Source organism: Argiope bruennichi, chromosome 3, assembly GCF_947563725.1.
Source record: "Argiope bruennichi chromosome 3, qqArgBrue1.1, whole genome shotgun sequence".
Taxonomy (NCBI): domain Eukaryota; kingdom Metazoa; phylum Arthropoda; class Arachnida; order Araneae; family Araneidae; genus Argiope; species Argiope bruennichi.
Window position 1 is genome coordinate 8,875,821 of NC_079153.1, and position 72,089 is coordinate 8,947,909.

Below are 72,089 nucleotides of genomic sequence, written 5' to 3' on the forward strand. Positions count from 1 at the left end.
GAGAGAGAAGTAAATATTTTTGGTTATTAAAAATTATTAAATATTTTAAACAAAATAACGAAAATTATCAGGCCGACAGAATTAAACAGATTTATTTGTTGGATTATTTAGCATAAAATTATCGATTTCTCTTAAATGAAGATTTGAATGTCATATTTATCACATAATTTACTCTTTAGCGCAAATTGCCTCAGATTTGTTTTTACACTTAGTTAAACATGAATCTGATTAAGCAAAGAAGAAATGTATTGATAATCTAAAAATTTTCAGAAAAAGTAAAAATTCTTATGGAAAAGTATAAACTGAATCGTTAAAGAACATAACTTAGAAATGGGTGAAAACAAGGAAGTCTTCCGATTTGTCTAAATATTCATTACTAACCTCTTTTGTCGATCAGTTCTTTCACCGGGATTATTGATTGGGTTTAAACTCGATTAAAGTCATAATAAATAATTTTATGTTAATTTTTCTCGTAATAAAATATCTTTAAATTTTAGATTATGATAACATTAAAATCGTATTATTTTATTTACTTTGCATACTAGGTATATTTTGACATCCTTAAGGATGCTCGTTCAATGGCATAATAATGCCATTAAAATTAAAGGTCAGAATAATTGATCTCGAATTATACTTTGTCTTTTGTGATAATGTAATTTTGCTTTCTGATTTTCCAATTGTGCAAATAGTTCGAGGAACCTTTCTCTCTTAATTTTCAACAATGGGGAAAAATTACCTGATGAAATATTTTACTTAACAATGAAAGCGTTTTAATTTCATTTCAACTATGAAATCTATAGTTGGAAAGTTATTCAAAAATTCAGGAAAAATTTCCTTCACAGTTTCATTAGTATCGTTAAAAATATATATTTTAAATTTTGAAATGGTGTAAAAACCTATTTCTTGCATTAATATTTTCGGACGAATAATACCAAGATCTCGCTTATTTTTTACTAAATTATGACAGACATTTTATTTGATTAGAATATTCATTTTTACTAAATTAAAATTTTTATCAAAATATTGAAAATATCGTTAGGAGTTATATATTCCTAACGTTCAAAAGGTGCCAAATTTGAAAGCTCTTATTCAATCATTCTATCCCGTGGAGCACCACTACACATTCCTATACACACTTTCTCCTTTATTATTAGTTGAGACTATATTTTGTCAAATTGATAGTTGAGATTATAATTAGTCAATTTTTTTCCAATCTAATGGAAAACCATAATCATTTCAAAGTGCTAAAAATTAATTTTTGCTTCAGAAAACCCATCTAGTTGCGTTTAAGACAATTTTTCAAAGAACCGTGTAACACTTTGTAAGCGGACATCATTTCATTCTTACATGAGAATAAATTTCTTACCTCAATACAAGTTTGAGCATTCTTGCACTTCATAGATCCAATTCAGTAACTGCTGCGATTATAATTTGATGATTTCTTTTTCCCGTATGACTGACCATTCAGGATTCCAGATCTTACTTCTTGTGATATTTGATTATGCAATTGCTCTAAATCTTCAGTGCGTATGTTTGAGTGAACAAGCATAGATAATCAATTTTTGGATTTTTTTAGCTTATACTCATTAGCTGAAACTTTAATTTTGATTATTTCTTATACATGAAGGTTAAATTGACTGTAACAATTTGTTTTAAAACATATTTTTACAAACGTATTAACATGAAGAATTACTTTTTATTTTAATTATTTCCTACTTTTTAGTTTTCATTTATAATTCGTAATCTCGAAATCATCTGCTCCCAATTTCACTAACAAATGGACTTGTATGGAACCAAAATATAGACAAATTAATCAATGTATGGTAACTGAGTTTTTAAAATATATAATGTTCTTCTCAAATCATTTTTTATTTACTCTCTAAGAAAGGAAGCCTAAAATTTTGGAACTTCAGTGAGCCTTAAATGCCATGCATGGTAAGAGTGAACAATAATTCTGAAAGAATCTTCACTGTGAATATAGCAGTTTTATTGAGTTTATCGTATGATTCTTGGCAAGTTTTTAGCTCTTAAACCTTGACATGTTTACTTTAGTTAATAGTACCTGAAATAAAATACCTAAATAGTACCTGAAAATAAAATGTGCATTTTAAACGCATTTTTCCCAATCGATTGAAAACAAAATTTGACACACTACTACAATTGTAGACATAAAAATCACACACTAAATTTGGTATATTTAAGTATTTTTGTTTTTGAATTATCGCGTTTACATGCTTGTAAAAATAGAGACCGACCATAAAAATAGAGCAAATCTCCTTGACGGAATTGGTTACAAATTTAATATATGTTTGCACTTTAAATGCTAAATCTGAGTATCAAATTGCACTCTCTTCGTTTATTTGTTATCGTGTTAATTTATATTCAGAAAGACGAGCAGATATACTTCCTATGAATGGATTTCACTGAAAATGTGATAGAAATACGATATGAAGACCATATGACAAATTTCATCCATCTAGCTCGAAATAAATTTGAGTAATATTTTTCACAGGCAGATAGTTATAAAATTAAGTTTTCCAAACTCGGGGGGGGGGGGTCTAAAACGCGAACATTCTTTAAAATCCTAACAAAAGTGAAAATTGCTTCAAAGTAAACGCAAAGTCCATAGAAGAAGTTATTTTATCTAAAGATAATTTGACTAATTTTTTTATAATGAAAAAACAAATAAATAAAAAGAAACACATTATATATACGTTGATATTCAAATAAAATGGAAATATGTATTTTTAATTAGACGAAATTAGGGATAGTTGTTAAAATATTTTTTAAAAATTTATAGGAACTATTGCAAATATTTTTACAAAAGTTTCTCTAATTATTGAACATTTATAGTATATTTGAAAAAAAATATTAAATAATGATTACAGTATTAATAGCTTTATACAAATTAAATATTAACATTATCTATACTTATAATAAAGCTCAATGTGTGTGTGTGTGTGTGTTGGCGTTCTACAGGTCAGGTCATTTGACATACAGCTATCAAATTTGGTACATGTATACCTTAGAGGTCGGGAATGTGCACCTGGGGTCCCTTTTTTTGAACTTTTAATTAGATTTTTAATTATTAGTTAAAAACTAACTTTCCCGCCAAAAAAATCTTCCATTTTCCCCACCGCCAACTTTTCCGCCAAAAAAATCTTCCATTTTCCCCACCGCCAACTTTCAGTTATTTTTTTCTCCCAACAGAATTGAGGCTAGGGTTAACATTTCTCGGCGGATTATTTCAAACGATTCTGTTTATTTTCTTAATGTTTTATGCATTTAAAATTAAACATTGTTAATTAATCCATGTTTTAGATTCATTCTGAAGTACTTTTGAATTAAAATAACACAGAATAAAGGAAATTAAAAATGTATAATCTGCATAGCGTTACCCCAACTGGCGTAGAAAAATTCACGCACTTGCGTTAACGTAACTGGCGAAGAAAATTCACGCATGCGCATTGTTTTCTGACTGTTGACATGGCAACCAACGGATGATTTAAATTATTTTTAGGTTAGTTGCATGCTTTTTTAAGTAAATTGTATTTATGTTAGTTATATATTTTTTGTATATGCTTATAGTTTTAAGTGCATCGTTTTTTAAGTAGTTTTTTTTTAACCTATTTTCAATGATTTAAATTATTTTTAGGTTAATTGGATGCTTTTGTAATTAAATTGTATTTATGTTAGTTATATACTTTTTTGTATATGCTTATAGTTTTAAGTACATCGTTTTTTAAGTATTTTTTTAAACCTGTTTTCGACCGATTATTTTAAACGATTCATTTTATTTTTTTAGTGTTTGATGCATTTAAAATTAAACATTGTTAATGAATCGATCTGTTCATGATGAATCTGAGAAATTTTTGTTGACAAATTCTTGAGATATTACATAAATTAAGAAAGATATTCTTTAGTGCCCATAAAGTCTAAACGCTCAGTGACTCTATTATCAGTAATCATAGTATTAAAAAAATGCTTTGTTTCAGTAAAAAATATTATTATATTAATTGCAGATTAATCATTTACACTTTAATTTAAAGCATAATTTCTACGAGGGGTAACAGAAAATTAGAGAGATACATATCAGGCTATGACTGAAGGCCCTTATAATATTATGAGTGAATTATATGACTATCAAAATTTGAAGTTTCAAAATATTTTGCCGAAGAATCTATTAAAGTTGGAATTGCGTAAAATATTTAATGGTACGACCGGAGTTTAACCTCCTGCTTGGAGCAATTTTTAAAAATCGCCAACAACGACCTTGCGAAATGTTCAAAAGCAAAGGAGCAGATGTTCAATTATAGTGCATAATAAAGATTGCCAGCTTTGGAGCGTTATCGCAATTTGGCGAAGAAGGGGGTTAAACTCCGGTTCAACCTATTTAATTATTAAAATTTAAACGAACATTAAGATTGGCGAACCTGGCTGGTCGCCAAAGGCGGCTAGTTAGCAATAAAGCAACTATAAATTTATGTTTTTTTTCCTATTTTTTTGATTACATAGAATAATAATAAATCTATGAAATTTATTCGTAGTGCGTTTGATACTGTAATTTATTGTGCCAAGCTATCATTATAATTATAATGCAGTGTTTAGATATGTATAACTCGTGAATTTCTGATCTATGGTCATGAGTCAGAAAGCAGCCTGAATTTTGAGATTGATTCAAAAACTTCTAACTTGTATCAAATGCCTCTACTCTCAAATAACCTAATTAGCCCCTTTCCTCCCTTTATTTTTTTGTATTAATGCTATTTATCTGTCAGTGTATGGTAGCTTTCTCTTCATGTTGGTCGTTTGAGATTTCGATTTGCAAAACTCTTTTTTAAAACTGAATCTGCTAAAATGAAGAACACTATTGGAATCTACTTTGATTATTTTCTTTTAGTCAGTTACTGGAATTACCTTATTATCTGTAAGTTGAAAATAATCTTTCCTGTTTACTTTTGCATATATTTCAAACAGTCGCATTTGATGAGCAGATAGTTCTCTCGAATGAATGGTCGCTAAAATCTCTAATTAAGTATTTTATGAATTTGGTCTTAAAGGTTTTTCCAGCAAAATGTTTTTAAGTTTCACATCTTGACAGTAATATTAACTTATATTATTATAGAATATTTATATCTGTCTGTTTATTTTAATATGCATTCCCCAAATATTTTTATAATCTGCTCTAAAAGTTGAACTTTGATTGAAAACGGAAATGATTAAACTTCAATTAATTCAAGAACTTTCTTTCTAAAACCAAGCATGTTGTTTCAAAAAGATGTTGCAGAAAAAATAATCGTTCACTATTGAAGACTTATATGTTTTAAAGAATAATTTTTCATTATTTATACATTATCTCAAAGGATTATTTTATAGACTTTTCTCTCATTTATCATTACATTTAGTTTTAATTTCAAAAGTATTTCATAAATAACATTTTCTTTTCTTTCAGATAATGAACGTACTTCTAAAAAAATTATGAAGTCTTAATTTTATATACTGTTTCGATCTCAGGAATCGCATTCTGTAAATATTCTTTAGATTTTAAATTTTAACTCAAAATGCTTTCAGTCTTCGGCGATTAAACTGCCATGAAACATTGATCATCGTTATTTCAAGGCAACAAACAGCGACATTACTTTAGGCTTATTTGGAGAAACTGTGGGCTATAACGGACAGATACATTCTTCTCGAAACCGACAATGGATTGATCTAAATTTGAGGGTTTTTATAAAATAATGATATTCATATTTTCAAATTTAAATCAATTTTTATTTAAAATGTTATGTCTCAAAAATGTTTTATTCAATTTGATTTCTGATGAATTAATTCATACAATTTAAATTCGTAATTCATCAGAACATATATTATTTCACGCCATATAAAATATAATTCTTTACTTTATGTGGGTCTTTTTCCTCAAAGATGTATGCATGCTTATTACTAACAATTTGTAAATGAACAATTGGGTCAAAGCTAGAGTGGAGGGTTTTATTATAAAAACCATATTTATTTTAAATCACTGGAAACTATTGAATTAATAACATAGATATTTTAATAGGTCACAGAAAAAGTGTTTCATAATTATTTTATTTCATGCAGACATATGCTGAAAATTATTGTTTTCTACATTTAGTTTATGAAGATAATTATTTAATCTTTTCACTTGAGCTTTTATCACCGTGATAATAAAGGGTAACGTGTTGATGCAAGTTAGGCTTTTATTCTATACTAGCCGCCTTTGGCGACCAGCCGGTTCGCCAATCTTAATGTTCGTTAAAATTTTAATAATTAAATATTTTATGCAATTTCTACTTTAATAGCTTCTTCATCAAAATATTTTAAAACTTCAAATTTTGATTATCATATAATTCATTCATAATATTATAAAGGCCTTCAGTCATAACGTAATATGTATCTCTCTCATTTTCTGTTAGCACCCGTAGAATTTATGCTTTAAATTAAAGTGGAAAGAATTTATCTTCAATTAATATAATAATATTTTTTACTGAAACAAAGCATTTTTTTATAATCTGATTACTGAAAATAGAGTCACTCAGCGTTTAAACTTTATGGGCACTAAAGAATATTTTTTTAAATTTATGTAATATCTCAAGAGTTGGTCAACAAAATTTTCTTAGATTCATTATGAGCAGATCGATTCATTAACAATGTTTAAATTTAAATGCATCAAACACTAAGAAAATAAAACGAATCGTTTAAAATAAACGGTTGAAAACAGGTTTTAAAAAAACTACTTAAAAAACGTTGTACTTAAAACTATAAGCATATACATGTTGTCATGGCAACAATCAGAACAGAATGCGCATGCGTGAATTTTCTTCGCCGGTTACGTAACGCAAATACGTGATTTTTTCTACGCCAGTTGGGGTAACGCTATGCGGATTAGAAATTTTTAATTTCCTTTATTCTGTTTTATTTTAATTCAAAAGTACTTCAGAATGAATCTGAAAGATTGATTCATTAACAATGTTTAATTTTAAATGCATCAAACATAAAGAAAATAAGCAGAACCGATTGAAATAATCCGCCGAAAAATTTTAACCCTAGCCTCATTACTGTTGGGAGAAAAAAACAACGGAAGCCTTTCTCGTTTGGCGCTGGGGATAATGGAAGATTTTTTTGGCGGAAAAGTTGGCGGTGGGGAAAATGGAAGATTCTTTTGGCGGGAAAGTTAGTTTTTAATTAATAATTAAAATTCTAATTAAAATTTCAAAAAAAGGGACCCCAGGTGCACATTCCCGACCTCTAAGGTATACATGTACCAAATTTGATAGCTGTATGTCAAATGACCTGGCCTGTAGAGCGCCAACACACACACACACATTGAGCTTTATTATAAGTATAGATATAGATATAGATTAAATATATTGTTAGAAATTTGCTTAAAATATTTTTTTAAAAAGAAAAAAAATAATATATATATATATATATATATATATATATATTATGTAAAATAATAAGAATCATAAAATGATTTTTTTTTTAAATTTTAAGAAGTTGGAAAGATTATCTTTGTTTTGTAATATATACAGAATAATAACTATAACTATGTTTGTATATATTTCGTATATATTTTGTTTGCAATGTATAGTAGTTTTGAAAGCTTATTACCAACAAGTGACAAAATTTCCTGTAATTTTTGATTAATTTTAAATTAAAATTTTGAAACATCACTCTGATGCACACATTCTTACGCAGCAAAGCATACCATGTTTTTAATTCTGTGTCAAACGGTCTAACTTGTAGAGCATTAACACACAGACATATACATACACATTATCATAAGAATATGTATGTATACGTTGAAGGAGAAAAATTCCATACAGAAAAAAAAATATATTAAACAAATAGAAGCTGTTAGAGCCGAGGATTCATTTTTGCTAAAAAAATTATTTGGATTTTAGCTCGTATCTTTTGAATGGAAAATATGTATTATGTTCTTAGAAAATTACATATAAATTACATTAAAGTTTTGAAATACATTTGAATGAGTTGAAATTTGTAGAATTTTAAATAAACAAAAGATATTGTTTTAAATTATGGCCTTAATGTCCTTCAAATGTAAAAAAAAAATAAATGGATATAGACTCATTTTTTGTATGGGATTTTGGTAAAAAGGGAACAAATTCTCGCAAGGAATTTCATATTACAACTTGCCATCATTAATATTTGTAATCACATGATATTTTAAAGAAGTTGATATCCACATTATACACATTCATGATAAAATTCCAAACATGTTTCGTATTTAAATGTATGAATGAATAAAGAACATCTTATTCAAGCTTCTCTGAGATGTGTTCGGTTTTGAACCTGTCAGGTTAGTTATTAAACGGTGGAAAACTATTGTATTCAAATTTTAACCTATCAATTGAGATTCCTTTGTCTATCGCTGAAAGGTATCTCTAATTTGTGTAACATCCTCAAGAATTTTTGAATTGTCTGCAGTTAGTAACGAAAAGAAATTTCCTGTGAAAACATTAAATATGCTGTTATTTGCAATTTTTTGTTTAAATTTTTATTTACGTTGTAACAATTGAAGATATCTGTGTAAGGTCAATATCACGATAAAACCTGGATTTCAGGTAAATGATATTACATGCAAAGGCTCTGTATAATTTTATTACACTAAACACAAGCATGAAGATGTAAAATGGCGGCCCGAGGAGCAAACTTGTTCCAAATCCTTTGTGTTATTAGTCCTTTCAATGTATTAACTTGCGCAGAGTAAATTTAAATTTCATAGTTTTCGTTTTAAAATTTATCTGAGAAACTGTAAAAGAAAGACAATTATATGTGAATTCATGTAATTAATATTTCTAAAATTTTTAGAAAGTATTACTCCCTGACCAAGTATGGCACTTATACATTGAAATAGGATCTACCAAATGCTATAATGTTGTAGAAGGTTAAGGAAATTTTTTCGAAATTGAAATTCAGCCATTTTATTAGAATATTTCTGTGGGTAATGATTTCTTGTTATTGACTCATGGCCAGTAGATTCACTTGAGGAACAGTGTGCTTCAGAAAATGCTTGTGGCAGTGAAGGCATTTTCTGGAAACTGATGAAAAGAAAATGATCAATGGAAATCGATAACGAGTTTCATGGTAACGGTATCGCTAATGAAAAAAAAATCATTTTTAGAAACCAAAATTACAAAACGACAAACTGTAAAGAAAAAAAACTAACAAGTACACTGAAAAAAAAAAACACAGCATCATCCCAGACAAATAAACAGTGGAAAAGGGTTCATTAAGATGCATCTTTTGACGAAGAGAAAAGCAACTGATACCACATGGAATTTTCTGAAACAATATTTAAATTTGGACTGACTTCAATGTTGCAATCGTTCGAAATGGACTCACGACCATGAAGGTAATTTGAGGAATCACATATCTGTAAAAACTGCAAATCACATATTAATTGCAATGGCCATGATAATAATTTGGAAATTAAGTAAATTATGAATAAAGTTCATACACTTATTTCTGTTTCATAAAAACCTACAAAATTATAAAAACATAAAGATATTATGTTTGCTCGTATTGCTAGCATATTATATGTCACCAAAATTCCCATGTAGTGTAACAACATTCCTCATGATGTGGCATGTTGTTACTATATTTACTATATATTTATTATATATACATGATGTTACTATAGTAACAAATTATATAACAAATATAGTTTAGTGTTAAATTATCATTACCTAATCGCTTTAAAAAATATGTAATCAGTAATTTAGATCTTCAAATGTTTCTTAAAAGTACATTCGCAATAGTTCCATTTTTTTTTTTTTAATATTCCAACAACTAACCCTGATCTCGCCTATAAAAGTAATGAAAAATAATCCTTCTTCTTTAATTTTGCATTGAGTTTATCTAAATATATCTAGGCAAAATTAATGAATGAATATTTTTAAAAATCTGAGCCTTCAAGTTCATATTATTTATAATCTGTTTACTTTAACTATACATCTCGTACAAACTCTGCTCTCTATTTTTACAATCTTTTATAAGAAATACAAAAAGAGACTCTATTGTAACCATAAAAAATTTGTCATTTAAATGTTGACGATCTTTACAATCTGAAATTTAAATAATGATGATTTTTAGAATTGCATTGGGTTTTCCAAGATTACGATAATTTGAAAGCGAAATTATATAGACAATTTAAATTTAAATTCAACATAATAATTTAATAATTACAATTAATTGTTAATTTAATAATAAAATTTAACATAATAATTTAACATATAACATACATTTAATAAGCGGCTTTATATCAAATTCACAGCTTTCTATAACATATGAACTCAATTCGTTGACATGAAATTTATCGGTCCTTTTTCTTATATTACTTGAAACCTACGATGAAAATAGAAATGATCTAAAAAGAGTAGACCTAATATGTAGATTTAGCCATAAATTTGAAGTGTACATTAAATTCTGAACTAATCTGTTTAAAGAAAAAAGGTACAAATTATACATTCGACTTACTTATATATATTATGAAACAAAATAAAAAGTGTGCTTAAACATGTAAGTATCATAGAATCTCAAAAAGAATACTTTCTTTCTTGTGAGAAACATACACTAAAATATAAGGTTTAACTAAAATGGGGAAGAAATGCATACTTTGAAGGCACTAAGCTATCCTTTACACCTGGAAAATATGAAATTTTGCAACCTTCACTGACTATTTTTCAAACACAGCAATATTTTTCAGAAAATATTAAAAAGTAGTTTTTAGCTTTTGGTCCAAAAATGCATGATAAGTATAGAATTTACTGTATCGAATGAAGAAGACTTTGTTCCAATATAGATTCGAAAGGAAAAGTAAAGGAAAATTTAGAAAAAAAATTATAATAACACAAATATTCCGTAACATTTATTAAAAAAAATGCAGGGATAAAAATCTCTTTTTGATAATTTAAAAAAAAAAATGAATTATGCATGCGGGAAGTCAAACTGGTTACCTGCAATCAAACAAAAACTCGCATGCTCCATATAACTAAAGGAACAGAATTTCATTCAATGGTAGGAAACGATTTTGTATTTGACCTTCCTTCATTTTCTATCATTGATTAACCTATCTACAATGGAATTTAAAATTTTTTTTTCAAAAAAAAATTATAATGATAGTTAAAAATTTTCAAATGATAGTTTTTCAATGAGAAATTTAATTGCGTGCTGAAACAGGGTGTTATCTACTTTGCTCATTGTTAAGGCATACAAAAATAGTAATAAATCTTTGAGGAAATACTACGTAACTAAATGCCACGAATGATATTCAGTGTCATAATGCAGAGTATAAATTAGCCCACATAGCTGTTCAACATATAGCCAGTTTGAATAATTTTCTTTGATAGAGGATTATAGCTACTGCTCATCAAGATGCTTTTCACAATATTTGTTGCTTTACCAGTTCTGCTGGTAGCTCCTTTAGTACTAGCAGAGGAGAAAGAATACTCTATGGCAGAAGTACAGGAATATATATGCGGTAAGTTCTTAATTATTGTTTCCTCACATTCAGTCTTAAAGGCGTTTAAAATTTTAAGCATTTTTAAAAGACTGAATCCATTGAGGGAATAAAAGAAAAGTACATAATTTTAATTTTGTTAGACAAAGTTAAATTATAGAAATTTACAGAATTATCATTTCTCAATCAATTTTTATTTTACAGAAATTCAAAAATTTAGATTATGCCTGTTCACTTATTGAGAAATCAGAAAAATATAAACTTTTCAAAAGGTGTTAAAAAAAACTCTGGATAAAGTTTCTATATAAAAAAAATCTAATTGTAATCTAAAATAAGCCAATTCATTTTATTGAATTATCAAATAATACACCAAATATAGGATTATACAACGTTACTTGACATTTTCAAGTGATGTTAATCATTTGAAATATAATTTTGTTTAAAATGTAATCTTTCCTTTATAGAGGCAAATGTATAGAAATATTTTTAATACAATAATAGAAATCTATCTTTTATATTTCTGCCAAGATTCAGACCAATTGAATATTTTTTGCAAAAATCTTCAATAACAGTAGAAAAGAAAATAATTTATGTTATAAAAATAAAAGCATGATTGTAACTTTGAATTATCGATATCATTCAATGCATTTTAAATTTCTTCTGAATCTGATTATTTTCTGTTAAAATGTATTGCATATTTTAAAAATTTATGAAATCATTTTAATAACAGTTTCCTAATAAGAAATTTATGAAAGTAATTGATAACAGGAAAATAATGTGTTTATAGCATATTCCAAAAAAATTACTCGAATAATCTAAAGTATAATATTTATATATATCAAATATATAACTAGTACTGAAAAATCATATGTTGAATAAACCTCGAATATCTATTTCTTCCTGAAATTGTATGATATTAAGTAAGATTTTAAATCTGTTATGATATTCTATGATCTTTTTTTGTTTGTTTGTTTGTTTCTTATGGCACTTTCCACTGACAAGCCCGCTGTTACGAAGACAGCGATTTAAGCCTGAGGGGGACGTCTCTTATTTTTTATAGCAGCGCCAACTAGGGCCAAGAGTACGACTTTGCTACTCACGCATCACTCATTCGCTTGCACAACCCCTTTTTACAGGAGGGCACATTCACACATCTCACAGATAGAACAACAGAAGAACAACCATGCCCAAACCGGGACTCGAACCCGGGACGCCCAGATCACGGGGAAGACGCGCTACCCCTATGCCAGGACGCCGGCTCTTTCTTTGTAATATATTAATTCAAAATGTTGAAGAAGTTGATATAATTCAGATATTCAATTAAAACAGAATAACTCCCTTTTTAAAGATTTAAATAAATTTGAATAATTTATTATAAATTCTTTATTCTTCTAAATTTCGGTCTTATGCATTACTTAAATTTGTAGCTTTAGCTGTCTTTGATATTATTATATAAGCAATCTGTGAAAAGTGAAATTTTATTTACGATTTTGTGTGATATGAAGATGTAACTCTTATTTATATGTTTTATGAGTTAAAACTTAAATGAATGAAACGAACATTTAATTTGTCTTTTGTAAAGCAAGTTACATTATTTTTCAGGAGATAAACATAAAGATGTATCCGAAACGGTCATGGAATGCGTGGGACAGCAAGATTTTACACCGGTACGTAAATAATTTTGGATATACAAATACAATTCGGCCGAATATAAAATAATACAACTGCGGTTATACAATATTAAATACCTTAAAATATTGTCGAACACTTGAATTTGAATAGTTATTTAGTTAGTTTAAGAAAAAAGAAAAATGGAAAACAAAGAGGAAGTAAAAGGAAGCGGTTTCCATAAAGACAATCAAAGATTCAAATTAAAGAAATTTCGAAAAAAAAAATTACAAACCTTCAATAGGAAGATAAAGTAATATAAGCAAGCATTCATTTCCTTAAGATATTTTATGTGATCAGGCCTATTACTATTGCCATTAACTAACTATCTGAGAATCAGAAAAGGGCAATTCACTTAAACATGTCCTTATAATGAAATGATTTCCCAACGTCACGATTGAAATGACTATTTTCATGTCATTATAGTCGACATATGCTATAATTCACCAACATGCACATTCATTCACTATGACGGGATAATAAATTTGAAATGAATCTAAGACGGGCAAATAAATACGGATCTCTTTAACAGAGAACGTGTAACATAGGAACAGAAATTGTGTGCAAACATAGTTATGGGAAACGATTTGAAAATTTAAAATCGAAAAGAACAGAACATCAAGTTATTGTGAATGAATGGAAGAGTATAGTTCTTAAAGTATTTTCTTCAAGCATATCTAATTAGTACTTCCACTAATTCTTGATGAAAACAGAAACAGCTGAATGAAAACAGAAAAATGTTTCATCAATACCAGTTATGCACAACGATCAAAGAAATCTTTATCATAAATTAACTTGTATTATGTCATATTAATTTACTATCGTAGCGTTTTTCTGTGATCTAATTGCATTTGATTAGATCACAGTAAAAGAATGATTAGTCTACGTATGATTTACCTTCGTTTTAAGTTCGTCTACCATTTGTATTACCAAGAATATGCATCAGAATTCTTTAAATAATATCATGAATTTTACAAGCAGAATACAGTAATAAATAAATCAATACATTTAACATTGCAAAATAAAATTAACTTGTGCACAAAATCTAGTAATAAATACACAAGTAAATGCAATCTTTGCAATCATCAGACAAAAAAAGTCCTTTTAACAACTATTTATTTATTGCAAATTATTTACATTGTATATAAATTATTTACATGGGAAAAACTATGTTATTTATAAGAAATTTTGAAAAAAACTCAAAAATAAAATTTTAGTGTATATTTTGCATTGTTATACCATAGCTCAGGAATCACCTGAGCTCACCATAGCTCAGGAACGAGATAATTATATCACCACAGCTCAGAAACGAGATAATTAATTCTTTAATCGTGTTTATTCATTTTTTTTGTTTTAAAATCTTTTGCTAAATTTCTGGTGACATCATCTCTGACGTCTTATCTTTTATCACTTTCTACTGGCGAATAAATAAAAGAATCAAAATTTCAAGAGGCAATCTCATTCGGTTCTGGTGCAATGACTTTAGCTCGATGCTGCAACAGGGCGTATGTGCTGTTCAATTAAATGATAACAGATTTTTTATTTAAATTATAGAACTTCAGTTATTTAATTATATGTAGATGAAGTATTGTGAGTATTGTGAAGATCTCATGAAGTAATGTGAGATCGCAAGGAAATATTATTTTTGTTCATTTACATTCAAACTCTCTTAATTAATTATTTTTAACTTCAAAAATATAGTTTTCTAAAAGACTGAATATAAGACATTGCGATCCAGTGCATAAGAGTTTTGTCGAATATTAGCATTTCAACTATCAATTTACGTGAAAAAATATTTTTTTCATAGCTCATTCATACGTTTTGGCGCAGAATAAAAAGTGAAATATCATATAGTATATGCAATATAACTGAATGAAATTTTAACTTCCTCATGAAAAATGTTTCTGCTAAATTTAAACCTAATTTTATTAGTATTTTTCATTTAATATCAATTTAATTGAATAAAAAATATTGAATATTATGATACTGTTTTCCTCTCATTCTTTTTGAAAATTTTTTATGATCAACTTAAATCTTATCATTGAAAGCATTTCTTGGCGGGATTTAAATTTTATTTGTTAAATATTGAAAATTAAGATATTATTATGTTCTTGTTCATTTACTTTTATCAGTTTTCTAATAATAAATTCATGAATACCTTTGCATTTTCATACTTTTATAAATATACTAATGAAAAAATATCAACACATCATCATAGGAAGAGTTAGGTAATTTCATATTGATATCTACCAAAAATAATTAATTTTTTTTCGAATTTATTACAGTAACAACTTTTTAACAAAACTGAAGCATACGTGTCTAAATTTTTTATTACTTTTCAGTACAAAGATTGTATGATGGAATGCTATCCTGGCCTGGAAGGAATCAGTAAGGATGAATTAAAAGCATATCATTGTTCACAGAGCCCCGGAGATCTGGAAAAAGTAAAACTAGAATTCCTTTCTTTTTATTATTATTTCAGGCTTCCATTACTATAGATTAATAAAAATTGAAACAAAAGTCAATTAATAATGTAATAAATCCTATAATTTAAATATTATTCATAAAATATATAATCTAAATATTTATTATTATTCTAAATTTATTTATTTCTTTTGCACAATAATTTATTCCTCAACATCAAGTAAGTCTATTATATATTTAAAATATTCGTAAATTAAGCCTGATATCAAATACTGAATTATAAACTTCATAAATCTATTAAAAGTAGTTAATTTTAATTGCAGTAATTCTAAATCACCTTCTAAAAAGGACGAATTAGGAAAAGACATAATTAAAAGACATATTTCTGAAACAATTTATGTTATAGATGATATATTGTCACTGAAAAGTAATTTTTATGTGGTATTAATTACTTATTATTTTCATCTTAGGGTGATGAATGTATGGTGAATAAGTTGAAAGAAGAAGGAAAAGTAAGAATGTTTTTTTTTCTGTTTTATAATTTATTTTCAAATTTCGATAGCTTTAAAATTTTAATAGATAACCGTTTAACTTCTTCTAATTACCCTATATATAGTCCATTATTTTTCTATTTAATTGTTCATTTTAAATTTTTCCTTGCACTGAAGAAAAATTGATTCTTCTCTTTTCATTTTTTACATTAAATAATTTTTTCATAACTTAAAAGCATTTTGCAATAAAATCATTAATTATATGTAAAATAAAATTCATTCTAAACCTTATATTATTTCGAAATAAATGAAATGTAACCTTTATTTCCTTTAAAATAATGTGGTAAAACTAACTGAATTTTTCTTCTCAGACTTTCAAATGTAACTTGAACTAAAATATAATTTTCGTTTAAAATACGTGTATATTAATCTGTTCAACAAAACGTGTGAATTTTTTAGTTCAAATCTATTTTTATTTCGTATTACAGTGTGATTAAATTCTTATTATTCTAAAAATATAAAATTTGTAATTTAAAAATAAGATCGTTATTATAAAATACGTACTGTTTTAGCTTTTCTCAAATTTTCGATACTTCTTTCTGATGATAATTTTTGTTTTCAAGACTGTATTATCGAAACATTTTAAAGCTAGAAATGAACTCGATCTAACCTATTGCTACTAAAGGTATACGAATTGCTGTTGCTTCTACTATCGATAAAATAATAATAGCAATACAACAACAACAACAAAAAAAAAAACTCAAGGCGATTTGGACTAGTGTTCATTTGAGTATCTGTAGGTTTTAAAAACAACCCACAATATTAAAATATTTTCTAATTTTGGCTATTTTTTCATTTATAGACCGAAGAAGTTAAAGAGATTATGAATGAACTTAAGGTAATTTACATTTTTTTTTTTACTTCAAATCTTCTTTAATCTGTTAATTTAAGAATTTCAAGACACGAATTTTTATGTTTCTAATAAAATGTTTTGAGATTACTGATACTTATACTGATTACTGATTTACTGATATACAAAGTAAGATGGAAAAAAATGGATATATTTATCTAATTTTAATATTATTTAACCTCCTACAAGGATTGAACGAAATAATAATTTATTTGGATCTAAGGTTAACGGAGACACATAAGTTTTTTTTATTGTAAAATAAATATGTATTCATAAAATCTAAAGAAAATCATTTCTAGAAGTTACAAAGGAAATTCATACATAAATATTAACAACCGAAAGATATAAATTTTTAATAAAATACGTTTCCTAATTTTCAATTTTTTAGCAAAGAACGATATTTAAAACAGAACTTTATAATAGCGTTCGACTGAAATTGCTGAAGGTCTTAAGACATATATCTTACAATAACATAATGTTCTGAAATGTTAATTTTAATCTCGGATATTTTTGTTGGAATATAGAAAATTATTATGCATTTTCCCTTTATTTTTAATTGAAAGTACTCTAATTTTAGAATTGTCATTAAAATTATTAAAATGTTAAATTATTCTTTTATTAAATTTTTTTTGTGTTATTATGTATTTATTCAAATATTTAAATGGATATTCTTTCATTAAATGGACCCATAATATGTAGTATGTTTATTATAAATAAAAAATGAAACTTTTCGTTTTCATATAATTTACAATATTATTTTTACCTTTATTTGCTCGAGTGTGAAAATATTTTTTCAATTAATTTCTGAAAAACAAATCTCATTCCAATAATAATATTTGATAGATATTTTTCAAACGATATTCGTGTTATTTCCTTGTCTCATAATTTTGTTATTTTTTGAAATTCACTTTATATAGATCAAGAAAAGTATATTAATTGTTATATATATTTTTAGGCATGTATCGAGGCAGGACTAGGCGAAAGGAAATGAAGAAAAGAAACATCAGCCCAATATATTACCAATGAAATTTATTTTTGTAGCTTATTTTATTTTCTGACTTAAGCATGTTTTAAAAAAACTAATAAAAAGTATGAAATTCTTTATTTTAATTCATTTCAAAACAGAAGAAAGTTAGAGTAGATTCTTAGAGTTAATCTAAATCAAAGAGTATTTATATACTCTCAATTATTAGTGTGTAATATATGCATTCCATCAACATAACTGAAATGGCCTTAATTTTTAATAGAAGATTTTGCTATAACTAAATTTTTGTCATCCCATAATTAACATTTCTTTATATTTTATGGCTATTAGATCACAATGAGATCCAAATTAGATATAGTTTTTAATCAAAGTTTTATAAAAGCAAATTTGTAAATCTTATTACTTACCAGAATTCTTAAAACTCAACTTTACCTCTTGATTTAAATCTAGGGTTATACTTTATTACAACCATATTTCTGTATTTATTTATTTCAATTTAATCAAATTATTGCAATCTATAAAAAGTTGAAATCTCTCCTGCTTTTACAATAAAATTGATAAATTTTATGGATAAATGAAGGTTGTCTTTGGATCTCTAATACGTGCAATTTAAGAATAAGCAAATGATTGAAAATTAAAGCAAAAACCTTAAATATATGTAATTTAAAAACTAATAAAGAAAATATAAATTTCAATAGCAAAATAGGGAAATAAAATTGGATATTAGATATGTTCTTAAATTTTATTGTCACCATAATAAATATTTTCGACAGATGTAACTAATTATTGCACTCATACACTTTAAAAGTAATGGGCCTAATCAACTACTGGTTTGTTAGGTTAAATCTGTTGTCTTTTCGTCAACAGCACAGTTGTTAGAAAAAGCATTATGCCATTCATAATACTACGCAACGTTTAGTTCTGCGTTGGAGGTCAATGTTATCAAATGGCATATTTTAAACTCGGTTAATTGTTAATTATATGCGGTAAATTTTTGAATTCATAAAGTTTTCGAAACAAACATTATCTGTCACATCCAGACCTGGAAGATAATGCGTACTGAAAAGTTCTAAGAACACAATGTCCCATAAATAATGATGGTAACTTTAACTTCATGAACTCTGCAATATCAGATGATGTTCTTTCTTGCATTAAAGTTTACTGTATCGCACTTAAACGTAGACACGCCTGCATTCCAGAATAATGCTTTTTATAACTATAATGAATGAGTTCACTGTCTTGTGTAAACATTCTAATTAATAAGATAACACCAGTGAAACCATGCTATACTTGATTTTTAAAAAAAAATTAAAACGGTTGTTCAACAAATTCAGGAAGGTTTACTGAATTCTACAAACAACAATAATGGGTGATATCACGGTCTGGTAATGTAAAATATGCTCGATTCGTCCAATACTCAATAGTTGTGCTTTTGCTTCATTTTATAAAATCCAACATGACAAATCTTGGCAAACTGATAAAATATTAAGTTCTTGAGATATATTGCAAACAATGCGAACTACTTTTAAGGATGATTTTGTTCTGCATTATGAACAAAATGCCAGTGTGCTCAAGAACTTCTCGATCTTTACATCCTTCGTGGGTAGGAGACATTATATTCACCACACTATCCATCCATCTGTCTTACAAACTCAAGTAGGTGCCGCAGTCCTTTACTTGAACTTTAATTCATTTATCATTCGATCATACGGAGTAGAAAATAATTGACTGATCTATTATATAAACCGATAACATTAATGCAACGTTTTTTTAACATCTATATGAACTAAGAAAGAAACTATTTAAAATATCTTTAGGGAAAAGGCAGAGGGAGACGAAGATCTGTTTTATCTAGGGAGCGACATATTACTCATAAACGAATAATTTATAGTTTTTTTTAATCTCTAGGCTATTATTTTGAGAAATGAATAACTTTAACTTCATCACATCTTTCTTTAGATATGTATTAAATATTCAGATTCCTACCCAATCAACGCTACAGGGATCAAAGAAAATTTAGGATACAAAATATTGTCATACATGAAAAACAAAATTTGGCTAAAAACTATAAAGCACTGTTCAACCGTGAGATTTGCAGCTCATTGAATTTTCAACAACTTTTAATAGATAGTTATGGTCATACATATTAAACTTCTTGGAACTCATTCGCTCATGTACAATGTATGCACTGCAAAACATTTCAGACAGCGAACTATATTTTCGAAATAAATATTAAAATAAAGAAAGTATTTCTAAAGAAATTAAGAGAGAGAGAGAGAGAGAGAGATTAATTAAATTCGAAAATCCTAAAAAGTATTCATAAGTTATCGCTGAACACGGCAATAATTTTCTTCTACAAGACACTTCCTCCATGCAGTCACATGATTTGCACGTTAGAAACTTTTTGTCATCAAGATCTTTCTGGAAAATTTTTCTTTTATTGTTGTTCAATTTTGATATGAGATAGATTTTATACTTTACTTTGGTTGTAGCAAAGTATATTTGAAACGTGAATTCAAAATATATCAGCTGCTTGCCGTTCTTAGAAGAAAATTTAAAAGTACGAAATTTAATTAATACAATATATTTTACTGATTTTTTTTATTCTGAAAGAATCCTAGTATAAAAATTTTGCTACAAAGAGCATTTGATATTTGCGGCTTAATTCTTAAACTTTGGCGATAAATAAATTATCAAGAAGATCATTTTAAAATGCAATGTAGGCATTCCATATTAATTTTTATACTACTTTTATGACAGATATTAAATGAAGCAGTCGAAATAGATATTAAAATTTGAGAAAATCTTTTATAATATTTTCAACATTACGTTACGGATTTATAATTTTCTTCCGATTTTCAAGAATTAATTGCAGTTTTAGAAAATATATCACAAGAATTTTTAAATATGGCATACATTCGAATTTGAGTTTCATTTTAAAATATTTTCATATACGTTGATTTTTCTAATATTTCTATAAGTAAATATAGGAAGTTTTGTTAGAATGATTTTCACATAACAACACATTAAATTAAAAAAAAAACATTTGAATTTTTATTAAATTATTCATAACATTTTATGGTAATGATCTATCTCTATCGATTTTATGGTAATGATCTATCTCTATCGATCTCTATGATCTATCTGACAAAAAATGTTATGGAAATATTAATAATTATAAATATTTTCATAGGAAATGTACTCTAAACTGAAACGAAATATTAAGATTTGCTTATTTAAAAAATGTAAATAACTTTCGTCGCTGTAGTTATTTTATTATCAAGATCTTTTTTTGAAACATTTACGTGTAACTTGATTATTTTAGATAGTCTTTTCTAAAATATAATGTCATAAATGCTTATGTCTTCTTTCATATGTCAACAACTGAATTAAAGTCAAGAAGCTTCTTATTTTTATATAACTTCTATAAAGACATGAATATAAGTTTATAAAAATATGCAAAAGAATTCAAGAACATTTTTCTCAGTGTTCGAAAGGCATTCGAAATAAAGCTTGAAGTATCTGAAAAATATATGAAAGAAAATAACGTGGTTTGCCTAGCAGGACGTTAAACGTAAATAAAGCTTTTCAATGCTGATAATCTGATTATGCAATCCATTCCTTCAATTCCATGAAAACAGTTAAGAACAAAGACATGGCCAATTATCAATAGCAATAATAATCGATCTAACACATTATAGAAACTGTCTTTTATCTTATTGTGCATCTTGATTATCTCTAAATTCAAAAGGGATTGTAATGATTCAGCTTCTTCCCTGTTTGACCATGGTGACGTTTCTTTTCCCACGCTCCATAATTAGCATCCAGACAGCAATATCAGCAATGGCGACGCCCTACCGCAGTGTAAGTGCTTCCAGAAGTGCCAGGTGGTCAACTGCTTTAAAGTAAGGACATCTGGGCAATTAGTGCGAGTCCAGATAAGGGACCCCACCTGCATTGCATCTGAAACAGATGTAAACCTGCATTCTTTACATTGTGGAGGGTGGCACCCCAACGCATTCCCACGGTCGACGGTAGACCAGTGAAGTTGTTGCTGAACGATTATTGGATAACCGGGAAAATGGTCCGATGTGAATGAGGGTGGGAACAGGATAAAAGTGCGAGGAGATTCGAAGAGAAGGGTCGTGGACACTGAGGCAGAAAGCGGAGTGTCCGACTAGAATTCCACCCGAAAAGATTCGGTGGATCCCTGGAGCTACGCCTGTTTGCGAGAACGCTACGAGTCGGCTAGCTGTTTTCTTAAGAGGTTTCTCCGAAGTATTCGAGGAACTATCCTTGTTTTGTCGAATAAAAATTAATTTAACCTAGAACTCATTTAACCTAGATGATTAACTGTAATTTTATGAAAATAAAGTTGTAAATAAAGAATTTGATGATAACGCTACCTTTTATTGGATCGAGACTTTACAGGATTGAAATCTGAAAAGAATAATTAGCAAAACGTCACTTACCTCTCCTACATATTCAATGCTTAAATGAGTGGTAATTGTTGCTACAATTATGGAAACTGAGGAGGGAACTGAAAATTTCATACAGAATCAACACGATGCTCTTAGCTAATTGAAAATATAAGCTGAATTTTGTGACTGTATTTTGGTCGGCGCTAATTTTCTTCCTAAATTAAGAAGCATTATATTAATGGGCTATTTTTCAAAAGCTAAGAAATTTTTTTAAATACATTTGTTAATATTGAAATATTTGAAACAGAAGCAGTTTTTACCAAGACATCAAATTAGATAATAACTATTATTATCTATGATTGGGAAAATTTACTCTAGGGAGTAAATGCATATGTTTATGTTGCAAATTATAAAATTGTTGTGATGCTCCTACATCATATAAGAAATGAATTTAATTAAAGTAATGTGCATTTATGGTTTTGATCATTTTGTCTTTACAATATTTCACAATGAAAATTTATGATGATGAAAATTTATCTCTATACAATGTAATTTTTTTATATTTTTCATCATGTCAAACCATGCTTAATTCTACAGTATTTACCAATGGACTTTAAAATCACTTCACTCATTCTACAGGTCACCCATCACAGACCAATATTCGGACATAAAAACTTCCTGTAAGCTAAATATTAACGAGGAAAGGAAAATCGTTTTAAAAACTAAGTAGGCAACAAGTTTTTAGAAAATATTACATTCATAAAATAAGATATAACAAACACTCTCTAATACCACAATGGTGACTATAAAAACTCACAGTAATATCACAACTTTATTTAGTTTTGCGGAAGAGGATTATGACTGCTACTGAAAGTATTAATAATTTTAGAAATTCTTTTTCTTGTGTCTGTTGTCTGTGCAGTAGATGACAGAATTGAATTCAGGAAATTAAAAAAAAATCATAAATAGTAATATTCTTTTAGCTATAAAATTCATAAATGTATGTTCGTATTATTTACTTGGGTCAACTTGCATCTTTTTTTAAAAAAATAGTAATTATATTATGAAGTTTCAAATACTTATATTTAATTCATTAATAAAGCATTTCAGTGTCTCAAATTCATTTTCTAACTACATTCCTACGTGTTATTTTATCCATTTTTTGAAAATTATTATTTGCTAATAAAGCAATTAAATTAATAATTCATTAACAATTATTAATTGATTACAGCAAATAAATGAATAAATATTTTGCCTACATAGTATTACATTCGTACTTTATCCATTTAGAAAGGCCATGTTATCATTTACTAGCATACAAGTGTAATAAGAGTGAAAGTAACGACTTGTGCTGATTATATTGATGTCAGATGACATTAATTGATTGGAAAAGGTAAAATGCCATGTGTTAAAATATTTTCTTTTTTAATAAGCTGCCCTGAATATTTTTACTTTCTTTGAAATTTACCTAAAAATGCGATAGAATAGGAATATTGAAGGAATTAATATTTTATTTTCCTACTTCTCTATTGTTAATATTAACGTAGAAAATTGAATTTTATTCAAACATCTTTTAATGCGTGTTTTATAAAAATAATCCGATACATCTATGTTTCATGAAATGGGAATGTTGTTTCATTTTCATGTTTGGTAATAACATCGTTATACAACTTAGTTTACTTCATGTATTCTATGGAATTTGTCATAATGATAAATGGAAATTATTCTGCATATAATGAAATGTTCGTGTTCCATCATACAAAAGCATATTTAATTCAACAATGTATGCGGAAGAAGCATAAAAAAATCTCTTCATTTAATCAGTGTTAAAAAGGCAACATGTATTTACGTATGAACATAAACAATTCAAATGATTCTGAATTCTAATGCAAAGGAGGAAAATTTGTTTTAAAAATAAGGCATGCTGCCAATAGTGCTTTGTTAAACTGATTGAAAAAGATCATTCGCTGTTTATAAAAATAATATATTGTTCAGGGAAAAAAACACATAAAAGATACTTTTAACTACAGAAGTGGATACTTATAATAATTTCATGATAACATATTTGACAACATAACAATACCCATTTACTTTCAGAGAGGATTGTAACTGCTATTGAAGATGTTCGTTTTAATACAAATTCTTGTTCTTACCGTTTCTATCTTTGCAGAAGAGACCAGAATGAGTCCAGGCGATATAAAATTAGTCTTATGTGGTAAGTACTCATTTAGCTGTGGAAATCTCTGGACTGATTTTTGCGGTATCAACTCACATTAATTAAAATCTTTCCTAAACACGCAGTAATTATTTCCTGATGCGAATATTTGGCTTCAGTTCAAAAGCAGCACATTTGATTGTTTCTTTATCATCTAACAAAAAGTAGTATTTTCAAACAGCAATTTCAGAACGAAAATATAACTGTCTATCATAAATTTTTTGAAATCTAAATATATATATAACATTTGGAATAGATTATCAAATATGTTTGATTTTTAGCAAATTCATGTTAAGAAAATATCAGAACAAGAATAAATAATGTTATAGAATAGTTTCTTCTTCTAAACTATTCTAAAGAAGAAACTCATTTTAAGTAAATCGAAGCTTCTTTTATTAAATATTTAAAAATACTACTTCCACTTATTTTGAAATTAATTTAATTAAATTAAATTCATCTTAAAAAGGCACTTTTTTCTATTCTTCAAGATCTCAAAAGTGTCAAAGGCATCCGAATTACATTGTGCCGTAATTATTTTATTTTTCAGAGGAAGATTATGCTGAAATCGCAGCAATGGCAATGGAATGTATGGAAACCGCTGATTACTCATTTGTGAGTATTTTTCTTTTAAATTAGAAAAAAATTCGGTTTAATTTCAAAATTATTAAAAAATTATCTCTTAATTACAAAATAATTTAAGATATAAAGTATAGCTTAATGGGAACACAGTGCCATATGTTAATTGTCATTATTTCGTCATAATCCACTTTTCCAAGACGAAATTTCTAATTCTTAAAACAGAAGCCTTCTTTTCACATAAAATTTGCATGCAAAATGAATATCTCTTCTTGGCAATTTCGAAGAGAGATACATATATTAAGACTACGAATCTTTTATGTATATCTTGAAAAACATTCTACGCACATTTCTGCATACAGTTAATTAAATTGTTATGTTTTTTAAAGCTTTTGTGAAGATAGTAATCGGCTATTCCCTTATTTCTTATATGCTTGAGTTCTGAAATTCTGAACTTTTTTTGTAATGACATAGTAATATTTTCATATTTATTTCATATTAGCTCATAATAAAAATTAAATCTCATTTAATCGCTTACTTTTACTCAGTTTTCATTCGCTATAAGAAGTACCAGTTGGAAGTGAATTTGAAAAAAATTAATTAGGATAATTTCATATTATTAAGATGAATCATGAAGTGTATTAAGTAGTAAAAAGAAAATGTTAAAAATTAAAAGATTTTAAAAAAATTTGTATGTCTAAAATATAAAAGAAATTTTTTTCCTCATAAATATGGATGTCATGGTAAAGATTCTAAACGTGTCAGAAGATGAAAGTAATAAGATAAGAAAATAAGCTTTAAAATAATTAAAATAAAGGAATCGTAAAATGTATTAAATAGTAATACGAAAAAAAAATTTCTTAAATATATTTTATATTTCCTAAAGCATAGAAAACATACTCGTCATAAACATTGATGTGTATATATATATATATATATATATATATATATATATATATATATATATATATATATAGGTTATAATATTTTATTAAATAAATATTTTATGTTTGTTGTAAGCGGAGTTAAATCTTGTTACTACAAGCTATTATTACTACTACTATTCAAACTATGAGCTAAGAACGAGAATTAAACCACAGTGTCATTTATTTTTGAGTGATTTTCTGTTCTGAATATCACAGAAGGAATGGAAATCTCCCTAAAAGATGCTTTTTTATTTACAATTTATTCATTTAAATGTTACCTTCTCAGAATCTAAATTCAGTAGTGGTGAAAACAATGATTGCTTCATTTTCTCTTTTATGTTATAGATATGGAAAAAACATTTTGCATCACCAAAATATTGCCAAAAATTATGAAAATATTCTTCACAATTCATTTTACTTCTTATCACAGAATAAATTTATAACTACTTTATTCTAAGTTAAGAAGATTGAAACTTGCAATTTTTCAGTTCCAAGATACAGAAGATTGCTTTACTGGTGTGAAAGAAGAAACTCCACAAGGTTTAAAAGACTATTACTGTTCGCATGAGGTAGAAGATTTAGAGAAGGTAATTATAAGCTTACCATAAGCGTTTGTGACATTTATGTTAAGGTTTTACAGCACCTTAAGAATAAAGAATAAATAATAAAATTAAGAGTGCTGTCCATAGTAAGATAAATAGTACATCAAATCCTTTAGATTACAGTTCCGGTTGTATAATTAAATTTAAAAATAATTTTTTTGTGTTCATATTTGTTATTTTTTCAGTAAAATATTTAATTGAAGAAACGTTTCAGCAATTAAATTTTAAACAAGTCTTCCTAAACACAAATGATGGAAATTGAGCTTACATGTAGCTAGAAAAGTTGTTAGACATTAATAGAGCATTTAAAATACATAAGGACTTTAAAAACGGTATGAAAAAAATTAGCTTCCATATTATATACCATCCTTAGAGCTCGTTCGAATCCTTAAGATTATTGTGTTATTATAGTTGGTTGTAGTATTATAAACATTTTTATCATGATTATTTTTCTTTTCATTTGGGTCTGTCATGCTCAAATGTTCTGCAAAGCATGCCACCAAAATTTAGCATTCTCTTGATCATTGATATTTATCTTCCGAAAATTCCTTTTAGTCATACTTCAATTCATATCCTATGCACCTAATCCTAGTTTCCTATTTTGCACTAAAGTAAAATTAAATTTTTTTAAGAAGATTCTTGACTATGCGTGAATTTTACTAAAATAAAAAACGTTATAAATGGGCCTATCAATGAACTAACTACTGTCTGAAATCAGTCATTGAAATATAAAAATAATTTTGTAATATGCTGTCTTCTTTTCCACATTTTCAAATTCATATACCTTTTTTCAAGAAATTTTATAATGCTGTAAAATTAAAGTTTATATTTCTCTGACTTTCTATTCATTTTTAAGGATAAATTCTTATCTATTCTCTTTTTCTGAGAATGAATCATTTTACTAATATGTTCTACCATAGGAAGAAGACTGTGCTACTCAATGGTTGGAAGAAAATGGCAGGGTAAGTATAACATATTATTACTCTATAAATAGTATATATTATATACTCTATAAAATAATAAATAAATGTGTATACATTTTTATATCTGTAAACTTAGCATTATTTTGAATGTAACCACTTGAAGAAATAATTATATATCATCATGTATAAGCTTAAAAATTATTTTGAACCATTTGGATTTCATTTATAGAACTAATATGCGCTGATCATGAAATAATTGTGATTTATTTAGAATTTGATTTTAAAATTCTACTCATCAATAACTAAAATGCATCTACAAACATTTTCGGTCTTGGGATTTCAATTAAATTAGCAAAGAGAGAGAGAGAGACATTATTAATTGTCTTCATCAACTACATTATAACGAGATCCCTTTACAACTACATTTATCCCTTACTATTTCATTTAACTACATTTACTATTTCATTAACTACATTTATCTTTTGTGCACCACTTTTTTTAAGATGACCTCACAATTAAAAATTGTATCGAAATTTACATAATGGCGCCATCATGGCATTTTAAATAATCTCAAATCCAATTGCAATTGCTTTACAAAATTAACTATTTTTAAAGTAAGGATTTTAAACCCATTGAATACCATGCATTAACGATTCCAAAATAATTAATTATCTTAAATTGATTATTTCTTTAATTGAAATGATTTGTAACTTTGTTTTTGTATAAATTGATACTGAATGTTTGGAATAACATTCGTACCATCTATGGTTGCATTTAGCTGGACAAATTTTCTGAGATCAATATCCAAACACTTAATATTATTTTAAGCAGTATAATGAAATGTATAGACTTTTCTCTTTAATACAACGTAATTAAAACAATGAAAGAAAAATTTTCTACAAAAAGCTTTAAAAAATCAAAAATATTACTTTAGAAAATATTAAATGATGTAGGTATTTAAAGTAAAGAGATTAAGCTGGAGAAAAACTTCTGCAATATAGATTAATGCAAATAAAAATTGTTTTTGTTTTTAAGTTTATTTTATTTTGTTTTTGCCATTAAATTGAATACTTACTTCAATATCCTTTTTAATAATATCCTCTTTTTATATAATATTAACATGGTTTTAAAAAGGGTTCACTTTTTAATAGGGATTTATTTTTCTATCGACTGTTTAAAGTTTTAAATCTTTGCATTGAGTTGGTCTGCATAAGTTATTGAAACATTTCAGCTTCAGTAATTTAATTGATCAAAAACGTGAGAAAAATATCAAAGGCACTATAAGAGGAAATAATGTAACAGCAAAAGTAGTATTTAGGCTTCATAAAAGTCATTTTTCTTTTGCATGAAAGAATTTTGTTTTGAGATGCACAAATAATAATTCATTAAATATAATTTACTGATAATTGTATAACTATTGCTTGTAATATTGTGTAAGTTTAATATATGTTAAAATTAATCATATATTTACACATGATTGCAGTTGTATGTCTAATAGAAAATACATTCAATCCAAATCTAAAAGCACATTCAGAAATACATTCTTGAATATTTTGCATAGATTATTATTTTCGTTTAAAGGTTTTAATTAAATATTTTATCTTCTGTAAATTTAAAATTCTTTATTAGTCTCAGACGTAAATTAAACTGCAAGTCTGGAATTACTAGAAATTAGTTTTAACAATATGTATAATGTTGGAATTTGTAAAAGTTTATTTTCAGAGAAATAAGCATCAAAGTTAACAAAAATTGAAATATTCTTTGCTATTTATATATCTCCATGAAATAGAATTCTAGCATAGGAAGAATATATTCATTTCCTTTAATACATTATTTAATACTTTAAGAAAATAAGGCGATCATATGTTCTACATATTTCTTAGTCTACTTTCTTTCTCTTTCAGATAATTTAATACTTTTTTCTTTACTATTAATTCTTTAATTTAATAGTAAATTATCTTTACATGAAAAGAACATTAAATATAAATTACATGCTGAGTGATGTATCTTCTACTTAAAAGTTCTGTTTTTCTTTATTTTTAGGGAGAAGAAATATTGAACATGAAGAAGCATGTTGCGGTAATTTATATATTAAAATATGTTTGCATTTCTAATTCCTTCATTCAAAAACTATTTATTGTTGATATTTTTGAATAGATGTCACAGATATTCACATATATATATGAATATCTGTCGGCTCATTAATATATTTCTGAATGGCGTCAAAGAAAGTAAACTAAAAAGATTGATACCTTGAGTTAAGAAACAATTAAATTAATTCTAGCCGCTGACGAGTGTTCAAATTATTCATCTATTGGTTTAAATTAAAAACGAAATCAAACCCTATTCCAATTGTTCCTCTAAACAACCTTCATAATCTGGGGAATTAAATCAAAATGGCGACACTCATTCAATATTTCCACCTCATTTGTTATCATAATGAAGAGTTTCCGAGTTACATCTGTTCAACTCAGAACAAGAGGGTTCTGGTTAAAAATTTTTTGTTTTTCCAATTCTTTTTTAGCTAATATTTATTTCTCTTTTTGGTGTAGAAAAACTGCATACTGCAACAAACTGCCTTTCATTTTTCATTGTGTATTAGTCTTATTGTAAGAATTATTTTCCAAAACAAACGGATACAATTTCAGTTTGTAAAGAGATAATAATTTTGTTACTAAGTTTTGATGTTGCATTTGGCGGTAGAAATAATAATTTTGCATTTATGAGTGATATAAGCATCTTGTCACATTATCTGACATAAAATATGGCTTTATCCCCCCCCCCTTTTTTTGTCGAAATTTAGTAGATATTTATTTAAAAAAATGAAGCCACCTAAGCTTTTTTTTTTCGCGTACCACGAGGCATCAAGACGATGTAAATCTTTTCATTTAAAATACATGGGTCTTTATCTGGGTCTGGGTACGATATCACCATGACGTTATTCTATATTCTGAAAGCTGATCAATATCATAGAAATATCATTATAATGTATTTTTTTATCGAAATATATTAATAGGGGGAGGGGGGTTCTCTTTCTCTTCTGCTGAGCTCACGCTAAACCTGATGGTAAGCTGCTCCTTCTGAATTTTTTTTTTCACCTCAGTCTTCTGACCTTTAAACATACTCTTATTGGACAAAGGGCTGAAAAAAAATGCCGTTTCATCCATGTTAAATATATACTTTTCATCACATCCAGCCGGAAGCAGAGGAAGAAACTCCTACTGAACTTCACATGAATTAGGGTCGACATCGGCCGCTTCGCCTTACAGTGATCGAAAAGTGACATTATTTCGTATGTGAAATCTGTTCAATCACTCATTGTTGGTCACACAAAGATCAAGAGATGTCGTGAATTACTCGAGAACGTTATCTTATCTTAAGCCAGTCTGGACCAGGTTTATTTTTTCGATTTAATTAGTTTAGGAAGTGATTATTTAAATGACTGCAATGGCAGGCGAATAAATATATATAGATAAATAAAGGCATTTCGTATACTCACAGCACTGCACTTACGTATAAATAAAAGCACTCCACAGGCCAACTATCAAATTACAATATGTCGATCCAAAATTTTACATCAGAATGATACATTGTCACCCTACTGAAAACGAATGTTGTAGAGAAGTTTTCTAATCGTTATCAATCGAGTTTTTTTAAAAAAATTGACACCCACTGACCGACACTTGTATTTGGTTAGCATTTTTTTATATATGCCTGATACTTTTACTTTTCATCGTTTAAAGTTTGTATAAAGTATCATTCAAATAAAGCACAAAAATAAATATCAATAAAGTATCATTCAAGCTTAGAATAGAAACTCTGCCACATAGCAACAGCGACTTTGAGAGAAACTTTTATAATTTCAGAAAGTAAATGGGTTGGAAATATAGAAAGAATAATTATGATCTATTTAAATTAAATAAATTTTATTGTGCATATATGCGAATGGTTGTAATATATGCGATTAAAGATTACTGGGAAAGGGATTAGGATTAGGGGCTAATTATTTTATATATATATATATATATATACCGAGTGTCCCATAAATTTGTAAATACTTTAAAAATTCATAAAAATTGAAGGAATGAGTATATTTTAATGCTGTTTGCGAAACTGTTATTCACATGATGGGGTTTTTTTTTTCATACAAAAAAAAAAGATATAGTTCAAACATTTGTCGATAGAGGGCGCGAAACGCAAACAAAACATACAATTCTACGGAAAAAATACTTTTATTTGCATGCAAGCAATTGTTTACATGCGTATCACACCAGTACTACAGTACTTGTTATATGTGTCCATCATCACCACAAATAACAGTTTGGAGGCGGAAGACAACTGCATCATACAGCATATCCGGATGAATGCAGATGAGATTTCGTGGTGAATGGCTTCCTTTAGCTGCACTAATAAAGTTGGCCTATGGCGGTAGACTTAAGGTAACCCCATAGCCAAAAATCAAAGGGTGTTAAATCTGGTGAGTGTGGGGCCATTCATGTGTAAAGTGACGGCTGATTATCCGTTCTTCAGTAAAAGTTCTTCTCAAAAATGCCTTCACTTCGGTGTCGATGTGAGGAGGTGCCCCGTCTTGCATGAATGTCACTGTGTCAAGGACATCGTGTTCCAATAAGGACGGTATCACTTCCTTCTGTAACATTTCCAAGTAACTTGCTCCATTAACTGAACATGTCTTCCATCCTGCTTTTTTACAGGGCTTTTCAAAGAAAAAAGGGCCTACAATAATGGATGCAGTGAAATCGCACCAAACAGTAACCCGTGATGAATGCAGGGTCTTCTCAGTGTAAGCGTGTGGATTCTCATGTGCCCATATTCTACAGTTATGGGTATTAACTGCTCCATGCAAAGCAAAATGAGCCTCATCTGTCCACAATACTTTCAGCAACCATCGCGGATCATCTTTAATTTTCGCCTAAGCCCAATTTGAGAATTCCAGTCTCTTAGCTGTATCATTTGGTAACAGCTGATGTAGCGATTGCAATTTGTATGGGTACAATTGCAATACACCATGAAGGATACGTTACACCGAAGTCTTTGGTATACAAGTTATTCGTGCCACTTCTCGTGCGCTACTGACTGCATTTGTAGACTGTTCCCTTAGCGGGTCCATTTGCGAAGAGACATCGTGGGTACGGACTGTTGTTAAACTAGGTGCATCACTGCGTGGCCGATGACACAAACTTCCAGTTTCTTCGAAACGGCGTACTAGGGAAACAAGTCCAGCAGGAGTGATCGGACCTGAACCTTTCTTCAATCTTTTCTGGGTCCTAAACTTTCGTAAGGCTTCAGCCGCCGATTCGTTGCTGACATAAAACAACTTTACCAATAGTGCTTTATCCACCAGTGTCAACATCTTAATACAAACCTTATGCAAACCTTTAGAAATGATGTGTCAATCGCTCACTCTGCCTTTCATAAGACTTTAATTTGCATATTTCCACTGATTTGCTTGTGTGCAGTGCCCTCTATTGACAAATTTTTGAATTATTTTTTTTTCTGTATCAAAAAAAAAATCCCCCTTCATGAGAATAATAGTTTCGCAAACCGCATTCAAATATACACAGTCCTTCAATTTTTATGAATTTTTAAAGTATTTACAAATTTATGGGACACCCGGTATATATATTTCAAAATTAGTCGACTATTAAAATTTGCCCCGTCTTTGGGGAAAAATGATAGCAAATAACAGAAATAGTAACAATTTAATTAAGAATATTTAAAAATATGCTTATCATTAATTTGTGAATTAAATTACCTTAAGGAATTTTAATAAACAAAGCTTCAGGAATGTTTAATAAACAAAGCTTCAGGAATGTTTAATAAACAAATTGATAATGATTAATATCAAGTGATGTATAATAAAATAAAGATTAAAATTATACATTCAATCAATATTAAAGTGAGTCTTTATTAGAATTTCAATTAACACAACTAATTTTAGACTTTTCCTCTCACACATTTAATGATTGACTGTATTTAGAAATGAAACATCGCACTCATTCATTTTTGTCAGAGTTGATATACGCATCTCCACAAGTAAAAGAAAACTACTCTTCTTTAAATTTATCTATGAGTTCTAAATTCACCTTTTTTTATTCTTCTACCAAAAGTTTCATTTCTTGAATTTGTTCTTTAATATTTCTTTTCCCAGAATCTTTTTCTTTATTCTTATTATTATGCCGTCATATACTTTTTCAATTTTATTTTTTCATTTATCTTAGTTGAGAAGGGTGATTTCCTTTTGTATTAGCCACTATTAGCAGCTCTCAAAGATAATAGCGACAATTCCTTAGAAAGAAGTTTATTCTTTCAGGGTGCATGCCAAAATTCAAAGAAGAAAATCTTATAAGAATAAGACATAAGAGACAAAAAGCATTATGTTAAAGCTTTGCCTACCATATAATTTTCATTGATTTGTAAAAAATACAGCAATTAGTAAAAAAAATCAATCAACATTTTATAACTGCATATTTAGTAATTAAACATGTGAAACCAATTTTTAAAGTATCAATTAACTTGTCTTAAATAAAAATTTATGAATACTTTGATATGAATACTTATGAATCAATTAACTAAATCGATGCACATGTTTCTATTCATACACTATGCATTCGGCTGGGTACTGGCTATGCTAGTGTAATAAAGTTCCGTAAGAATCCTGTGTGATGAAAATTCCAACGAAATGTATTTTGAATGACTGCGCAACGTATATGTTACTATTTATACTTTCTGAAACTATACATGACATTATATTTTAATAAGTGTTAAAATATATCGTTACATTATATTTATATATATATTGTGTAAATATTATTATCTTCGTGTTATAACTTCAGAAAAATATATAAATTCCAATTTCAGCATTGTGTCATTGAAAAAATGAATTCTAATGGAGAGCAAAAGGAGGAATGATATGCGTCAATGCCCTCTAACAACAGTCAACAATGATTATATAAACTTTGTACATCTGTTACCATTTATTAAATTCAAAAATATTTAAAAAAAATCTTAATAAAGTTATTATGACAATTCATGTCTTCCTCTTCTTTAGATTTGAAAATAAATGATATACATTTTTCAATTAATTTTTTTACAGATTTTCTTACACGTATATGTCGGTTAATATGATTGTGAAGAATGAAGGAACAATTATCAGAAATAATTTCAATATAATAATATTTTTTAAAACTTAAGTTACTTTCGAGAAATTTTCATACATATTTAGAAAGGAAGAAATAATAACCTTTTAACCTTGCTTTTAAGTATGAGATGTTTATTTTCCTTTATTTCTTCAAAACTTTACCACCCAAATAATTATTGCATATTTTTATTCTAATAATTAAATTTTTTTAATGTCATTACCCTAAAGAATATTAAAATTGATTTCCTTCTATAAGTTAAAGAACTTCTTCAATTAATGTTTAAAGCAAAACTTTTGACTCTCGGAGCAAAATATTTATAATTAAAATTACATCATTCATTTATGAAATAAATAATTAAATCCCATAATCGTCATCATGCACAAACATATTCCAAATATTCTTCAATATAGGAAAATTCATTGAAATTTTTTTCTCAAAATTTTAAGTCAAATGAACTATGATAAATTTCAATATACGTATGAATAATGAACTATATTTAACACTTAAAGGTTTGAAAGATTTTGAAAGTTTTGAACACTTGCTGATAACTTCTGGATATCTATTAGATGTTATTTACCGAAGCACTTAGTTTCTTATAAAAGGGTAAGGATTACTTAGGAATTGAGCGTATTTTTTTTTCTTTCGAAATTGTATAGCGCAGAAAATATCAAAATAAAATGAAATGAAAGATTATGCATCAAAATGTTTAATTGGGAATAAAAAATAAATCTTTTTTTATTTGAGCCAAACTGAAATGTTTTACCGGTCAAAGGAGACTCAGAATCCACAATCACATTTCGTAACATCTATAACATATATATTCAACATTAAGCTCATTGTCAAGTGATAACAAACCATTATCGATATAAAGTTTCCTAAATTTCTATCCATGGAATGGTGAAACTTTTATAAAATAGATAAAAAATAACTGTGTCTTAATTATTTCTAATTGATTATTAGATGGTATATTTTTTCTTTTTTAACGTAAAAACAGTTTATAAGATTGGTTTGCATCCTGCTCGTTTCAAACAGAAACTAGCAAGGCAGTACATAATTTTCAAGGCCGGTTGAGCCAGGTTAATAGTGAAAGAATTAAAAAAAAAAGATTTTTAAATTCTAATTAATTTTTTTTAGCTTATGATTTGTTTTTGTATTATTATTTTAAATATAATGAAATCATGGATTCAAATTTTGTTAAAATTTAAACCAATTCCATTCCACTGTAGAGTCAAAATTTAATTAATCGTCTATTTGATGATTAATTCATGCAGATATTAAAATTTCGCACTGTCTTCGAGTAAGTACAAATTACAAAACTCTACAAACTTAACGGCAATTTGGTTTAAAGATTCCCTTCTCAAAAGTATGAAGCAAGCCAAATTAAATAAAATATTTTTGTAAAATCTGATGAAATATACTGATTTATCATTTAGTTTCATAATTATTGAAGTATTAGAGCGCTTTTTCTTACTGATTGTGAATCATATTTTTATTCATAACAAGAATTATAATAAATTTAAGTTACATAAATTATCAACACGCAGTCTCTATTAATAATAAAGGAGAACGTTCTTTACTAATATGGACTTTTTTTGTTTGCAAAATTGTAATTCATCCAGCAAATTTGAAGATTTCAAAGCATCACGCAAAAATACTCCCAAGAAATATTTAAGAAGTGAAAGGTATATAGGAAGTAGTGTACAAGTAAAACGTAAAATGGCTTTGAAAGAGACATATAGCCAATTGTATTACTAGGAATTATTTCAAATATGTGGTATCAATTTTGTTATTTTTCTTGTGATAACTGAAAGAGTGAAATTAGACAATTCTGTAATCGGATGAACTGAAATGTGATAAATTTAAGTGGCTATAGCAATCATTTGCTCATCATCAACTTGATTAAGTCGGCCAAAATTTAGTGAAAAATCAGAAAAAAAAGAAGAAAAAAAACTGATAAACTAGTTTTGACAAATGAGTTAGGTTAATTATCCAACTTATGAACTCCAGGTACCTCATTGCGATTATTAATATTATTATTATCTTCATGAAAAAAGGGATATATGAAGGAAAGTTTCTTTTTTCTTACCCCAGAAATTTATTAACTGCTTGAAATAATTTTATTCGGCAAGTAAGGTGTCATGTACTCGCCTATGGTACACGGGTTCTTTTACTGTGATTGAAAAAAACTACTCTCCTTCAAAAAATAAACTATAACATTTATTTCTACGACAAGACAAGCTATTCTATATACACATTACGTTTAAATGACTGCATTTCCGAAAGTAAACAGTTCAGAATCTTTTCAGCTGCTGATCACAACGCTGATCCGTTTTTCAAGTTTGATTCCAAGTTGTTATTGTTTTCAATACGGAGTTGAGTTGTTACTCGGATTCATGCGACATAAGGCAAGTTTATCAGATCTTCACTGATCTATGTTGAAACAAATCATATGATTGACAGAAGTTATTCAAAAAAGTAATTAAACTCTCTGTTACTAAATCCTTCAATTAGTTTTGCACCTTCCTATTATTTAGAGCTAACAAGAAAGGTGTGCGCAAATCTGGAAAACATTCGTCCGTATCTGATGAATACCTAATGAATAATGAAACATTAGAATGCACAAAGTTTTTTACTATTAAATACAATTTGTGTGATAAAAATAAGTATACATTTTTATTGAATATTACAGGATGTCTTATATGTCTTAAACTAGTGGATTACTATCCGAAAATGGGAAGACTTTCATGTTAAAATAGTCATATAAACAACAAAATTAAGCAGTTATTCAGAGATTTTCACAAAAATGTTACATGTCACGATGGTTTAATTCTTAATTTTAGCTTAGTTAGGATTATTTTTTCCCTTTCAATACCCTTCTGCAGTATTCTGAAGTACAGTTCTAGCACTTTTTTACACAATCATATTAATGGTTTGTAGGTACATATTAAGAATTATTTAAAAGTATATTTAACATTTGAGATATAATTTTCAATTTCGAGTACATTGAATTATGATAATTTTATTAGAAAAGAAAAATATTCAATAAATGTCATTTATACAAGCATAGAAAATCTGTTATCTTAGTGATAAAATATTTATCATTAAATATAAGTCATTATGCAAATATCAGGAAAATTAATTTAGAGGATTAGTTTAGTTTTATTAACGTCCCGTTTTAGAGTAACATTAGGGTTATTTTGGAAAGGACCCCTTAATTTGGAACCTTCTTCAGATGACGAGGACGACACCTGAGCTGCCCCCCACTCACAGCTTCTACGCCACACCATCGGGAGGACGTTTGGCCCCGTGGGATTTAACGTGCACCAGACCCGTTTACACGACGATTCTTTCAGTAGAATCGGGCCTCGAACCTGAACCCCACAGGTTCCGAAGTCGAAGCCTTACCATCAGCTCAACGCGGCCTTAAAAGAAACAACGATTATTTGGGGGGAATGTAAATTAAAGACAGTTTGGACCTCATCATGATAAACGTAAATACTTCCCTAATTTGGAAACTAAGAAGGACAAAAAAAAATCATTGACAATGTGCTGTTAGATGACAAACGTATTTAACTATGCTATCAAAATATGATTTCACTTGAAGTATCCTCATTGATAGAAAGCAATCAGCTTGTTAATCATTCGAAACACGAAAGACATAGAAATCAGAGTTAAATTTACTCTGACGCAAATACTATTCGTATGCATTTTTAATGGACATTTTAAACGACAAGTGCATTAAAAAAGTAGTTGGATTAATTCATATTTGACCAAATGTTTTTATGTAAATTTTACAACTGTACAAATATTTTTTGAGTTCATTGGAGGCATATCCTGGAACTATAAAAATAAAAATCTCATGAAGAAATAACAAAACGGAAGAGTTTCCTTCAAAGAGGAAAAATCTGCACAAAGCAAGAGAACCCCAATAGTCTCGTGTTTAAATAAGGATATTGTCAGAGCGTAGCATCCTTATTTAACACAATTACATTTGTCATTGACAGCGAATAATACATTTTTGGAAAAAAAATGAGTTAAAAATCAAACAAACGCAATTCAGAATTTTTGAAGTGGCATATATTGTAGTTATATCTTATATGACCTCAGTGTGATTTCATTTTCATTCGGGAAAGGTTGTGATATTTTCTACAACAAACATGCGCATTATCATTTTGCTTAGCTTTCAAATTCTACTCGTTTCGACTTCGGTCTTCGCAGAGATGAGCATGGTGGAAATGATGGAAATGATATGTGGTATGTATTTATGTTCTTTTCTATTTTTACTATTTTTTTATGATAATTATTTTTGAGATAGAGATTTATATATATCCTGCTAAATAGATGTTTGTAAAAGTTTATTAAACTTATTTCGCTTTCTAAATTCAATAGTCCTTATCTCAAAACAGATCTCATTTTAGTTAATTCATTTAAATAAATATCTGGTTTGCTGAATATTTTATTAAGTTTTTAAAATTTTCTATTTCGCTTTATAATATAAATTTTTAACAGAAATTTGTAATTAGATTTAAGATTGGACAATAATTTATAGGTACAGTACACTCCCGATTAACCGGCCTAATTTGGCAGAAGGACTCGCCGGATAACGAAAAATCCTGAAAGGCCGGAGTTATACGAATTCATTTCTTTGCCCATCAGCACCAGAAGACAAATTTTTTATGCCAAAATTCACTGTTATTATACGTATTTTCTAACTTTTATTGTGTACTAAGCCCCCCATTTATCTCAATGTGAAGACAATTGCGGCTCGATGAATCATAGAGACAGTTGCCGGTAACATGTCGATATTAATTAAAATAGGAGGCTATGTACTGGTAGTTTATATATGTTTGTACGCTAAACTGCACATTTCGAGAATTAATTAGAGAAAAAGTAAGTTGAAGGATATAAACCGTTCACATTTTACAATAAATTTTGTAATGCCCAACTTAAATACAAGCAATATAAAAAAAACAACAAAAAAAACATTAACGCTAATTGTAAGCCTGATTCTTAAGAAAATTGTCTTAAACTAATTTTATTTTTCACTGATAAATGATTACACCGATTATTTGGATAAATGATTACACGGTAACTCTACGACAAGAGTCAAAACTTACAGTTTTTAGGTTTGAAAAAGTTCTTGATAGATGACTTAGTTGTCGCTTTGCCTTCCTCATTTAATTACGATAAAAAAAAAAACTAGTCCGGATAGTACGGAAACCTGACAGTCGCGAAACGGATACTCAGGAGTGTACTGTAATATGTTTTGGATACCGAGAGAAATTTAAAAATTAATAAGAATGCCATTTGTTTTTAGAAAATTACTGAATGAAACTTGATTTTATTACGGAACCATAATTACTCTTAACATAGTTTACGAGGATGGACAGAAAAGTTTCCGGTCAAACAAGGAAAATTATATATATATATATATATATATATATATATATATATATATATATATATATATATATATATATATATATATATATATATATATATATATATATATATATATATATATATATATATATATATATATATATTTCATGATTGCTTTAGTTTTCAACGCCCCATTCCAAAGATATGAACTTTCTCCAGCGGTGCGGCAATACTTGGATCCCTTCTCTACAAGAGCGTTCTTCTAAGACCTCAAAGTAGACATTCGACGCTGAAATGACTTCAGTATCAGAACAAAATTTCCTTCCAGCAACCTTTTTTCAGGTTGGGGAAAAGGCTGTAGTCCGAGGGGGCCATATCTGAAGAATAGGGGACATGAGGAAGAATTTCAAACTTCAGTTTTGCCATTAGAATGACAGCCTTGTGAACAGGAGAATTGTCCTAGTGAAACAGGACTTTCTTCTTATCCAAACCTGTAGTCATTTTTCTTTCTTTTAATGTTCTGCATTGATGGTCCTGCTTTTTTTTAGATAATCTAATAATAATTCCCTTTGCGTATCATAAATCTGTTGCTATAAACTTTCCATCAGATGACTCACTTTTTTCTTTTTTTCGTGCTTATTCACCTTTCGCTGTTTACTGTTTTGATTACTGTTTGGTCTCTGCAGTATAGTGATGGAGGTGTCACATCCACAGTAACGAAACGCCGCAAGAAATCATTTGGGTTTGGTAAAGCTGCGATATCATCATGCACTGCAGTTTTTGATCCAAGGTCAACAAACACGGCACCCGTCTTACTGACCACTTTCTCATACCCAAAATGGATTAAAATATGATGTGCTTGTTATTTGGATATACTGATAGACCCGTTAACCTCTGTCAATTTCAATCGGCGATCATTCAAAATATTTTTGTGAACTTTTCTAACGATTTCATCTACAGTGTCTGATTTTGGTCTTTCAGAACGCTTCGCATCCAGAGTGCTTGTCGACCGCGTTTAAAGTCTGAAACCCATGTTTTAACAGATGTAAATGAAGAAGCAGATCCCCCCAGCGTATTATTTGGCACAGTTTCAATATTCATTGGAGATAAGTCTTTTATAAAAAATATTCCATCACACCTTGCACTTCAGTTTTCGCCATACTTGAGTAAAAGTTAAAGAATATTTTAAAACAGCACAGTATAAAAACAACCAAAAAAAATCTTTGGAAATACGCAAGAAGTATCAAACAAAGATGGCACTTTGAAATGCTTTAGTCAAAATATTTCCGGAAGCGCCATCTCTAGGTCAGGCTGGAAACTTTTCATCCCACCCTCTTACAATTTGAACTTTTAGATGGTTCTAAAAATTAGAGATAATCGCCCTTCATTAGAGAAAGAATAAAGTGGAGAATATAAAATTTGCAAATGTGCATTATGTCATCCTATATTCAGAAATAACTGTCGATTCAAAAGCCATATTTTATAACGGTGGTAAATAACGCTGCTGTTGCTTATGTTCTATAATGCCATCTAAACACTTATTAATGCGGCTTTTCTGATAACTAAAATTCTGAACAGAAAATGGCACATCGAACGTTTGTAAGATATAATTATAATTGGAATGCGATCCTAAGTTAATGGAGTGGATCTCTTCAATAATGTAGTCTGGTGATTTAAAATGCAAACTATGTTACCAATAAATTCTTGTTTTTAGAATATAAAATTCGGCCTAATTTCTGTTTTTTTTTCTTCCGAAAACGTAATTTGTATCATGAAATACAATCTTAAATGAGAAAATTACATTTGAAATATTCAGTTTATTTCTTCAATTAATCAGTGTTTATCAGTTCGTTTTATTTTAAATTTAAAAAAAAAAACTATCATTTTCGTTTCAAAATAAAGTTTCTTGTATGATATTTTGACTGTGTTACCGTCTTATTTCTAAAGGGATTGGACAAGATTTTAAAGATTGCATTTACCATTTTTATCTAAATTACGATTCAACAATAATTATGTGAGTATATATTTCCAAGGATTAATTATTGCCTGTTGCTCTGCTGATATTTTAATAAAAACGTGATTTTCGCTCAATTTTTTAAAAAATTATTTGTCAAAATAAAGAGCAAAAGTAGAAATATTTGCTTTTTTCTCCCAAGCGCACTAACGTTTTTACAGAAATAATCTTTCTCATTCATTTATTTCATTATTTCTTAATCGTCTGTCACGTTTAGAATCTACCATTTATTTTTATTCTTCTAAATAAAAACGAAAAATAGTACAAAATTTATATTGTATTTAATTGTACAAAAACAAGAAAATAAATTGTATTTAGCTTCTTTTTATTAAATTTCGTTTTGTCATTTTTATGCAATAAAGAAAAATATTATCTTTGTAGATGAAGAAAATTCAAATATTAGACAGAAAGTGGAAATGTGCATTGACGAAATGGATATAGAACCGGTAATTAAAATTTTACGATCATTCATTCTTTTTCCTTGACTTGAAATATTGTTAGCATCGACAAATCACAGTCGAAAATGTATCGAAAAATTAAAATTCCTCTTTTAATATTATGAGACCCTAGTAATAAATGCTCATGACTCATCAACTCCTCCTTTGAAAATTTGAAATCAATTACCGTTAATTAAATCTCGAAAATTTTAATTTATATCTGAAATTCATTGTCATTATTTAAAAAAATTAATGATAATTCGAATCTTTTATTTTACTATGGCAAATATTTGACTTGAATGAATACTAACTAATTCTGAGTAACAAGTATTATATATACATTTTGGGAAGTCTGCATACATTGTTGTATTGTAGCGAAAAAATACGTTCTCATTTTTAATAAAGTTTGATGATATATTTTGCGTAAAATTAATAATTTTTTTCCTCAGAAAACAGATAAATAAAATGAAATAATTAAATAATACATGCTTTTACCTATTATGAAACTAAAAAAATGTCACAATGAAGTAATCTGAGAAATATATGAATAACTAGCCATCTCATAACATAAATGTTATTCTATAGCCATGTGAAGTAAATTCATTATGGCCAGCTTCATGTATTAAGTTTGTTCATAACTCGATAGTTAGTCATTCACTTTTGGAAATATTTTTTTAAATGAAGTAAAGTAATAAAATATATATATTTTTTTCATCTGCTAATTTCAAAATATTAACCAGTTCTGCACAATTTGGGGGAACCGAAAGCTAATGACTAACTATCGAAAGAAAGGCGGTAACTAATCTAAATAAATTTTTTGGCTCAGTTAGCGTTGAAAGCCAACAATTTGTTGGCCAACAAGGAAAAAGTTTTTGAAAGCCAACAAGGATTTGAAAGTTATATCTGATTTGCAAAATGACTTGATTCAACTAGGGCTGATTACAAATCTTGATTTTTTTTTCTCATTGCAAAGTTAGTACTATCCACATCAAAATTTATGCAGAAATTCTAAAGAGAGAATTCTATAAGAGTAAGTGTTATATTTGCCCGTGTGATGATATTTCATGAAAAATTTTAAATTGAAGACCCTTTCAAATGAAGACCCACAACTGCAATTTTAGCATTTTAAAATTTAACCTTCAGTGATTGGATATTGGCGAGGATACAGCTCCTACATATTGATACATCTCCCAATAAAATTTTGGATCTCCTTTCAAATGCCTAGAAAATTTAATTGTATTAGTTTAATAAGATTTCATTGAAAGCATTGTTCAGATATTTAATTAATCTTAATTCAACGCATTTTCACTAAAATTTGTATTTTTTCAGTGACTTTGTATCGTTGATATCTATAAAGCGTTACTTAAATTCCTTAGAAATGGACAAATCTTTGTTTAGCCTAAGATCATCAGCATTGAAAATATTATTTTTATTATTATTCATTCATGATCATTTCTATATACTTTAATAAATATAAAATTGCAAACAAATTTATTTCCATAAAATGCAGTCATCTTCAAAATCAGATTATATAAATAACAAAATAATCAAATGTCTTTCTTAAGAAATTCAGATCATCGAGAAAAAAAAAAAAAAAAAGAATAACTCGTGAGTTCTATAGAAGGAATTTTGAGACTTATGTTATATACAAATATGATTTAATCCGGGATACATTACATATAAATAGGTATTTAGACCTTTTATTCATAGGATTTCTGACTACCATTTTTACAATAAATGGAATCCATCAAAGCCGATCAAATTCCTCAAATTCAATCCATCCATCCAATCAAATCCATCAATTTATGAAATCCATCTAAACCCTTTTAACAATAAATGGATAAATGGAGTCCATACTTTCCCTACAGATGATACGAATTAGATGACATCTTATTCAGTGATGCTTTTGGATTTCAAAGTTGCATCTGATTTGTAAAATGACTTGAATCTGCTCGGACTGATTTAGAACTCTCGCTTTTTTTCCCTCATTGCAAAGCCAGTATTATCCACATCAAAATTTAATCAAAAAGTGAATGTAGAAATTCTGAAGTGAGAATTCTATAAGAGTAAATGTTATATTTGCCCGTGTGATGATAATTTATCAAAAATATTAAATATGATTTTCTGAAAATAAGCGCAAATGCAAACTATAAGAGATCATCTGAAATAAAATTTGCGGATTTCCCAAACTTATCTATGTTTCATAAAAATTATTATGCATTGCACGAATGAGAATTAAATCCTTAAACCAATTTGGAAAATTATGTATCAAAATGACATTTAAAAATATTTCAAAGAAGCTTTATTGGTGCAATTTGTGACTTAATTCATAATAATATTTTGCGTTTAGATAGCGTAATAAGACACTTACAGTTTTTGTAGTGTAAAAATATTTCAAAGAAGCTTTATTGGTGCAATTTGTGATTTAATTCATAATAATATTTTGCTTTTAGATAACGTAATAAGACATTTACTGTTTTTGTAGTATAAAGAGATAATGAAGCAATGCAATCCTGAATTCGGCGACGACTTTTCTGGTGAAGCTCTGATGAAATACAGCTGCGAACAGACTCAAGAACAATGGAAAGAAGTAATTAAACTCTTATATTTTTATAGTTTTTCAAGAGATTCTTTTATCGCAGTATTATATTGTATTAAAATTTATAATTCAATAATATATTTTCAAATGATTATTTTAAAGATAAGTGTCTTACAATAATAGTTAAAACGTAAAGTTCCATAAAACTGTAACAGCAATGCTGACATTTTTTGAACCAAACTATCATATAAATATCTTCATTATGCTCCAATACTTAGAAAAAAAACGATATTTTAACAATATTAAGAAACAATATATAATAATAATTTTGAGAAAAAAAATGTTATAATGTTCAAAAGTTTTAAAATATTTATTTTAAAATTTTGCTTTAAAAAAAATTAAAGGGTGTATAAAAGACCCATAGACATTTTTAATTTTGCAAGACTATAAAAAATAAGCAGAATGTAGAAATATAACAGTTTGAAATATTTAATGCATATGAAAGAAATTCGAAAACAATACAACATTCTGAAAGTAAGTTTTAGGATTCATAAAATTAAAAACCAATGGAGAAATTAAAGAAACTTCAATGCTGAAATTCAGCATGGTACTTTATTTTTTTCATCATTAAACTATTATTATTGTCGTTATTGAATATTACCATATTCATATAATGACTTTTCTCTGAATAATCAAAAATTACCTGCATTTGAACATATATTATTTTCTTTAGCATTTTTAATGTGAGATCACTTAGCTGTTGTTCACCGTCTTTAGCACTTTTAATATTGCCACCTAGTTTTATATCTTTTAAAATATTATTTTCAGTTATTATTGCCTTAGTATTTTTAGCAATAATTTCATGAAAATTGTGAATTTTCTTACTTTTAAAAAACAATAATAACTATAAAAATGAATATGTTCTCTTTCACTTGGAACTTCTAAAAGCATAATTGTTTTGTAATAATTAATGGAAAGATATCAAATCACATCACAAAAAATTTTCTACACATTCGAACATACTAAAAACTGAATTGACAAAAAACTTGTATATATTTTTATATCGTTAGATTTTCAGAAATTTAGTTGTTTCCTTATTATTAATTGATTAATTCTATTAACGTCTCAAGGTTCTTATACAAAATGACAATATATATATATATATATATATATATATATATATATATATATATATATATATATATATATATATATATATATATATATATATATATATATATATATATATGTATATATATTGTCAACTGATCCCATTAAAATTGCGATGTCTCAAAGCATTCGTGTATCTTCCAAAATTAATGACATAACAACTTAATTAATTAATTTTCTACCATGTGTAAAATATTTTTTCTCTCTTTGCAACGCAGGCAGATGAATGTGCAATTGAAAAGATGAAAGAAGAAGGCAAGGTAAGTTTGAATTTTCAAAATATTTTGATGTCCTGAAGTTAAATAAAAATATAAACCCAAGAGCGACGTTACTGCTTAAAATCGGACACAGGGAATTACAAACGTAAACTGCTATACTTTACCAAGATTTTCAGAACCTAAATTGTTATAAAGTTTATCGAGTTACATATATAAGAGTTAGATCCCAAGGAAGACAGACTTTTGAGGCATCGGGTAACCCACCATTTTGACAGTCATTGTGTTAATGATATATTTCAATATGTTTTTATATTTTGGCATCTTTCTGAAAAATCACATGCTTATTTATTTTTTATGTATATCACTAATAGACATATTGAAGTAATATGATTCTCATAAAATTAACCATAGTTATTAAGAAATTATTTCTTTACTTACAAATACAAGTATTTGATTAGTATGAGATGTAGTAAAGAAATAATAATTTTCAAATAAATCTAACATTAAAGATAACATTAGAAAAATATTATATGGCAAAAAAAATCTTGACTGAAATGATTGAAAAAAAACTGATTACTGAAAACTGGTTTTTAATCTTAAGATGTAAGTTCATATTTATGCTGTAATATTTTCGAATTTTATGACAGGGAATCACCAAAATATTCGCTTATTTTACAACTCATTAAAATTTTAGAAGAACTACTTACTTGCTATTTATTGTTTATTTAGGAATTACTTACTTACTTGCACTCTTTCGAACACATTATTAGTAGAAATAGACATAGAGGTAAAAGTTATAAATACAATCATATTATATGAAACAGGAATATCAAATTATCAAAATCAAAAATCAAATTTTTGTTCCTTATTTCAACATTTAATACATGTCCATACTAAAGAACATTTTTAGGAATTGATTAAACTACAATACGATGCTTGATTTTCGGTCTTTCAGAAATAATATTTTAATTTCAATAACTAAGCATGAACTGAATTTCTCATATAAACAATAATCATTTCGAAAAGAAGAACACAAATATAATTGCTTACCTACTAAATAGGTACGGAATTTGAATTTTATTTTATTTGCTGTTGAACTGAAATTCATATAATTAAATTTCCTTTGTTTTCCATTCTTAGGATGAAGAGGAGGGCAAGAAGATTATGAAAGATATGACGGTAATTATTTCATTAATTAATATATAGTATTATATAGTTACATCAATGTTTGAATATTATTATATTCTCCATATTTAATACGTAAGAGGAGATAAATTCTTTTTCATTTTATATATATATATATATATATATATATATATATATATATATATATATATATATATATATATATATATATATATATATATATATATATATATATATATATATATATACAAAAGCATTAAAATCAAGTTAATAGGAAAATCAAATAAACCAAATAAAAAAAGAATCCGGCCTGGTTATTTTCTTCTAATTTGTTGTTTTGTATTGTCCTTTCTGTTAAAATGCTATATCCCCTAAGCCTAATTTCAGGGGATTTTCGGGTCACGAGGAATCATTATTAGACTTTTTGTCTGCATTCCCTCACAGAAAAAATCCCCTTTTTTCCAATCCCTGCCTGAGGGTGACCCTTGAAAAAGTCTTCAGGCCGGATTCTTTATTATATACCTCAAAAACCTTGATCGCGGCTTTTATTCCTTAAATATTGATCGTAGACATATACTGTAAATTACAAAGTTGCGTAAAAAAAGTTGTAAAATGTCATGAAATCGATAAAAATTTTCAGGAGATTAAACTTTAAAAAATGCAAAATTTAAACTTTTATACGGACCCTGTACAAAAAAATTCCCATCCCTCCCAATGTGCCCCATCCTCTAATAAGGTCATGTATAAAATTTCCGAATTTTATCACAAAAATTCTCAAAGATATGTTAGAATAAAGTTGGAGAAGGATCAGTCACAAATTAAAATGCAATGTTTACAGCTTCAGATGACACAAAGGGCAGATGACGCAATGCAGAATGCATCATAAGAAAAATTATTATGCTTTATATCTTTACTTTGAAATAAAAATTTTAAAATCTATGCTTCCTGAAAAATACTTTAAAATTTTAGATCACGAATTACAGAATATAACTTAAAAATAGTAAGTGAGTGAACTTGTAAAAAATCTTATGTAATCTTTCCTTATGTAATCTTTCCTTTATGTAATATTTCCTTTAAGTTATTATTTCTGCACTTTTTAATACTTTTGAACCAATAAATAGTAAAACGTTTTATTGTTTGTGTTTTTTTAAAGCAACTTTGTAATTTAGAGTATATGTCTGCGATCGATATTTCAGGAATAAAAGCCATGATCAAGGTTTTTCAGACACCCTGTATGTGCTTGTTTGTGTGTATGTGTACACATTTTGTCAAATGAGAAGAAAGATAATTAGTTGATTTTCCTATAAATGACTTTATGTATTATTTAATTATTCTGGAATTATAGCGTCCTGTATATAAAATCACATATTTTGAATATGTTCTACATTTAATAAAGAAAATATTTTGAAATTATTTACTAAAGAAATCTCTCATATATTTTAAATACAATTTCTCATTAATTTAAATAAGTTTATTTTTGACATTCATAAATTTTGATTTAATCTTGTAGCGGTATGTTTTGTAGAAATAATAATTTTTCTTTCGGATTAAAGACTTACTATTTTCCAAGAGAATTACTGTTAATTATTAACAAGTATTTCATTTATTTAAAGTATTACCTAATTATTTCATAAAACTGAAAAATATGAGTTTAATTAAATCAGTCTGTTGTATATTATTGCTTTTTTAAATAAAAAAGTATATGGACTACAAAATAAAATTAGATATAAAAATCCTTCTTAGAAATAAATCCTCTTCTACTGCAGATAGTCATTATTTGAATGCAGTTGCACACAGGTGTTCGTTTACGTGCAGAATAGTGATATAGGCTCGTCCTTTTCTCTCACTTCCAAATTTATCAATGCCAAGTCTTTATGACTGACATTTCTTCGAAATATAAAACAAATAATAACTCTCGAACTAAATAACGAAATAAAAACTCTCGATATAAAACTAACAGACATTTTTAAAGCAATATTCGAAATAGAAAAAATATTGTACCGAAATGAAAAGGATCAATTAAAAAGTTCATTTTTTTATTTTATCAGTAGGATAAAAATAAAATTGCATTTCTAGATTAGGCTTTTTTAATGATATTTTCAGAAGATACGATTGAGAAAATAAACCTCCCAAACTTCCTTAATATTTAAACTTTTTACAATTTTATTAACTTTGGAAATTCGAAAAGTGAACAATAACTTTTCTCTTTTGTAAGAAGCAAATGTTCCAAATTTTATTATGATCAGACAAAATCTATAATATCGTATGTATGTATGATCTTAAATTATATCATTACAATTTATACTTCTCAATGTTAATATTTTTCAACGTATTATGCCTAAAATTGTTTATGAAGAATATTCTAATAAATTTAACTCAAATATTTTTCTTTATTGTATATTAATAAAAATGCAGAACTAAAATAGTTGGCAAATTGCACTAAAAAACTTAACAAAGATTTTGCTGTTGTTTTCAATGTTAAATTTTCGTATATTTCTTTTCAGGAGTGCGTTGAAAGACGCATGTCCGAGGAAAGCGAACGAAAATGAAGAGTTTATTTCCGAAATTCAGAAAATTCAGCATTTTTTATGATGAAGATGTTTAATCAAGTGTATAGAAAGCAAATAAAAATATCAATTTTACTCTACTGTAATTTTATTTTATTCTGTAATTTACTAAAAAAAGCCATATAACTGAAAAATGCAGTCTTATAATTTGAAATATATCTATTATTTCACTCAAGTTTGGATGTAAAATCTAGGAAAATTTGAAAACTGCATATTTTTTACATATTTAAAAATGCATTTACAGAAACAATTAATTTGAAAAATAAAAATCTCTGAAATAGAAAGTCACAAATATGAATAGCACAATGGAAGGACTTTCGTTTGAAGTGCATAAAATATGAATTCTTACAAAAAAAAGGTTATACCGGGTGCGGCATAAATTCGTGTAAACTTCAAAAAATCATAATAAAAAAAGTAATGCTCAAAAAAAAATTGCGGTTTGCGGGAATATGTTCAGAGAGCATTTGGATTTTGTTAATTCCATTAAAAATGTATTTAAAAATGACCGATAGATGACGCTTACACGTAATACCGAGACTAATTATGCAAAACAGTATAGTTATAAAACACAAGGCTGGAAATGGTTCTGTCATTCGACGCCAGTAGCATGCTATCGCTACCGGATCGAGCATTAGAGTTGAAACTGTTCAATAAGAAAGGTGAATCCACGACAAAAGCATTGCCACAGTTACGGACGGTGAAAGGAATTAAGGCGAAAAGAAACCCAATTTCATTGAATGGGATATTGATTTTAGTTCGCCGTTTTGAGGAAACGGGAAGATTAGAGGATCGTCCACGAAGTAGCAGACCATCCGTCAGCGCTGGCCGCGTCCCTGTTGTCCAAAGGGTTATGAGAAATATGGCAGCCGAGATTTCAACGTGGAGTTCCTGTGCACGTGAAGCAGGCAAAATAACAGGAATTCCAGAAAGGTCGATCCGACGCATTCCGCACGAAATCTTGAAGCTACATCCGTACAAGATAGAGGCATTTCACCAGTTGTTGCCAGCAGATTGGGAGAAAAGAGAAGCCTTTGCAGCATGGGTGCTCACACAAATGGAACGTCACTCACAATGGTTACTGAACATCATGTGGACAGATGAAGCCCACTTTTCATTGCATGGTGTCGTCAATACGCAAAACAGTCGTATCTGGGCAGCATCAAACCCTCGTGGATACACGACCAAACCACTACGTTCTCCTCATGTGACTGTTTGGTGCGGTTTCACTGCGTCCTTCATTCTAGGTCCATTCTTTTTGAAGAGCGTTGTCCTGTATCCGGTTGGAAAACCTGTTCCGTCACTGCAGAAGGCTATCTTAGGCTTTTGCGAGATCACGTTATGCCTGCTTCGCAGCAAAGACGTGCGTGATCTTCCGTCGCCTTCATGCAGGATGGTGCCAAGCCCCACGTTGCTAGCTCCGTTAAGACGTTCCTTCTAGATACATCCACTGAGGACAGAGTGATAAGCAGAGTATGTAAGAATGAGTGGCCCTCACGATCGCCAGATCTTTCTCCAGCGGACATTTGGTTGTGGGGATACCTAAAGTCTCGTGTCTATCAGGACTCTCCTGCCATTTTGATGGAACTAAAAGATACCATTCAATTGGTAGTTAGTGGCATCGATGCCAACATGCTACACGCAGCTGTAATAGGCGTGGTTACGCGCCTCACTTGCTTAATACTTTGTGGCGGAGGTCATGTTGAGAATCTTTTGCTTTAAAATAAAATGTACTATAATGTAACTGTGCTCGGTTTTCCTGATTTGTATAAACCGTCTCGGTATGACCGTGTGAGCGCCATCTATCGGTCATTTTTAAATATATTTTTTAATGGAAATAACGAAATCCAAAGGCTCTCTGAACATATTCCCGCAAACCGCAATGTTTTTCGAGCATTACTTTTTTTTATTATGGTTTTTTTGAAGTTTGCACGAATTTATGCCGCACCCGGTATAAGCGACACTTACAATACTTCCATTCAAACTGTACTTTTATCGCCTCAGCTTAAACCTTTTGCTGATTCAAAAAAGAAAGAAAAAAAAACATTTTACATATTGATTGATGATTGTATAATGAAAGACGGAACATTTTTGATTTGAAAAGAATAATCAAGTACGCATGATTACAGTCCATATGAAAACAACCTGAATTAATATTATAAAGAAAAATTATTTTCTTGTGCTTAATTCACCATGAAAATACTCCTGTGATCTTAAAGTATTCGGAGTACTTCATTTAAAATATCTCTATAGTACATTATCTCCATAAATTTTATCAAGCATTTATATGATTTTATAAATATCTGGCAACAATCAGAAAATTTTCATTTCATCGCCTTAAATAATTAGTTTTCAATGATATTATGCATTAAGATATAATTTCTGATATTACAACAAGAATATACATTTTAACAAGTGCATGCATTTAATTTTATTTTCACTGTGAAATTTCTGTTACATAAATATTAGCGATGTTGAGAAATGTGTTTAAAGACATTTTTTTCCATCAAAATAGTAACTGTATTTGATTGATATAAAAATTTAAAGCTAGTACAGAATCCATCATACATTATCTATGATCTATTAGATCACCCATTCCGATTAATAATCAGGATATCGACAGGATCAGAGAAACAGTACTTGGTGATCTTTGTTTGACTATAATAGACATTTTTGGACAAGATTCTATGTCATTTGATTCCTGCTAAGCAATTTTGAAAGATCATTTAGGGTTGCTACATGTCGTTTCTCGAAATGTTCCAAAAAAGAATCTCACATGACTCTTAAGAAGCAGCCTGAAAGCGCAGATCTAGATCGCATGTGGCAGCGGTTAAGGTCACGGGTGCGGAACCTGATTGCACCGAAGAATCTTCGTATAGGCGGGTCTGGTGTATTCTCGATTCCTTCGGGGCCTAACGTCCTCTCGTTGGTGTGGTATGGACGTTTGAACAGGAGGTTACCAGCTCATGTGTCACCTCGTCATCTGATCATGGCTCAAATATGCAAAGACCGTCCCCAAATAGTCCTAATGCTGTGTTAAAATGGGTCGTTAATATAACTAAACGTTCTAGAGCGCGTTATTACCAATGGTGGAAATTGGATGTATACTTTTAACGGAAGGAACACTTCAATAATTAAATGAATGACACTTGAAGCGTGGCTCAAAATAGAAAGATCAAGATAATATTAACTGTTTTCTTTAATTGTCATTGTTGTATAATATATTTCTGTCAATTAGCGAAACAGTCAATAAAAATTAATATTTGAGTGTTTTAGTTGATGGGGCGAAACAATTCGTTTAGAAATGACCTGGAATATGGCGGGAAATCTCATGGAATTTGTTCCACGGTAATGCGCCTTCTCATAGTTCCATGATTATTTACCATATTTTAAACATTCAACAAATAGGACTGCACAAGCTCCATATTCTTCTGACATGGCACCATATAATTTTTTTTTTTAATTTCCACCTTTGAAATTACATCTTTATATTCCCCGGTTTGATCCGTTAATTCAATAAAAGAAAATTTTCCAGGAACTCTGAAGGGAGATCAGAAAAATAACCTTAAGGTGTATTAAAGATTTGAAAAACATGTTGCCATTAAAAGTGCGTTGTAATCAGATGAGTTTTACGGGTGCTTTTCATCAAATAGTTTACTACTCATTATGCATTACGAATTTGACATTATTGTATCAGTTTGTACATTATGCACATCTATTGTCTAAGTTAAAAATCCATCAAGAAAAAAATCTCATTAAACGATAATTATCAAAATCGGAAATCTGAAAGAAATGTAAATGAGGAAAGGTGAAAAAAAGTAATAAGAATAATTTATTTACCTATCGAATTTTTTTTAGTATTTAATTGAGAGTAAATTTTTCGTGCAGGATTTTTTTAAGGAATTTTTATTAATCCTGAAATTATTTAAAATCCTAAAATTTTATAATCCTTTTTGCATTGAGTTATAATAGATTTTATTGTTAATTAAATAAATTAATAACAAATAACACAATATATATATATATATATATATATATATATATATATATATATATATATACAAAAGTATTGGAATCAAGTTAATAGGAAAAACAAAAAATCAAATAAAAATTAAACCAAAAAAATTATAAAAAATATATAAAAAGAATCCAGCCTGAAGACTTTTTCAAGGGTCACCCTCAGGCAGGGATTCAAAGAAAGGTATTTTTTCTGTGAGGAAATACAGACATTGTCTAATAATGATTCCTCGTGACCCGAAAATCCCCTGAAATTATGCTCAAGAGATATACCATTTTAACAGAAAATAAATATAAAACAGCAAATTAGAAGAATTTAACCACAACAAAGTAAAAATACAATAACAAAAATAACAATAAAAACAAAAAATAGCACTAAAATTAAAAACGAAAAGGCCAGTACATACCATCAACAGTCAAGGAAACTTTAAACTATCGATTGTGATTCCCTGTTTTTAAAAAATTAACGGTAAATTATGTAAACAGATGTAGGCTCCCAGCGCCATCTATTGAGTGAACCAATATGCAAGGAAAGTTCTATTTTTATTTAAGCCAAAGGATTAATCCCAAACCATACCTTGTTTAATTAAAAAATTGACATTACAGTAATTTCTAGGAAATTCATTTTTAATTAAATTTTTAAGGAGGTTGTTTGATGCTTCAATATAAGAATTTTTATTATTACAAACCCTTTTGATCCTGTTAACTTGTGAGAAAATTAGATTTTTGAAAATTTTAGAGTTTGGATTGGAATGGTAGTTACATAGTTTTGTTATTTTAAAGTTGAAATCATCCCTTTTATCGTATATACCAACTATTGTTTTATCATTAGCAATTTCGATTTTTAAATCCAGAAAGGTAGCCTCAAGTTGATTTTTATTTGTATCTTTTAGAATTAATCTTTTGGATAGCAATTAGTAATAATATTAGTATTGTCGAAGTTAATCAAAATTAGGTCATCAATATATCTCCACCCGTTTATTAAATTATATTTAATTATTTTTTTCTCATAGTAATGCAGGAAAATATTAGCTAAAGCACCTTGAGAAAGCTGTTCCCATTGGAATGCCCTTAACTTGTTTATAAAAATTAATACCATTAAACACGTAATTTTCAGTAATATTAAAATTACATAACTGAAGCCAGTTATTTTTAGGAATAATATTTTCATTTAAATATTCGTCATATATAAAAGTGCAGACCTTTATTAATTTTTCATGAGGTAGATTAGTGTATAAATTTTCGAAATCGAAAGTATTAAGTTTATTAATGTTGTTATCTTTAAGAAAATCCAATACTTCTTTGTTAATAGAAATAATAAAGTTGTCTTCATTTTTTATTTTGTCCAGGATAATTTTTAAGTATTTAAAGAAATGTTCACCCGTATAGTAATTATAACTGCCAGTGCTACAGGTTACGAATCTGAATTGTAATGGATTTTTATGAAATTTAACTGTTGGGAATAAATAAGGATAGTTAAGAGAGAAAGTCTTAGTTTTGGTTTTTTTTGCGAAAGCTAGCATTCTTTTATCTAATTCCTTCCCGGTGTTCTTTAACATATAAGTTGCATTAGAGTTATATTCATTAATTAAAAGTTCTTTATAATAATATTTACAAATTAAACAGAAATTATTTGCTGATTTATCTATTACTGTAATAACAAATTTTTCTTTTAAATTTTTTATTTCGTTTTTTAATGTTTTACTAAAATAAATCCCACTTTCTTTAGATCTGTCAAAATCAGTATTCATTTTTAGTTTAATTTCCTTTAAAATTTTCACTTTCCATTCCCCGAAACCTTCCGCAGGCCAATGGTATTTTCTAGATAATTTTGCAATAAAAACATCCAAATCATTACCAATAGAAATCAAAATTTTTTTTGTTTTATTTTTTCTCTTAATCTAAATTTTGTTCCTCTTCCCATCAAATCTCTTAAAGAGTTGGATTCAATAATTTTTAAATTACCTGTAATAATATGACCTTTATCAATATCTATAAAATCTTTATATTTTTCTTTGTTACAGTAACAATCTGATTTATTTAGTTTATCTAAATTTTTGCTATAGTAATTATAATTACAAATTTTTTTCTTTAAAGTTGAAGTGTAACTAAACGCTATTGATACAGTTGTTTTATCTAATATATTATTATTATGTATAATTTTGGGTAATTTTAGATATTCGAAGTAAATATCGAAGAATTTAATCACACAGTATTCTTTGTAAACATTATTTTTATTATTAAAAAGTAAATCGTTTTTTCCAATGTTAAGTTTGCATTTAATAAGATCTAGAATAATACATTTAGTGTACGAATTTTTAAACTCTAATTCCCCGAATTTATTATTTAAAAACCCTTTCATTTTATTATTTCTAAGACCAAAAATGTATTTCCTAATTTTGTGAATGTTTTCACTATTGTGTTCCAGATTACAGTAATTTTGAAATTCCTCAAATATAATTTGAAAATTACCTCCTTTCCCTTTACCTCTTTTAAATCTTTTAGAAAAGTTATCTTTATTTATAAAATTTTTAAATATGTTAAATTTGTTATAAATGCAATTATTGTTTAAATCTGCATAACCTTCCCCATTTAATTTACTATTGAGACCATAATTAAATAAAGTTTTCAGGTTGCAAATATAAATGTTTTCCAGATCTAATCTTTTGTTTAATTCGTTAATATTGTCTTCTAGAATGTAGATATTAATATTGTTAAAGTTATGGTTTTGAAAATGCTCCAGTTCGAAGTCAGTGTTCCTATTTTTTATGAAGTTTTTTATATCGGATCTGTGATTGTTAATTCTCAAATTAAGCTCGGTGCTAGTTTGGCCAGTATATTTTAAATTACATTCTGAACAATTAAGGAGATAAATCAAATTTTTGTTTTTACAGAATATTTGTAATTTTGAGTTTTCATTTTTGATCTGTTCCTTATCTGCTAATGGATTTTAATTTTAGATATTCGAAGTAAATATCCAAGAATTTAATCACACAGAATATCCAAGAATTTAATCACACACACACACACACACACACACACGCACACACACACACACACACACACACACACACACACACACACACACACACACACACACACACACACACACACACACACACGCATATATATATATATACAGGGTTTTGCCAAATTCGACTGACAAATTCAGAGGGGTTGATAGCAGCCATCAAGAGGATAAAGAATCACCAAACAACATGGGGTCCCAAACGACGTTTAATCGGTGAAAATGGCAAAAAATATATGGGAGAACTGTTGGAAGCTGTAAAAATTTAATTAAAAAATAACAAATGATGTTTGAATCACGAATTTTTTTTAATTGAAAGCACATTCTTAAAAGTTTTTTCATGCTGGTAATATGCGGATTTGATGATTTAAAAATCATAAATGACTGAAAACGAAAAAGTAGTTTAGAACTCATATTTGCAAAAATATTAAAACTTGAAGAAAAATAAGAGCTTGAGAATGTAAGGAATTTTATATTCTATAATTTGATATAAGTGTGTAGTGTGAGAACTGGGGAGTTTTTAAGTAATTCAAGAAAAACTAAAATGGGAACCAGAAAACATTAGTATCATTAGTATCGATGTTCTCAGGCAGCGTTGTCAAATTCGATATATAAATTTTGAGCAAGCATAGAGGAATTAAGTTGATGAAAAATTAAGAGAAAACATAATGTCGCAGTTAACGTTTTTCAATGAAAATCACAAACGGGTGGCATTCACGCTCTGGATGCTTAATGCCACACAAGAAGATGTACATTTTTCTGCTAGTTTTATTCTCAGATGAAGCCTACTTTACGAGAGAAAGTGTCTTTAATATGCACAATGTGAATAATTGGTTATTCGAAAATCCCCTCATCACTATCTCGTCGAACGTACAGCACAAGTTTGATATTAAAATCTGGGCAGAGTCATCTATTTGGATCGTATCTTCTGCTCGAATACCTCAGCGGCACAAAGTACTTGGTTTTCTTCCAGCATGGATTTACAGCAGAGAAAACCGACAATTGTACGCCAGAACAATATGGTTAAGGTATCATGAAATGCCAACATATTTTAGTTACATTCGTGAAATCTGATTTGTTGTTTGCGAATAAAGTTTATCGACCATCAATTCTGCAATGCGCATTAATGAATACTTGCTCGCTGCTTTTATTTTTCTCGAACGCAAGAAGAATTTAAATACGAGAAGGCTTCTTCTCGATTACCTTGTCCCTAATCCTCGCATTTATAGGACCATTCACAAGGCTCAATGATTTCTCTACATCTGTTTTTGCGACTTTCACCGAATAAACGTCACCTTCAACCCATATTCTATGGTAATTTTTCATCTCCTTAATGCCTGTTATCCTTGCTCTGAATTTGTCTTTCGGATTTGACAACGCTCTCTGCGAGCATAGGTACAGATGTTGCAGCGATGCTTTCTGGTTCCCATTTTAGTTTTTCTTGAAAAATCTTTAAAACTCCCCAGTTTTCACACTACATGCTTATATCAAATTATAGAGTATCAAATTCCTTACATTTCCAAGTTTTTAATTTTCTTCAAGTTTTAATATTTTTGAAAATATGGGATCTAAACTACTTTTTGGTTTTTCAGTAATTAACGACCCCCTAGGTCATGAAATCTGCATGTTACCAGCATGAAAAAATACTTTTAAGAATGTGCTTTCACTTAAAAAAATTCATGGTTCAAACATCATTTGTTATTTTTTTATTGATCTTTTACAGTTTCAAAAAGTTCTCCGACTCCTTATATTTTTGCGATTTTACCTACTAAACGTAGTTTGGGTCCCATGTTGTATGGTGATTCTTTAACCTCTTGATGCCTACTGTCACCCCTCTGAATTGTCGGTCTTATATATATATATATATATATATATATATATATATATATATATATATATATATATATATATATATATATATATATATATATATATATATATATATATATATATATATATATATATATATACTAGCTGTCCCGGCAAACGTAGTTCTGCCATATAAATTATTTCTAGCGAATATTTTGGTTGTTAATTAAAAAATAACGAATGTATTGTAAGTGTGTGGGGATGGGATCTATAACAGAAAGGGGAATGGAGCGCTGTAGACGATGATCGCTGATGGGAAAAAAAAAAAAACACCAACCATTCATTTTCTAAATACAATGTATTTCATTAACGTAACGAACATATGCATTGTTTGATCTCTTAAAAGTTAAACGCAAAGTGAAAAAATAATATATTTTTTATCCTAAAGTATAAAAAAAATAAAGAAAATCAATATTCATTTCGAACAGCAATTGAGTGTACGATATTTTTTTGTCAGTCCGTCTTTAGCCAACACAAATAAGCTCGATGGTTTCCCAACTCTAGAACATGCCACGTATAATTAATTGTCCGTGTGGAAAACATAGCGTGCCCAAATCTAAGCCGCAAACAAACATCGTATGGCCTTGCGACTTATTGATTGTCATTGCGAATGCCAATTCAATAGGAAATTGAACGTGTTTGAATTCAGTTGGCACGTCTGTGAGAATCATTGGAATTCGTGGCAGCAAAACATTTTCGGTTTGTAATTTGCCTTCCAAAATGGTGGTTTCGATAACGTTTTTCATCAATTTTTGAATGACCAATCGCGCGCCATTGCACAGCCGTGTTGCGTTCAAATTCCGAAGTAAAATAACCGTAGATCCTACTTTCAGTCGTAGAAGGTGTGGTGACATGCCTGGCAAATCCAGTGAGCTCAAAAACTCTATTGGATAATCTACAGCTTCGTTAGCATCGCAAATTATATCTTTCGATTTGTATGATACCAAATCGCCTGGCAACGATTGCTGTATCTTGAAGTTTATATCGTCGACGTCCACATTTTTTGCTGCCAAGATGGATCTTTCTGCCAGCCACGCATGATTTATGAATTTTGTGCGTACATCGGGAAATATACGGTCAATGAGAGTATTTTGCGAATCAATGATAGTGCAGAAATTAGTGGGTAATTTTATGCATCCAGTATTTTCATAGACAGCAACTTTTCAATAGCCGATATCTCGTCAATTTCAATCGCCGAGCAGATGGATCTTGTAGCATTTGGATGCTCATGTTTGTTTTTAGCTGGACTTTTTCAATATTACGCCACAGTGGTGATGATTTCAAGCAAGCGTTAATCTCATTAGCAGACGGTGAACGTGGATAGGAACACCCTCACTAACTAGCGTTATGAAATATACTTTACGACCTATTCTCATACCTATCAAATACACATAAAAAATTTCATAAAAATCGGTCGAGCCGTTTCGGAGAAGTACGTACACAAACATAACATGAGATTTTTATATATTTTTATATTATATTTTAATTTAACTAAGTTTTATTGAAGTACCAAATTACAATTGGATCAAAAATTGTGATAATCTTTAGAGGAAAATCACCCATTAAATTTTAATATCTAATACACATTAGTAACATAATTTCTTTTTGAAATAATGCCATAAAATTCTACATCATTTAAGAAACATTTGATTTAAAAATTATAAGGCAATAGAGGGAAAAAATAAAGAAATTTTCATAATTTAATTTTAAAAAGTACTTCAAGCCAGTCTCTTAATCATAATCATCACTGACATAGAAACTTTTGAGTGCAGCAAGCTCAAAGTCTTTCAAGTATAGCAAATGATACAGTTTATCCAAATAAGAAAGTGTCCTTCTTTTTTTTTCATGCTTATATCGAATGCAATAGAAGTCTGAAAAATAAATTTTGCATACCATCCATCTAATACTATAATTTAAAGTGAATATGTGCATGGAATTAAATTGTAATTTTTGGTTTCAGGGAAAAATATTCTCTAATGCAAATTTTGCTAATGTTAAATTTATATGAATGAAGATTATAAGAGAATGGTTTAAACACATATTAATCACATAAAATGTTTGTAATTAAATTTGGGATAATGGCACCATCTTCAAATTAATTAAACACATATTTCTGAGTAAATCTTTTTATTCCTAATATAATACTTTTACGAAAGAATTTTTGTAATCTATAAGGTACACATTTTTATTCTTTATATAATACCTTTGCAAAGGAATTTTTGCAATCTATAAGTTATACATTTTTATTTATAAATATTATCTTTACAAAGGAATTTTTACAATCTATAAGTTACACATTTTTATTCCTAATATATAACCTTTACAAAGAAATTTTTGCCATTTATATGTTATAAATTTTTTCCCGAATATGTAACCTTTACAAAAGAATTTTTGCAATCTATAAGGTACGCATTTTTATTCCTAATATAATACCTATACAAAGGAATTTTTGCAATTTGCTTCCATGTTGAGTTATCCCACATTCAACAAAGAGTTGCTGGGACGTTTTAGAATAGTATTCTCAGCCCATCGAACGTTCCCATATTTATTCGATTCTTTTTTCACCCCTTAAATATCAACATAGTCTGGTGCAAAACACCAGAGAAAAATTTGGTCTAATAACATTACAAAATCTTTTAACCGCTCTTTAAGAATGGTTTAAATTAAGGATATTTATTCAGGGAAGGTCTAGGTAGATACTTTCTCAACTTCTTTGAAAAGACAATTGAGAGGAGGATAATTAAGATTAAAATGTTTTATATAAAATGTAAATGACTGTCATATTTTTGGTGCATGTATCATAGAATAATAGTTCTAATAAAAATAAACATCACTTTATTTTTGTGTCGTTTTTTTAAGATTTTATTAAAAAAATAACAGGACTGCAACAAAATTATTTGTATCTCTAGATAAAACTGCTCCAAAAGATTTTTATTATTTGTTTTCGTTCATAGATGGCGGTATATGATGCATGAAGCCCGATTCATTGAAATAGCGCTTCACTAGAAAGTCAGTGGTATATGCTAAAGCGGATTATTTAAATCAAATTCCTAAGTAGCTTTAATTTGTTTGATTTTTTTAAATTTCTGAGTGTTGTTAGTTATAATATCAAATTTCTCAACCATTTGTAAGTTTCTTCTATCCATTAAAAAAAAGGGAGGGGGGGGTTAACATGAAAATCAGTTTCACCCCCTTATAATTTAAGTCATTAACTTTAGGTAAAATATTGCTGTATTAAAAAGTTATTTGTTACAAATATCCTTAATACATTTCTAAATATTATCTAACTTTCAATAGAATGCGACTGTGGATAAAGCATCATATTATATCAAACAAGTCCATTTTTATAAATTATTTTGTTTGTTTAGATATATTTATGTCCCAATTTGAAGAAACCCGAGAGCTAATTTAGGTTTTTGAAGAATGAAATGCCAACCGAAACGCATACAATGTTGTTTTTACTTGACTACTTTCTCTATTAATACAAGATACTATGCGTTAGAATATCTTCACGATATTGCACAGTATTCAAAATATTGAACACTATCTTAGAGATTTTGTAGTCTTGTAACGTAAAATATCTTGTGACGACAGATTGCTCTCAATTCGTATTTTTTGCAATCTCAGCAAACGTATCCATATGGAATAGTTCATCACTTAATTTTTTTCGTCAGGCTATAGGCTGCATTATAAGAGAGTATGTTTAAAAATAGTATTCAGTATGATACATATCATGATGATATGTATCATATCCTACTGATATGTATCATATGCATATCATGATGATATGTATCATATGCATATCATGATGATATGTATCATATCCTACTGATATGTATCATGTATGATACTTTATTGATAAGATTCTGCCAGGATTCGTCTTTAAAGGGCAATCAGAGCATACTCTTTCGCGTTAAATACTAAAATGTGTCATTTTAAAAGCATAGTTGTCCTCTTTTTTTTTTGCTTCAACAACACGATTTTTATCTTAAAATAGAATATAAAAAAATATTGCATTTGAAATTATTTATTCATTTTTTTAATCAACCGACTATCAGACTATCATTTGCTGTTTGAAAATAAAATTTCTGAATGATTATGCTGCATTTTTATTTCTAAATAGATTGTAAGGGATTGCATTTACCATTTTTATTTAAATTACGATCGAACAATAATGAGGGTAAATACATTTCCAAGTATAAATTATTATCTGGAAATTATTATCTATTTCGTTCACTATTTTGATCAGTAATTGAAATCAAAAATTGACACAGATTGCGAATTCTGTAACTATATCATATGCCGAATTGAACTTATCTAAGCCGCGTTTATGTGCATGCGAATGAATAGAACGACAGATGTTCATGCCCTCGAATATTTTGGTTCAAAATGTCATAGATCTATACTTTAGATGTTAAAAATGTGTACCAAATTTTATAAATCAAGCTATCTGTGTTTTGGAGTAGTCCAATTTTACTCGAACAGACAGACCCACAGGTTATTGAAAATGAATCTCAATCAAAGTTTAGAATAATTCAATTTGTTAACAAATAAAACACCACATGCAGAATTCCCTATTTAACATTAAATGCTTTTAACTTATTGTTTCCACAGGTATAATTACAAAATGTTTTTTTCTGATTCACAGAGATCTGAAACATGGAAAGTCCTCACATTGTACATAAAGTACTGTACATAGGGAATATACATAGTTTCTCAATGACTGATGATGATCCGAGTATATTTGCATTATGAGCATAATTTTTATAGCACATGATATATTATAAACACTTCCAAATGACTATAGTAAATACATAATCTTTTCAAACACTAAAAGATTTATCCTATAATTTCAATAGTTTGTGCTCTATTGACTAATGCGATTTTAAGAATGTCCTTCATATGCATATTACTATTTAATTTATAAGAACATTTCTTTTTGTTTCAAACCAAGATAAAAAATGTGAACACATAATGAAAAAAAATACATTTTTTAAGGCCTTTAATTAAGAACGGTACAGTTAAACGTAGAAGGGTTAAGCTGATTTAATTATGCTTGGGAATATAACTTATCTATACTTATAATAAAGATGAATGCATGCTTGCGTTGTGTATTGGAGTTCTACAGGCCAGACAGTTCTACCTAGAACTGCCAAATTAAGGACATGTATACCTTGGAGGTCGGGAATATGCACCTTAGTGTTAATTTTTTCGGCGTTTTTTCGTGATGGCTTCCAAAATTATTATCGCACGGAAATAATTTTTACACCAAGTTAAAGTTTTTTTAAAAAAATTAGCTTTTTCCTGATACTAAGGCTTTAACATATAAATTAGGTTTCTTTTTTTGATGATTAAAAAATATATATTTTTAAAATATTTTTCCACAATTTATTTCGCACAAAATAAAAGTAATCTTTAAGATTCACGATGACGTTACATGTGCAGGAGAAAAAATTAGCTTTAATCAAAGAGTAATGTAATATTCAGCACTTGTCTGTATGAAATGAAATAAATAAGAAATGTAATATTTTCTACAAAATAATTGCAAGACAAAGCATTTTATGATCTTTTACAATATTTACATTATTAATTCAATAAATGAGCTTTATTTAATGCAAAGATGGTTTAACAAATTGAATATTTTTGAAGTATATTTATAGACTAAAACAAGGTACAACAAGTTAGAAAAGTAACCTTTAGCTAATATTTCTGGAAAATTTCTCTTGAAATACGTGTTTTCTTTCGCAACATTTTGAATATAATTTGGAAATAAAGAACGTGCTATCTGAAACTAAGATCATATTGCAAAACAGCATCCGAAGGGGATGCCCCGAATACAAAACGTTAAAACATCTATCCTCATCATTTATAATGTTAACAGTACTCATCTTGTTTACTCTTGACCCTGTTACTTTTCCTTCCAAAAGATTTATTTTTGAAAGTGAATAAAAACAACCATGTTTCAATTTTTTTTAAATGCCTGAATATGTTACTTTGCCTGATTTTTATTTCTATTCAATAATTAAATTTAAAATATGCTTATAACTCAGTTTCCTCTATCAAAAAATATGGAAAGTTCTAATTTTTTTAATCAAAACTTTAAGTTTTGTAAACGTATAAAGTATATTGCAGCTACTTAGATGTAAATTTAGCATAATTCTGAGTCAGTCGTTGGAGTTCAAGGAAAGCTGTTTCATGATGTTCGTTCAATCTAGGAATGTCGTGAGAGGTGTGCGGCCCAATTGGAAACAAAAATCCCTACTACTAAAATAAATTTAATAAAAAATGAAATCGACTATCGGAAATTTCAATTTATCATGTGAGAACATTATTATTTTTTATGTTATTATTTGTCTTAATTAATTTATGTCAGTAACCAGTTTAAACCGGTATATATATATATATATATATATATATATATATATATATATATATATATATATATATATATATATATATATAATTTTTTTAAACTTTCATTTTTAATGTTTCAAGCTGTCAAACAAAGTTTTGGAGCTCGACCGATTTTGAGATCAAAAGTAATCGTTTTTCTAAATTTCTACGCATACGTAGTCTGATAGTCTCGTGATGGTTTCAGACCGATTTAAACTGGTTAATGACTTACATTAATTAAGACAATTTGTAAGAATTCAGAGAATGTATAATTTGGAAATCAAGTTGTACTTTAGTTGGCGATAAATCGCCAAATATGACAACCTTCTGAATTATTTTCTAATAACCTTATTTTAATTAGTTGAAATTATATCTGAACCAACAATCTTTATCGATTAAACAAACAATATTTCAACTTTTTATTTTTTTTTTATTTTTAAATAAACGTTGCGCGAGTTAAACTATACTGTGAAAGTCGACTCCAAAATGAAACTACATTAGCAGACGATGGACAATGGAAAAATTATACTGTGAAAGCCGACTCCAAAATAAAACTGCATTAGCAGACGATAGATATTTCAAAAGCTATGCTGTGAAAACCGATTCCAAAATAATAAAAAAAGGATAATTTGTTGCCTATGCATTTGGAGGCTTCAACAATTTGTTGCCTTCAAATCGCTTCAAAAACCTCAAGTGAAAACAACACCATGTTCTCACATGATAATATTGTTACTCACGTTTCACTTTTGAAAGTAAAATTAAAAATTGAATTTTATGATGAATCTAAGAAATGTTTGTTGAATAATTCTAGGTATGTTACATAAATTGCGAAAATATACTTTTGTACACATGACAAATACTGAACGACTTTGTTTTCAGTACTCATATTTAAAAAATGCCTGGTTTCTCTAAAAAATGATTTTTTATTATTAATTGAAATTTAATAATTTTCACTTTAATTTAAAGTTTAAATTTTACAGAAGCTGACAGAAAATTAGACAGATACATAATGCATTATGGCTTAAGGATTTTATAATAGCATGAGTGAATTAGATGACCATAAAAATTTGAAGTTTTGAAATATCTTCATGAAGAAGCTATTAAAAGACAAGTTACATAAGGTATTTAGTTGAAAATTTTAACGAGCAATAGGATGATTGCGAAAGGTGGCTAATTATTGAATACATTGAGCAAATGAATCTTAAAGTAAAAAAAATAATATTTTCAGAGTATTTGTCAATTTATTAAGAAATAAATATATTTTTTTACAAAAAGAGTATAAAAAATTTAAGCGAAAAAAGTTATGCTATTTTAAAGCTCAACTAACTTAGAAAATTAAAGCAAGATATTTTGTTAATTCATAAATTGAAAGAAATATATACATACTGGAATATAATTTATAATATTTGAATTTATTTAATATACTGAAATGTATTTAAATTTGGAATCAATTTTCGGAAAACTGTATATCTCAGTATACTTTAAGCTGAATAGATCAGGAATTAGTGAATAAAGGTCACTTTCCTTGAAATTTCTATCAAAAAATTAATGGAAATTTTATCCATTACACTACAAATGCTTTTTATAGACAACATGTAAAAACTGAGAACACTTGCACGAGTGTATGAAACAAAGTTGACCTTGTTCCATAAAAAAATTTCGCAATTTAGATTGATTGCAAAAATAATTAAATAAAAAACCATCGGTGAAATCGGAAATACCGAAGAGAACAACACGTGGCTTTGTTTGCTCCTGATGTTTCTAGTTTTTTTTTCCTATTAAAATGATAAAGAAAGTCATAAAAAGTACAAAAATGAGGAAATTGATGGACACGATGAGTGATGATTCATTTTCAGATATCATTGTCAAGTAAGGTTCAAAAAGTACTCAATTCACGAGGAAATAGTAAAGCGTTTCCGTGCAAATAATAATAATAATTCTTCAATAAATAGGAATAAAATCCGATTTGAACTCACATAAGCTATTTAATTCTTCTATCAGATTCACTGTCACAGTTCATTTCTGATAGTAGTATTTTCAATTATGTTTCTCATTTCAGTTTTTGCTTTGAATGTTCTGTTTATTTCTGGGTTTTCTTCAACAGAATCATCTGGATCTGATGAATCCGAATACACTGAATTCAAGAAAATATTCTGTGGTATGTAAAGTTTACACTGTTATTTCTTAATTAAGCATTCTTTATCAAGATTGGTAAAGCAATAAATCAAATTTTTAAACTTGATTAGTCATGAATGATGGATGAAGGTAAGCACTAAAAATTTTTTGCAGTATGGAAAATTATATTCTTTTCTATAATTCTTTGATGAAATTATGTTTAAAATTCTTAAAATGTGGTTAAACATCAACGAAAAACTGTAAAGCTAATTCAATTAGTATTTCTAATTACATTAATCATATCCCTATATAATCATGTGTTTCTAATTGCATTAATCATATGGTAGAACTTTGAAAAGTCTTTGGAATACCATAATATATGTGTCAGGAGAAATTTGATGATAAAGCGGTTAGTAATTACCATCTTTTATTTAAAAGAAGCAACAAAACACGTTTAAACATGTAATAGATCCTTCTGGAGATGTTCACTAGGCAGTTATCCACTCTTTGTGGGGAAAAAATGTTAATGAAACTGATTTTCATAAAGAACAATAACTCGCAATCGGCTGAGTATATGTTGTTTAAAACAGTTCTGCTATTCTATAGGGTGTTTAATCCTTAACACTTGAGTGCAATTGAAATTCCACGAACTGCTCAATCCCACTCAATTATAAATGTAAAATACTTCCTCTTTCTAGCCCAATTTCCAACATCTTTTACAGAAGAAAATACGTAGCAATTTTATTGGCTTAACCCTTTAAAGGGCCATTTTTTTTCTAGTCATATTATGTTAAAATATTTTGAGACGTTGAAATTAGAATAAGAAAAGGAATTCATTTAGCTCATTAGATAAATTTAATTTGGTTAATTAATAATTAAGTACAAATCAAGACACATCATTTTGTGTGAGAAAAAGAACTAAAACATCTTAATTTCTGTTTTACAAAAAAAAAAAAAAAAATGTCAGAACTTATGCCAACTTACATAATTTCATACAAAGATTCATAAATTGGGTGGGAAGCATACTTCCCACGGCCCTAGAAAGGATTAACTTGCTGAACTGACTATCCAAAACAAGCTTTCAAATTTGCTCACAAATATGTTATTATATAAAGGGGTAAGAAGGAAGGAAATTTAACATCGGTTTTTACTTTTAAATAGAAAGATATTAACCTGAGAGAAAAATGTTGTGGTATAAAGATGTTAGTGTTAAAATGACCTGTAAAATAAATTATGAAAGTTAAGATACCATAATTAGATCAGGAGTAAATTATCAAAAGTCCGAACCTGGAAGAAAAAAAATTGTTAAATTTAGCATTTTTTTAAAAATTTTACTTAGGTATGTATTATATGGAAGGAAAAAATTGGTCAAATTTTCTGGTTAATATTTGCAATGTCTTGTGAAATATTTGACTTTGTAGGAAAAGAAAAGAATTGGGGAACAATACCAGCAAGTGCTTTTCCATCAGTCGATTTACATAAAAAAAGGGTAATTCGTACCAACAAACTATTTCGAGTCAAAATTGGTCAATTAAAAAATGGTTATTCTATAATAGTCGATTTTCAAAAAACCAAAAGCAGTGAAAATGAAATTTCATGTTAACATATTTTTTCAGTTCTTAAGCTCGAAATTATTTTCCTATGCCTCTTACGCTCTTGAAAACTACTTTTAAAGTTTTTCAACATCAATCGCGATAAATTATCAATCGCGACTTTTCTGCTTTTTGAAATTTGGAAATCAGTTCATCATATCATTATTCGGTTTCATATTCATTCGGCAATCGATTTTCTGCCATCAGAAATTGGATTGTTGCACACTGAACCTTGTTCAGGAAAAAAGATTGGCGTATCTTCCGTTTCATCTGATATATAGACATTTAGACTATGTTTCTTTTGGCATGCGATACCGTCTTTCAGGAAAATCTCAAAGTTTTGCTTCTTGTATTAATCTTCTAGAGCTACAATCCAGTTTTCCCTCCACTCAACTTGTGATATAATTTTAGAAGTTATGCTAAAAAAATGACATTGGTTTTCAAACCTATCAAAAATGTATTTGATGTGTAAGAGAAAAGTTATTTAAATTAAATTTTTTTCAGATGATGAAAATGGCACGATTTCGAATGTTATGGATGAGTGCTTTGAAGAAATGAACCTCACAAGAGTAAGTACAATTTCTTGTCATTTTTTTTTGCAAGATGCTTTCTGAGGAGAGAATGTCTCGAAATTATTTGAAAAATTCATTTAATCAACTTCGTGATGCTGAAATAAATAGGCAGAGAAACACGAATGACACATCTCTTTTTGCTCCTTCGTTAAAATGAAATTTCTAGTACATTTAAACTTCTTCTTTTTCTCGAACTTAAAAACATTCCGAATCAATTCGAAAGAATTAAATAAATATTAAGTAAAATTGTATTATAAAGATATTTCTAAAAACATTCTATCTCATTCTTAAGGTATCCTCAAGAAAGCAACAAAACTATTAATAGATTTAAGATGTATCCTTACACTATAGAAAATATACAAAATATTCATGACGTAATGCGTTTTAAAGCCATAGATAAAAGTACGAATTATAAATGAAGGAAAAACTTGTACAAAAGATACGTTTATTCGATTTGGAACACACTTTTGTGAACTTACCATAAATATTTGAATTGTATATACTATAAGTATCTATCACTTTCCCATTTACATTTTTCTGTCTCCATATAAATGGAGGTGCTTAAATTTTAGTATCAGCAGAGATGAATATTTTGCTATCATTTTTTTTTATTATTTAAAGATTCTTAATACAAGGAGGTTTTCTACAATATTAAAATTACCCAGCTGATCTGATACGAATTAGATAGATAAAAAGATGATTAAAAGAAATGAAATTGACCGAGTGCACGCTTTTAAGAATATAGAACAAGTTTTAAAGGTCAGTCATAGAGAAAAAATAATTATCATGACTGAAAATATAGTCACAACCACCGAGATGGAGCATTTAATGGACTTTTGGTTATCTAATTAAGAAAAGAAAATAATTTACCAATTTAGCCATTTAGAAAATAATTTAGTCATTACTATACTAAAAATAGAAAAATTAAAGAAAGAATTTTACAGACATAAAATGGATATTGTTGATATGTATATGTTCTGAATTTTAAAACTACGATTAAATTGGTTTTTGTACAATAATATACTTCGAAATTATTAAGGAACCCCCACCCCTGAATTATTTGATTAACCTTTTATTAAAAATCTAATGAAATTCTTGGATATTTTTTTCTTATTGAGCACCTGATACTCAAGATGTAAATTTATATCAAATTTAGTAGCTACAGGTCCAAATGTTTGTATAATAGGGAGATCAAGTAATATCTCACAACAATCCATTTAGTACAATTATAAACGAATTAATCAATTAATAATCAATTATCTTTCCTTTTGTATTCATGTTAGTACGAAGATATTATCAAAGAATGCTATACAGGAATAGATGAAGCTTGCGGTAAAAGCATTTATGATTGGTATTGTGCTAATTCGGAGGAAGCCATGGATAAGGTAACTATAATGATATTTATCATCATATTTCTTGCTTCTAAGAACTATGTCTATCTCAAAACTAAACATTTTCGTTGTAAAAGAATGAAAAGAAGCTTTAAGTTCACAATATGATATTATTGTTCAAAATAATTTTATGGTGTTTGTTTTTATTGTTCGTTCTATGCCATTTTAATTTTTAGATTCGAATTCTTCTCATACAAATTAGCCAAAAGCTCGGCACTAATTATTTTATATCTTCGGTAAATATTAGAAATGCATTTTAAGAATAAATTCAATTTTATCACTCTTATTAATTGTACTGTCGTTTCTTTTTTCTTATTCATATGCTTAATTTCTATTTTATTGAAATAGTCTTTTAAAAATCAGCTTTCCCGCATTTACGATTTTTTTTTCTTTCTGATAGGCAGATGAATGCGCGGAAAACAAGGTTAAAGAGCAAGAAGTAAGTAATCGATATTTTAGAATAAAAATGTTCAAAATCCTAATCCATTGAAGATAAAAATTAAAACTGCTTGATGATTGATTTCATTCTTTCAATCAAGTAGGAATTCAGCTTGGTGGTGTTACACATATATACTCTGACTATCGGTTAAGTGTTACTACACATATGTACTCGCGTATTTTGTCAAACTAGTCATTATATATTAAGAAAATATTGAACATATTTGCATATTTTTTTTTCATAACAATAATATTAATTATTAATTATGATACATATAGAATCTTTTGATCCTTTAATCGTTAACCATAATAATTAAAATGTCTTGAATTCGGTAATTTTTCTGTATCGAAAATTTGTATCTATTAGAAAAATGACTATGGATAAATTTATAATATC

General features: G+C 28.1%; 4 protein-coding genes across 4 annotated transcripts in view; all 4 read left to right on the forward strand.

Moving 5' to 3' along the window:
* The first annotated feature begins 11,359 nt into the window (after positions 1-11,359).
* Positions 11,360-18,099, forward strand: LOC129964173 (uncharacterized). Its single transcript, XM_056078886.1, has 6 exons — positions 11,360-11,527; positions 13,109-13,173; positions 15,517-15,618; positions 16,069-16,110; positions 16,952-16,987; positions 17,955-18,099. Exons 1-6 carry the CDS (start codon positions 11,422-11,424, stop codon positions 17,988-17,990), a joined length of 387 nt encoding a protein of 128 aa, XP_055934861.1. The 5' UTR covers positions 11,360-11,421; the 3' UTR covers positions 17,991-18,099.
* Positions 18,100-24,443: 6,344 nt separating this feature from the next.
* LOC129964174 (uncharacterized) lies at positions 24,444-34,698 on the forward strand. The gene is made up of 6 exons (XM_056078887.1): positions 24,444-24,620; positions 25,168-25,232; positions 26,611-26,709; positions 27,645-27,686; positions 29,691-29,726; positions 34,527-34,698. The coding sequence occupies exons 1-6, from the start codon at positions 24,527-24,529 to the stop codon at positions 34,575-34,577; spliced, it is 387 nt and encodes a 128-aa protein (XP_055934862.1). The 5' UTR covers positions 24,444-24,526; the 3' UTR covers positions 34,578-34,698.
* A 4,205-nt stretch (positions 34,699-38,903) lies between these two features.
* Positions 38,904-50,355, forward strand: LOC129964172 (uncharacterized). The gene is made up of 6 exons (XM_056078885.1): positions 38,904-39,061; positions 42,585-42,649; positions 45,126-45,230; positions 46,568-46,609; positions 47,708-47,746; positions 50,218-50,355. The coding sequence occupies exons 1-6, from the start codon at positions 38,965-38,967 to the stop codon at positions 50,260-50,262; spliced, it is 393 nt and encodes a 130-aa protein (XP_055934860.1). The 5' UTR covers positions 38,904-38,964; the 3' UTR covers positions 50,263-50,355.
* A 17,194-nt stretch (positions 50,356-67,549) lies between these two features.
* Positions 67,550-72,089, forward strand: part of LOC129963923 (uncharacterized) — a 7,360-nt gene continuing 2,820 nt past the window's right edge. The window contains exons 1-4 of the mRNA XM_056078517.1: positions 67,550-67,742; positions 69,796-69,860; positions 71,147-71,248; positions 71,655-71,693. Coding sequence (XP_055934492.1) covers positions 67,628-67,742; positions 69,796-69,860; positions 71,147-71,248; positions 71,655-71,693 — 321 coding nt within the window. The 5' untranslated portion in view covers positions 67,550-67,627. The remainder of the gene's footprint in view (positions 67,743-69,795; positions 69,861-71,146; positions 71,249-71,654; positions 71,694-72,089) is intronic.

Coding starts and splice junctions, on each gene's coding strand:
- LOC129964174 (XM_056078887.1), top strand. CDS start 24,527: ATGTTCGTTTTAATACAAATTCTTGTTCTTACCGTTTCTATCTTTGCA. Junction 24,621..25,167: donor TATAAAATTAGTCTTATGTG/GTAAGTACTCAT, acceptor TTTATTTTTCAG/AGGAAGATTATGCTGAAATC. Junction 29,727..34,526: donor ACATGAAGAAGCATGTTGCG/GTAATTTATATA, acceptor TTCCAATTTCAG/CATTGTGTCATTGAAAAAAT.
- LOC129964172 (XM_056078885.1), top strand. CDS start 38,965: ATGCGCATTATCATTTTGCTTAGCTTTCAAATTCTACTCGTTTCGACT. Junction 45,231..46,567: donor CTCAAGAACAATGGAAAGAA/GTAATTAAACTC, acceptor TTTGCAACGCAG/GCAGATGAATGTGCAATTGA. Junction 47,747..50,217: donor AGATTATGAAAGATATGACG/GTAATTATTTCA, acceptor ATTTCTTTTCAG/GAGTGCGTTGAAAGACGCAT.
- LOC129964173 (XM_056078886.1), top strand. CDS start 11,422: ATGCTTTTCACAATATTTGTTGCTTTACCAGTTCTGCTGGTAGCTCCT. Junction 13,174..15,516: donor GACAGCAAGATTTTACACCG/GTACGTAAATAA, acceptor ATTACTTTTCAG/TACAAAGATTGTATGATGGA. Junction 16,988..17,954: donor AGATTATGAATGAACTTAAG/GTAATTTACATT, acceptor ATATATTTTTAG/GCATGTATCGAGGCAGGACT.